Below are 60,948 nucleotides of genomic sequence, written 5' to 3'. Positions count from 1 at the left end.
CCTGTGCAAATTATCTCCCTTTGCGGACTAGTTCTTTTCTTCCAGAGCCTGTTCAACTCCAGGGGATAGTAGGGCGGGTCCGGAAAGTCCATTTTCAAACGCTTCAGAGTGAGCTTCTTTGGGAGTCACGGCCCGAGGCTGAGCCAGGCTCCGTGAGGCCTCCGATGCGCGGTTTGATGACGGAATGCAATCCTTTCGGCTGGGTCGCAGCTGAGCTCTGACAGGAATCCGGGCGGCCGGCGGTCATCTTGCTCACCACTGGGACGTCTCTGACTACACTTCCCAGAGGACTTATCGGCAAGAACGTTATTCTCGCTTGAATTCAGCCTCATAGTCACGCGCTGGCGGGACCCTCAGGTCTGCACGGGTGACTGTTCCAGTCCTGTGGAAGGTTGTGCTGCTTTGGAAGCTTGGAAGACCTGAAGGGCGGAACCAGAGGAGAGGGCGGGACAGGAGCCTCGGCTTTGTACCGCTGAGGGGGTGAGTTTGAAATTGTGTGATTGTGTCTGTGTAGTGGTTTGTGATGAATGAACGCGTGATTGTGTCTAGCTGTTCCTGTAGTGAGCGTGTGTGTGATTCCAGTGATAATCGTGTGCAGCACAATCTGAGAGCCTGTGACTGTGCTGGTGTGATGGGATGCGACCCAGTGATGTGCGTGTAATCACGTGCGGCATTGTATGTGGGGGTGTGAGGAGCTTGTGACTCGGTGGATGTGATAGCGTTTGTCCCCGTAGAGGGGTGTGACTGTGGGCTGCAGAGTACACGTGGGGATACCTGTGGATACTGTGTGGTTTTAATCTGTGGTTAGTGTGATTGTGACTGTGCGACCATGTGCAGGTGTGCAGTGCCTGTGACAGTGCCGGTTGTGAATGACTGTCCTCTTGGTAAATGTGTGATTGTGCTTATGTGACCATTTGAGGCCCTGAGTATGCGACCCTGTTGTTGGGTTGTGGGTTATCTCTAGCTGTATGTCACCATGGTGATTTAAGTTTGTGTGTGATTATGTTTGTGTGACTGGCTAAATGTATGAAGTTTTTTCGCTTATGTTTACCTCTTTAAGCATTATACTGTAGTTTCCCCCCGTTTTTAAACTTTATATGAATGCTGCCATACTGCCTTTTATCTCTTACTTTGCTTATTTGTACAACTATGTTTTTGAGAATTATGCGTATTAGATCTAATAGTGGTTCATTTGTTTTCCTTGCTATATTGTATTCCATCCTTTAAAGTATACTACTATTATTCATCCCTTCTAGTAATGATGGACATTTGAGTTATTTCTAGTTTTTGGCTTTATAGGCTATGCTGCCAGGAGCATTCTTTACATAGGGTACACATGCATGAGTTTACCTACCAATCGAGTTGCTAGGTCATATATCTTCCACTTAACCAAATAGTGCCAAAATATTTACAAAAGAGGGTGCCAGATTTATATTTGCACAGCAGTGTTGAAATATCTCATTGCTCCATGTCCCTACCAAAACATGGTTCTGATAGTTTTAAAAAACATTTTTATGACATATAGCACATATACAGTAAAGTACACATATCTTCAGTATACAGCAATAAAACAGTTTCCTAGATCAACATAAAGAACTTTGCCAGCACCCCAGAAGTTTCCCTCATGCCCCTTCCCAGTTATTCCTCTCCCAGAATCAGTATTCAGAATTCTATAACCATTAATTAATTTTACCCATTCCTGAATTTCATATATAAATGGAATTATATGGCATGTGTTCTTTTATGCCTGGCTTCTTTTGTTCCACAGTATGTCTATGAGATTCATCTATGTTGTTGAGTGTAATTGTACTTAGTTCTCATTACATTTCGGGGTGTACTGCAATTTATTAATTGATTACACTGTTCAGGGACATTTGATATTTTCTAATTTGGGGCTATTACGAATTGTGTTGCTGCTATGAACATTCTACTGTGGTTTTGGTGAACACGTAAATGCTCTTCTCTTGAGTAAATATTTAGGAGCAGAATTGCTAGATCATTAGGCAGGCATGTTTAATGGATACTACCAATATCTCATGTTGTACCAATTTACGTTCCATCCAGTAATGTATGAGAGTTTCAGGTGTTCCCCATCGTCTCCATTATTTGAAATTATCAATCTTTTAACTATTCTGGTGGATGTGTAGTGGAATTTCATCACAGTTTTAATTTGCATTTCCCTGGTGTGTAATTATGTTCAGCACATTTTCATATCTTTATTGGCCATTTGAATATCCAATTTTTAAAAGAGTTCTCTTGTCCTTTTAATTTTTTTCATTAAAAAAACTTTTTATTTTCATATTGTAAACATAGTACAAAGAATTCCAATATACTCTTCATTCAGGTGTCCACAGTACAATTATGAAAACCAGGAAATTTACCCTGATACAAGACGTTTGCTAATTTACAAACCTTATTTAAATTTTGCTAATTGTCTTATCAGTGCCTTGTTCTGTTCCAGAATCCAATCTAAGTTCCCAGATTGATTTAGTTGTCTTGTTTTGTTAGTCTCCTCCCATCTGACATAGTTCTTTAGTCCTTTTTATCTTTTATGACCTTGACACTTTTGAGGAGCACTGGCCAGTTATTTTGTAGAATATCTTTCATTTGGATTTGTCTGCTGTTTCCTCGTGACTAAATTTAGACTATGCATTTTTGGCAAAAAGATCACAGAAATGATGTTGTGTTCTTCTCAATGTGTCATATCAGGAGTTATATCAGTATATCTCATTACTGGTAATGTTAACTTTGATCACTTTGTTAAAGGTGGTGTCTGCCTGGTTCCTCCTTTGTAAAATTACTGTATTCCTCTTTTTAATTAATAAGTATCTTGTGGGGAGGTGCTTTGGGACTATGCAAAACTACTGTTTCTCATTATACTTTCACTCATCAATTTTAATATCCATTGATAATTCTTTTTTTTTTTTTTGCGGTACGCGGGCCTCTCACTGCTGTGGCCTCTCCCGTTGCGGAGCACAGGCTCCGGACGCGCAGGCTCAGCGGCCATGGCTCACGGGCCTAACTGCTCCGCGGCATGTGGGATCCTCCCGGACCGGGGCACGAACCCGCGTACCCTGCATCGGCAGGCGGACTCTCAACCACTGCGCCACCAGGGAAGCCCCACTGATAATTCTTATCTGTAACAATTATTACTGTGATGTTTGCCTAGTGGTGATTTTCCCTTTCCATCATTCCTTCTACATTTATTAATTTAAATTCTAGTGTAAAGAAGAGTTGTCCCTTATTCCTCATATGTTTGTTCAATTATTTATTTATGAACTCATATATATGTATATATATATATATTATTCTATGAGTTCGTAATCTATTATTGTTACATATTTTGTTGCTCAAATTGTCCCAGATTTGGCCACTAGGAACTCCTTCAGTTTGACTTCTGTGTCCTTTCAACATGCCATTATTTTCTTGAGCACTGTCTTACTTTCTTGCACCAATATGTTCCAGGCTTGTATTTTTCTCTCCTCTAGCCCTGGAATCAGCAATTTCTCCAAGGAGCCCTGGTTTCTTTTATTGGAGAGTGGATTTATAAACCAAGCTCTGGGCACTTGGTGTGCTCATTTCTACCTGGGTGTAATTCCTGTAGTTCCTGGCAACAGACAGAGCTAGAAAATAAGCAAATGTATATACACACATCTCTATCTATCTATCTATCTATCTATCTATCTATCTTTATTTGTATATATTTAAAAACCACCAGTTCATACTCATACTTTCAATTCCAGTTCAATACCATGGGATTCTGTCAAGAACTGTGAAGTATCTGAGATTTAACCCTACTTATAAGTTAAAAGTTAGCTTGGGCAGCTTCATGGATGCTGGTAGAAGACATGAGATTTTGAGTCAGAGATGAAAGTTTGCTGCTCATTGTGGTAGAAGTAGCCAAAGTATCAGTATTTTCCTTGCACTGGTTCACTTGCACCCATAGGGTGATGCACAATACACAGGTATTTATGTGTTCCCTTGAATTTAGGGAACCTGAATCTTTTATAATGGGTAATAAGCATGCCTGGCTTTTGCTCTAGAGAGAGACTATCTCTGTCCTCCAAGGCTGTTCATTATGTAAACATCTTGCAGAAATTATCCAGAATAATAGCACTTAGTCTCTGATCTGGCAACATGTGCAGAAACATGCAAGACTCATGGAGAATTGTCTTCCTTGAGGTTTGGCCATTTCCTTATTTGTAACTCTTTTCTCCAACAGTGAGAAACCTGCTTCTTAGTATCAATAATTTTTTTTTTTTTTTTTTTTTTAGTATGTGGGCCTCTCACTGCTGTGGCCTCTCCCATTGCGGAGCACAGGCTCCGGACGTGCAGGCCCAGCGGCCATGGCTCACGGGACCAGCCGCTCCGCGGCATGTGGGATCCCCCCGGACCGGGGCACGAACCCGCGTCCCCTGCATCGGCAGGCGGACTCCCAACCACTGCGCCACCAGGGAAGCCCAATAATTTTTTTACACATATCCTAGAATGTATATAAAGTAGTTGCAGAATTGCTAACCCATACTTGTGTAAAAAATAAATGTACTAAGTACAGTAAAGTATTTGTGTGCAACTTTTTTGTTCTTTAACTTAAACTTATATAGTCAAAACTGTTTCCAAAGTTACTCAATTTAGTTTTCTTCACTACCCTCTTCAGTATAGTTTTGTTACTCATTTTTCCTACACTTAGCTTTGTGTGTTACACTTTGGGTTCCTTCACATCCTGGTTGATTGTAACATGTCATAATATTTTGAGTATGAAAACATTAACATGGTTCCTGCCCACTTCTTGTACATAATCAGTCTCGTTAGTTTCTGTTTTTATCCTTCTGGTATTTCCTTTGCACAAATGAGCAGATACAGGTACTCTTTTGAATGACCTCTTTTTTTTGCATTAAAGATAACATATTCTAGGTACTCTTTTGAACATTGCTTCTTTCACTTAATGACATATCCTGGACATTATTCTACTGCAATTCAAAGAGATACTAATAATTCTTTTTTACAGCTACGTAATATTCCAGTATATGGATTTAATCATAGTTTATTCAACCACTTTCCTATTGTGGGCATTTAGGTCAATATTTTACTACTAGAAATAGTGCTGCAATGAATACTTTGTATATATGTATTCTTGTATTGCTGGAGGTGTATCTTCAGAGTAGAGTCTTAGAAGTGGGATTGCTGGGTCAAAAGGTAGGTGTGTATGCAGTTTTGTTAGGTATTGCTAAATTCTCCTTTAGAGCTGTTGACCAGTTTTCATTCCCACTTGCAGTGTGTAAGAGTGCCTCTTTCTCCCCACAGCCTAGGAGCAGAATGTGTCCTCATGCATACCTTTTGTTTTTACCAATCTAATACATGAAACATAGTATCTCGGTGTTGTTTTCTAATTTCTTTAATTATGAATGTGCTTGAACATTTTAAAATCTTTTTTTGTGATTGCCTATTTATATCTTTCCCCATTTTTCTAGCAGTTTTTTAGCACTTTGTCTTTTAGGGTTAGTGTTTTTTTTATATCTTGAAAAGAAATCTTCGATTATTCCCAAGGTCTTGAAGATACACTCCTATGTTTTCTTTTAGAAACTTTATAAATTTATCATTCATATTTAAGACTATGATTCATATTGAATTAATTTTTGTGTATGGTGAGAGGTAAGGATAAAGGTTATTTTTTTTTCCATTCAAGTACCCAGTTGTTCCACCACTATTTTGTTGAACATACCATCCTTACCCATCTGAATTGAAAGGAGCTTTTATCATAAATCAGGTGGTATTATATATGTGGCTCTCTTTCTGAACTGTATTCTTTTTTACTTTTTGTTTTTTGGCAGTACCACTGTCTTGAAATCTGTAGTATTAATCCTCTGACTTTTTTTCTTTTTCAAGAAATCAATTTCCTGTAGATGTTAGAATCAACTTGTTAATTCTCACCAAAAAAGAAAAATCGTTGCTGGGATTTTGTTTGTGTATCTATTTGTTAGTATAGGAAGAATTGACATCAATATTGCATCTTCCAACTATTAAATATGGCTTATATCTACATTTGTTAAGGTCTTTAATTTCTCTCATCAGTTAGCTATGGTTTTCAGTGTACATCTTTTGTAGATTTATACCTGGGTATTTGACATTTATTGTTGAAATTGTAAACAGCATTTAAATTTTGAAAAATTTCCAATTGCTGCTAAAAGTACAATTGCTTTTTGTATTTGTCCTTGTATTTAGCATCTACAAAAACACCTATTGTAGATGCTATTTATCAGGTTGAGGGAGTTCTCTTTCTCATTTGCTAAGACATTTTTACATTAATGAGGGCTGAATTTAGTTAAATGCGTTTCCTGTGTCTATGAAAGGATCAAATGTGGTATTGTTTATTATTAATCTGGTAAATTATGTTGATTTTCAAAAGTTGAACCAACCTTTTATTCCTGAAATAAACCCTACTTAGCCATAATGTATTACATTTTTCCCCCAGTGGGTTAGATTTGCTAATACTTTTTGTAGAATTTCTGCATGTGTGTTCATGAGAAATATTGGCCTATAATTTTCTTTTCTTCTAATGTCTTCATTAAGTTTTGGTGTCAGGCTTACATTAGCCTCGTATGAGTTGGGAAGAATTCCTTATGTTCTCTTTTCACTACATTGTAAGACTACAGTTAATCCTTAACTTTGGAACAATTCACTGATGAAGCTATCTGGGCCTGAAATTTTCTTGATAGGTAAATTTTAAATTATGGAATCAATTTAACTTTTCAGCTATTCTGTTGTTTCTGATTGTTTTGTCAGTTTTGGCATTTTTTCCAGGAATTTGTCCATTTCATCTAAGCTTTCAAACTTAAGAACATAAAGTTATTAGTATTCTCTTATTATCTTTTTAACGTCAATACTATCTTTAATAATGTTTCCTTTTTCATTCCTGATTTTGTTCATGTTAACCCTTTCTTTTTTATCAGTGCTGTTGGTAATAGATCTTTTATTCCTCTGGGTACTATCAATAATTTTTTCCTTTCTCTTTGGTTTTCAGCAGTTTGACTCTGATATACTTGGTTGTGGTTTTGCTTTTGTTTTGTGTGTTTGTTTTGTTTACCTTCTTATCTATTATTCTTCAGGTTTGCTGAGCTTCTTGAAACTCTTGTTGAGACTTTTAATCAATTAATCTATTCAAATTTTTTAAAAATGTTTTTTAAATTAAAAAATTTTTTTTCAGATCAGTCTCCCCTATAGGCTCTTTTGTTGTTGTTTAATTTTATTTTTTTTTATACAGCAGGTTCTTATTAGTCATCAATTTTATACACATCAGTGTATACTTCTATTCAAATATTAATTCCTCTCCAATCTCTTCTCCTTCTGAGACTCCACTTAACATTTATGGTAGATCTTTTAACTGTGTCTTGTGTGTCTTTTATACTCCTGTTATTTTTTTTTCTCCTGCACTTCATGTGGATATTTTTTGTTGGCTTGTCTTTGAGTTCAGTGATCCTGTCTTCTGCTTGTCTGATCTCAAAACCATGCAATGACTTCTTTGTTTCTTAATTTGCCAAAATTTTATGGATTTCAATTCTGTTTAGTTTCTTCTTCTTATCATCCATTTGCTTATCTTTTCCTTGGTTGCCTTTAACATTTTAATTATAGCCATTTAAAATTATTTGTTTGCCAACTCCAGTATCTAAATTGTCTTTGGTTCTGCTGCTGTTTTCTGTTTTTATCTCCTTGCATGTCTAGTAATCTTTAATTGTATGATAGATATTGTGTCTAAAACAACCATGGGGACCAAAGCCAGCCACTACCTACTTCTAGCCTTCTCATTATATAAGAAAAATTAAACTGCCTTTCAGGTCTCTATTACTAACAGACAACTACAGTTCCTAGCATACAGGAAATTTTCAGGGTAATACTGGAAATATTTAATACATTACATTCTTTTTAAATTAAAAGAGGTGTGTTATTTAGAAGAGTGCAAAATTCTCAAAAATTTTAAATCACTTATTAGATTGTAAGACTCTCTTCTGTGTAGTGGTATCTTTTGGCAGTGCTCCATGCCCCAGGTGTGGTCACGTTGCAAATATACGATGGTCTTGGCCACAGAGATTGTTGGCTTTAAAAGGGAGGAGCAGATCCTCCAGATGCAAGAATTCAGCCTGGGAGGATACCATCTGGGGCAAAGATGAAGAGGGTTGGGAATGTGACAAACATAGTATGGAGTTATTGAAGTGACATGTTTCCTGCCCATTCTGCTTGGAAGGTACAGCACTTGAGGAAGTCCCTTTAAAATCAGGGAAAGGCCAGGAAGAGAGACCAGAAAGGGGGACTTAAAAGTGAGGCGTGGGCTTCCCTGGTGGCGCAGTGGTTGAGAGTCCGCCTGCCGATGCAGGGGACACGGGTTCGTGCCCCGGTCCGAGAAGATCCCACATGCCGCGGAGCGGCTGGGCCCGTGAGCCATGGCCGCTAGGCCTGCGCGTCCGGAGCCTGTGCTCCGCAACGGGAGAGGCCACAACAGTGAGAGGCCCGCGTAACGCAAAAAAAAAAAAAAAAAAAAAGTGAGACGTATAGCAGAAGGAACTCTTTTCAAGTCTTTCAGGATTACTGTTGATTCTTTAGTATCAACAGTGCCCTCCACAGTCCCCCCTTCTTCTTTTAGCACAATACCTGGCATGTAAGAGGCTATGTGGTTTTTAAAAATACTAAGAACTTAGTAAGTAGTAATAATAGTTATTTAAAGGAATGCTTTCAGGTTTTAAGGAAGAGGCATTTGTGGATTACTTTGGTTTTCATTTCCTGGAATGTGTTTACCTGTGGGGGAATGCAGTGAGTAACTAGGGGTAGAAGTAGCCATTAAGTAATTCATAACATGATACCATGGTGTTACTTCCTGAGTGGTTTTACATGAAATTATTGATAAATTGTTTGATGATCAAGGAGCTTGGTATATATAGAGGATGCTCACTGCCCTTTACAGTTTTATAATGCTCAGTTTATTACATTCCTATATCCAATAAACAAAAAACCACAGATTTTCTTGAACATTTAAACATCGATGACAAATTCAGTTACTCCCCTTAAACAGTTTTAGACTTCTATTAGTATAGAAGCACACAGAATATACACAATTATTATGAATTTTATTACTATGCTTATAGTCAAAAGCTATTCTAAAGCATCAGTGATGTGGGTTTAGTCCATTTCTATGTTATTTCTGTAGTTTTAAACTCCTTTATATTGTTATGCTAATTTTAATATCTTCCCCAAATTACTGTAAATTCTGTAAAATTACTTTGTTTGCTTTTCTGGATTTCAGTTTTCTTAAGTCAAGGCTCATTAACCCCAAAAGTCTTCTCAACTAGGCAAGATTAGAGGATCTGGTTTATCAACTAGCTGTTTCTTGGTCAGGACTTGGGACCTGATTGTACAATCCAAGATCATTGAAAATTGGTTTGACCAATGTATATCCAAATTAAAATGCATATGATCAACTTTTAGGAATTAATCATTCAGAATTTATATACAGGTAAAATGATATATGTACAAGAATATATATCACAGCATTGTTTGTTATAGTGAAAGACTGGAAACAACCCAAATGATCATTGGCAGCAAATTGGTTGAATAAATTAACGTGTATCCATTTAGTATAATCCAATGTAGCTAAGAGAATTATGTACCTCTGAATGTACTAGTTGGGATCTGGTCCAAGATATATTAAGTAAAAATAGTAACAGTGTGTATAATATGCTATAATTTGTACTTTTAAAAAGTACATCTTTGTGTGCATATGTGTATATATACAAGCTTTGTTCTCTAAGCCATGTCAAGTTGTCCAGATCTATCTGGCTCTAGTCAAAGCTTGAGGTTTCTGGAGTAGGGGATAATGAGAGATTTGCCCATTCTTCTCACTGATACCCCTCAACTGTTTGTGTGGAGTGAACAGAGGGGAAATGATCATTCTGGGAGCTATGAGGCAAGTGGGATCTTATATAGCTTCTTTTCATTTCCTCCAGCTCTGCCTTTTTCCAGAAGAGGAACCCAGAGGAAGACTGGTCCTTTTCTGCAAATATCAAAGCCATGGCTCAGGTGAGATACTGTTTCTTTTTGCTCAAATAGAGTCATTTTTACCCAATACGTGTAAATATTTGCTTTCCTCATCATGAGCTTTTAGGTGTTTTAAAAAAACAACTTTCAGACAGTTTAGTTATAAGCAATGCCAAAGTTCTCTTCCTCTTGCTCTAAAGAAAAGGTCTCTAATAAGCCAATTCAAAAATTTCTCTCTTGGTGGAAATATTTATAGAAAAAATAAGTGGTTAGATAATCATTGTTGGAAAAAAAGAAGGAATGTCTGGTTAAAGATCTTTATACTCTTAAATTATAGATAACTGTTAGAGGGCTGAGGGGTAGCTAACAAGTTTCTCTGAAGGGGTCTTAATCAGATTAAAATCCATTAGAAAATTGCTTATGGAATTCATCAAGTATCTTTATTTGTTCCCACAAATTGTTAATTACATAATGTAAACACAGTCTGACTGAGACCAGGTTTGGAAGAAAGTTTTTTTCACTGGTTAACATGGTCCCCCTTCAGGAACCTGACCCCTATTTCCTCCTAAACAACCCAGTGCCCTCCACAGTCCCCCCTTCTTCTTTTAAACAGTGTTTACAAATCCATTTAGTAAGTCCTTCAGCACCTTCTATCAGAGTTGTGTCAGAAATCTTGGTAGAACAGAAATGTTTTTTCCATTTGTCAATCTAATTTGCTTTGGACAGTGATTTGATAGGATGGAGATGGGTAATTAGGGGCACCTCATGCGGAAAACCCCTGATCATCTCCACAGACCTAGGTTTTCCAGTAAGAAAGTATGTGGAATGGTTTTGTTTGATTTCATTCTTAACACACAGAAATATCTCCTATGTATGAGACTTTCAGGTTTGAAGGTATGACTGGTGGTTGGTACAAAGCTCTGACACCCCACGAGATCATCCATGATAGACATCAGTAATGCCATTGTGTGAAACTGGATCACATTCTGCCAATTTCCTGTAGTTCAGGAACAAAGGAAATTTACAGTTGAGCAATGGGCGGTTTTAGGTGAGATTGGGCCAATGTTGGAAAGGTCTTTAAAGATCACCTTCAGCCTCAACGTCTGAAAGCAAAGGAGAAGTTGTCATTTATGTCCATATTATAGAATATTATTCAGTGAAAAAAAATATGCTTATGGAAAGAATTTAACAAGGCATAACTTATTATACAGTAGTGTGACATTAGAATGGATCAGTCTTGAATTATATGCAAATTTAAAATATTTTTTAAAGTCATATTATACATGTTCAGAAGTAAAGTAGTGCTATTTCAATTTGGCTCCACTACCAGTTCCACTCCCAGAAGGTAGCTGCCCTCAACTCTTGAATATTGATAATCAGTTTTACTCATTATCTCTTGACTTACTGCAGAGTGGAAAGGACATTATACTTACATATTGCACCCTTCATTTCCTCTGATTCTGTTATTATATCACAATTTTTGGTTAAATCAATAGTGTACATATTCTTAGGACTGCAAATATCACTCACTGCTGAGCCAGCTCATGGCTTTTTTCTGTTACAACCTTTCATTTTTCCTGGGGTTAACTGCTTTCTTCCCCCCATTTTCTTAATTGTCCATGTATTTATATCCAAAATCTCCAGAATCACTGCCACATGCCAATCAATATGTTTTCCATCTGGTCAAACACATCAATTCCTTTTGAACATGCGTCCCTATTCCCTTTTTCACCCTACTCCCATCTAGTTGCTCTCTAGGTCTGTTTCCCAAAGATTTCCCTTCCCCCCTCCCCGGGATTTTCCTTCACTGTTCTCCCGTGTTAATTCACTTATTTCTTGAATCCCATGTCTTCCTCTTTTCTAGTTTACTCTCTGATTTTGATGGAGCACAGCCTCTGGTAATTTCCTAAGAAATTGTGCTGAGTCGTTCCATATCTAGGAATTTCTTTTTTCAATTGTCACAACAGAATGAAAATTTGGTTATAGATTTCTAGATCAGAATTTCTTTTCTTCATCAGCATATTGAATTGTTCTTACCATTTCTTGTTTTTAGAGGTTTTCTTAAGAACCCCATTGCCTCTCTGGTTCTTTTTTTTTTTTTTAATTTATTTTTAATTATTTTTTTGGCTGCGTTGGGTCTTCGTTGCTGTGCGCAGGCTTTCTGTAGTTGCGGCGAGCAGGGGCTACTCTTCATTGCAGTGCGGGGGCTTCTATTGCAGTGGCTTCTCTGTTGCAGAGCACGGGATCTAGGCGTGCAGGCATCAGTAGTTGTGGCACATGGGCTCAGTAGTTGTGGCTCACAAGCTTAGTTGCTCTGCGGCATGGGGGATCTTCCTGGCCCAGGGCTCAAACCCGTGTCCCCTGCCTTGGCAGGAGGATTCTTAACCACTGCGCCACCAGGGAAGCCCTGCCTCTCTGATTCTTGATGGCTTTTGTCCAACCTGCTTTTAATGTCTTCTTTTTATCCCTTATTCTGAAATTTTACTTATAGCTATTTTGGAAAAGACAGTCACATATATTCATAACATATTACACGACAAGCATTTGCTAGTTGTTTGTGTATACTATTTCATTTAATTAGGAAACTCGTCTTGGCTGGATTTTGTACCTTCCCAGACTTACTTGGATAATGGAAGTGTCCCATTATACACAGGCAATTTCCTTGGAGGAAACAGATGACATGGAAGCTCAGTGATTCAGTCCTGCTTATTTGTTTACAGTCTTCCAGATGCATCCCAGACATTCAGCCCCACTCTGTATGCTTGCTGGTTTTCACCTCTTCTAGCTTTATTTTAATTAATTAATTTATTTTAATAAATAAATTTATTTATTTTTGGCTGTGTTAGGTCTTCGTTTCTGCGCGCAGGCTTTCTTTAGTTGCGGTGAGCTGGGGCTACTCTTCCTTGCAGTGCCCGGGCTTCTCACTGCGGTGGTTTCTCTTGTTGCAGAGCACAGGCTCTAGGCACATGGGCTTCAGTAGTTGTGGCACGTGAGCTCAGTAACTGTGGCTCGCAGGCTCTAGGGCGCAGGCTCAGTAGTTGTGGTGCACTGGCTTTGTTGCTCCACAGCATGTGTGATCTTCCCGGACCAGGGCTCGAACCTGTGTCCCCTGCATTGGCAGGCAGATTCTTAACCACTGTGCCACCAGGGAATTCCCTCTTCTAGCTTTATTTTTTTCTTCTCTCTTTCCATCACAAAAACACTTATGTTTATTAATCCAATCTAATTTTTAACAATTTAACATGGTTGTTGTTCCAGGAGTCAGTGATGTTCAGTGATGTGTCCATAGACTTCTCTCAGGAGGAGTGGGAGTACCTGAATGATGATCAGAGAGATTTATACAGAGAGGTGATGTTGGAGAATTACAGCAACCTGGTTTCAATGGGTAAGGATGTCCATAATAATTCAAATTCTGCCTTGAGAAGGTCTACTTCTTCTGGTGTTATACTCACCTACCTTTCAAGTAACCATTTGGATTTCTACAGCTTGTTTCCGGAGGAATAATTTTAATACTGTAGAGTTAGAAAGAGGAAGCTGCATTGAGTTATGAGGGAAGTTTCAAGTCCTCTGTTATGTTTCATAAATCTTATGTATCTTTCTTTGACTCTTTCTTAATAATGAAGGGACTGGATTTGAATTCTGGGACATTCTCATCATAAACTTATCTCATTACTTCTTTTGTAAGCAGGACATTCTATTTCTAAACCAGATGTGATCTCCTTCTTGGAGCAAGGGAAGGAACCCTGGTTGGTTGACAGAGAACTAACAAGAGACCAGTGGCCAGGTAAGTGAGGCATGGCAGGTAATGACCCAATTGGTCAGTGGAGAGACTGCACCTTTGAGATGAAATCTGGGAAGCTCCCCTTAAAAACTTTAGGCCTGTTGTGCAAAAGTAAGCCTTTTCAGCATGACCTTTCAAATGATCTTACCTTTTCCCCTTAACACACTCCACCTGCTCTTCTCCTCGTGTACTTCTGTCCCAATTCTAAACAGCTGGTGCCCTCCTCCACATTCTCCAATAATATTCCTTTCTTTCCAAATTTGGATCTACTTCCTTATCAGCTTCTCATCCTCTTTCGTATTTAGTCTTTAAAAAGCATCACTGTCTCCTGAAATATTTTTTTTTCTACATTACCAAAGACTTATTTCCTTTAGGATTTTTAAGATACAGTAGCTCATACACTCATTGATTCATTCATTTACTGATTTTTCTAATGTGTGTGAGGTACTCTACTAGGTACTGAAGAGATTAAAAAACAAATAAGCAGGAATTCCCTGGTGGTCCAGTGGTTAGGACTCCACGCTTCCACTGAAGGGGGCACGGGTTCGATCCCTGGTCGGGGAACTAAGATCCCTTAAGCCGCATGGTGCAGCCAAAACTGAAAAACAAAAAATGAATAAGCAATTTCAGAATTTATAGCTTAATAGGGATATTATATATAACTCCTAAAATGTAGAAGCGCCATAAGTGAGGTTAAAATAGGGAGCCCAGCAGAAAGTGAGGGCTAAAGAGGTAGAAGAGAAGTTGATCACATAGATGTCATAGAGGGAGATTTGAGCATGCATGTCATTGACTTTAATGGAAAAAAGGAAAAAAGGCTCTGTGCCTCCATTGAGAGCTTAGTGCTAGCAAAGATAAATTTTTTAAAAAAAGGAAAAACCAGGACAGCACATTTCTTAATTCAGTATATGTTTTTTTTAATTTTTATTTTATATTAAAGAACAGTTGATTAAAAATGTTGTGTTAGTTTCAGGTATACAACAAATTGATTCATTTATACATATACATGTATCTATTCTTTTTCAAATTCTTTTCCCATTTAGGTTATTACAGAATAATGAGCAGAGTTCCCTGTGCTATACAGTAGGTCCTTGTTGGTTACCTGTTTTAAATATAGCAGTGTGTACGTGTCATTCCCAAACTCCCAATTTATCCTTCCCCCCCACCCTTCCCCCTGGTAACCATAAGTTCATTCTCTAAGTCTGTGAGTCTGTTTCTGTTTTGTAAATCAGTTCATTTGTATTATTATTTTTTTAAATTCCACGTATAAGCGATAGCATATGTTATTTGTCTTTGTCTGACTTCACTTAGTATGATAATCTTCAGGTCCATCCATGTTGCTGCAAATGGCATTATTTCATTCTTTTTAATGGCTGAGTAATATTCCATTGTATATATGTACCACATCTTCTTTATCCATTCATCTGTCGATAGATCAGTATATGTTTATTGACTACCTGTTGTATGCCCAGCACTACTGTCAACCTGAGGTTACAGCAGTGAATAGAATGTGCAGACTCTCTATTTCCAAGTTTACCCTCTGGTGCAGGGAGAGATACAAAATAAATGAATATATAATATATAATGGTGAGTGCTGAAAAGACAAACAAGGTGGAGAAAGGGGATGGGGGGGTGCTATTTTATGTGACATGGTACGAGAAACTTTTTCCAATAAGATGACATTGGGACAGAGACCTGAAGAAGTATAGCTGTAAATCATTGTATGTGATTACTGGGAGGAAGAACATTCCAGAGAGAGGAAGCCAAACAAACATTCAAGGGCCTGAAGCAGGTATGCATTGGCTGTGTGTGAGGAGCAGCCAGGAGGCCAGTGCTTCATCTATCCCAGTTGTTATTATTAAAGTATTTTCAAATCCAAGACTTCATGTCATTTCACCCTTGCATAACCTCAATATGTAATTCTAAAAAATATGGAAAATTTTTCCTTTATATAACTTTAATGCTTTATCATCCCTAATAACTTTTACACTGATTTCTTGGTACACTGGATTGTTTTAGTGTCATTCTACTGAGTACTAGTGAGAGTGAACATTTTCACCTTAATGGTGCTACTGTTTTTAACTTGTTTGTGCTATATTTTACACTTTTTATCTATTACTGTCCTAATTTTTTTCAGTCAATTTTTATGGACTTTATGAAATAAAAACATTATATACCCATTTCCACAGGGTGCATTTTACTTTTTAAATTTTAATTTGGATTGGCATCTTTAAGTGTATGCTTTAATGTGTCTGTAGTCAACTCTTTTGTGGTTATTACAGTTTCTAATTTTAGAAAATTAACTGACTTCTACAAACTTCATAGATATTTTGTTCTTTTAAAAACATTTTTCTGCTATTTTCAATAACATTTAAATCCATTTTAAAGTTCTTTTACAATAAGCTGTAAATTGAGAGTCCAAATCAATCCCCCCACCCGTGCCCCCATACCTTATTTTAGCACCATTTACTGAACAGCTGCTTATATCATCAATGTTTTATCTGCCTGTTCAGTTATAAGTTCTGATTTATGTTAGTTTGTATTTCAGGGCCTCTTTTTCTATTTCTTTTATCCATCTATCCACTTGTACCTGCAGAGATAGACAGGCCCAGGAGACAGTTTAATATATTTTAATTCTTTTTATTGGAAATTATCTCAAGTACAGAAAAGTAACAAACTATAGGCAGATATTCAAACAGTTATAGAATGAATTCTCATGGAACCATCACCCAGGTCAAGAACTACAACACTATCAGCACAGATCTCTCTTTGTCCATAGTATCTTTGTGTCCCTTTATACTTTTACCACCTAAGAGAGCCACACAATTTTTTATAATCAGAGTTGATTCATTTGATTATATGAATATACCACAGTTTATTTTTCAGTTCTACTTTTCATAGGCAGTTATGTTGTTTCCAGTTTTTGACAGTTATAAATCACTACTATGAACATTTTCTATGTTATTTGAAAAGGATAGAAATGAATGGATCATAAGACATCATATCTTTAGCTGTCCATTTTTCAACTTTTCTTTAATGCGTGTACTAGTTTACAATCCCACCAGCAGTATATAGGAGCTCCCATTGTTGCACATGCTTCCTAATGTATGGTATTGTCAAACTTAGATTTTTACCAATTGCTGAGTATATAGTGATATTTCAGTGTGGTTTAATTTGCATTTCCCTTTTTACTGATGAGTTTGAACACGTTTTCATATCATTATTCGTCTTTTGAAATTCTTCTTTAGTCAATTGCCTGTTCGTCTTTTTTACCTGTTTTTCTGTTAGATTGCCTGTATTTTTCTTAGTGATGTGTAAGAGTTCTTTATATATTTTGCTTATGAGTATATTCCATGTTCTAAAAATTGCTAATATCTTCTTCTACTCTGAATTGTTTTTTAGCTCTCTTTGTGGTTTCTTTTTGTGAACAGAAGTTCTTAATTTTGGTCAAATTTATCAATCTTTCCTTTTGTGCTTCACACTTATTAGGACTTATGTAAGAAATTCTTCCTTGGCCTATATTTGAATCTTATATAAACAGATCATGCTATCTGTACTTTTAGTCCTGTTTAAGAAACCTTTGCTTACCATAAGACCATAAAGATATTCTCCAATGTTTTCTTCTCGATGTATGATTGTTGTTCCTTTATAAACTTTTCTTCTAAGGGGCTAAATTTTTACTGTAATATTCAGGTGTGGTTACCTTTATTCTGCCATATTTTGCTTCTGGTTGTATTTTTAAATCTGAGGAGTTATATCTGTTTCTTGTGATAGGAAATCCTTGGCAGTCATCTCTTCAAACATTACCTTGCTACCATTTCCTCTTGTCTCCCGTAGCTCCTATTAAACAGACATTAGAACATCTGGATCACCTCCAATGGCTTAAACTCTTCATCTCTTTTTCCATTTATACTGCCTTTACATAGAATTCCTTGCCTCGATTTGTATTGATTCACTAATATATTCAGTTATGTGTGACCTTTTGGCTCTTCAGCTTATCCACTGTTTTTTTTTAATTAGTATAGTTATTTATAAAATATAGTACATGCACAATAGAATATATATAACATTTAACTAACATAAAATTATAAGATAATAACATGTAAATCTCTAGATTTGCATATACAAGAGATTTGCTAGGAAATACACCTAGGAATATAATTGCTGGGTCTTGGCATACATTCTTTTTTTTTTCCCCCACCTTTAAAGAGTGATTTTTATTAAACTTCTTAAATTTGCTTTAAAAAATCAGTTAACCTGTTGGATCCTGATATCTCTAGATAGTCACTTCAAGTCTCTATTTCACTTAGCTTGTATATAGCCAAAAAAGAGGGTAAAGTCTTCTGGGGTTTTGTCGGAGAATTTAGTGGACATTAAAACACACCAGACAGGCTGTGTGGCCCAGTTGACTTTAAATAGGCATACTTTCTTATTCAGCTTTACCAGGTAATACCAAACTGTTTTCCAAGTGTCTGTATCACCATCTTTCCCTGTAACTGATATTGTAAGATTTTTTTCATTTTTTAACAATCTGATTGGTGAGTATAAAATCTCATTTTGGGGCTTCCCTGGGGGCACAGTTGTTAAGAATCTGCCTGCCGCAGCTGCATAGCACAGGGAGATCAGCTCGATGCTCTGTGACCAACTAGAGGGGTGGGATAGGGAGGGTGGAAGGGAGACGCAAGAGGGAGGGGATATGGGGATATGTGTATATGTAGAGCTGATTCACTTCGTTATACAGCAGAAACTAACACACCATTGTAAAGCAATTATACTCCAATAAAGATGTAAAACAAAAAGCATCCGCCTGCTGGGACTTCCCTGGTAGCACAGCGGTTAAGAATCCGCCTGCCAATGCAGGGGACACGGGTTCGATCCCTGGTCTGGGAAGATCCCACACGCCGCGGAGCAACTAAGCCCATGTGCCACAACCAGTCAGCCTGTGTGCCACAACTGCTGAAGCCTGCACGCCTAGAGTCCATGCTCCACAACAAGAGAAGGCACTGCAATGAGAAGCCCGTGCACAGCAACAAAGACAATGCAGCCATAAATAAATAAATAGAATAGAATCTGCCTGCCAATGCAGGGGACATGGGTTCGAGCCCTGGTCCGGGAACATCCCACGTGCCACGGAGCAACTAAGGCCATGTGCCACAACTACTAAGGACCACGCGCCTAGAGTGCATGCTCCGCAGCAAGAAAAGCCACCGCAATGAGAAGACCGTGCACTGCAACGAAGAGTAGCCCCTGCTTGCCGTGTGCAGCAATGAAGGCCCAACGCAGCCAAAAAAAAAAATCTTATTTCATTGTTTTAAATTGAGTTTTCCTGGTTACTGTTGAAGATGATTATTTTTCCACATGTTTGGCCAATAGTGTCTCTTCTGTGTAATACCATTTTTTTTTAAACTGCTATCTCTCCCTTCTCTTAATTGCAGTAGCTGACCCTATGCTCCACTTCATCTGATTTGATAATCTGCACTTTTTTTTTTAAAGATTTATTTATTATTTATTTTATTTATTTTTGGCTGTGTCGGGTCTTAGGTGCAGCACACCGGATCCTCGTTGAGGCATGCAGCATCCTTCACTGTGGTGCACAGTCTCCTCACTGTGGCATGCATGCTTTTCTCCAGTTGTGGTGTGCAGGCCTTCTCCTCTCTAGTTGTGGCATGCAGGCTCCAGGGCACATGGGCTCTGCAGTTGTGGCACGCGAGCTCAGCAGTTGTGGCGTTCGGGCCCAGCTGCCCTGTGGCATGTGGGGTCCCAGTTCCCCAACCAGGGGTCGAACCCACGTCCCCTGCACTATAAGATGGATTCTCTATGACTGGACCACTACAGAAGTCCCTATAATGCCATTTTGATCATTTTTTTATTAGACTATTTGTCTTTTTCCTAAAATTTATAGGAATTCCTTATATATATTCTAGGTACTAATTTTTTGTCAGTAGCATGTTTTATAGACATCTTTTCCTGTTGTAGCTTATTTATTCATTTTCTTTATGACATCTTTTGATGAACAGTAATCCTTTGTGTTATTATGGTTACATTATATATTTAATAGTTAAATTATATATAATTATATAGTTTTATATAATTATACATAATTATAATTATATAAGTTTATTTAAAAATTCTGCTTTTTTCCTTCCCAGGCTTCACACCTTTGGGGTCATAAGAAACCTTTTCCTAGCCCCATTTTCTCCTATTTTTTCTTCCAAGAATGTTTATGTTTTTACTTTCTTATTAAAGCCCTGTTAAGGTACCTGGAGTTGATTTTCACAAATGGTATGAGATCAGTTATAATTTTTTCCCCGTAGAGAAAACAAATTATTTTTGCCCCACTGAATGAAGAGTCCATTTGTTTTCCACTGATCCACAGTCACATATTAAAATTCCATGTATACATAGGTCACTCTTATTCCATTGGCCTTTTTATCTGTACCTGTCCTAATTACTCTTGCTTTTATCAAAAGTCCTGATCTCTGATGGGACAGGTCCCTCCACCTTTTTCTTCAGAAGTATTTGATTATACTTGTCTTTTTGGTCTTCCATATAAATTTTAAAATTACATTAAGTAAAATTTCATTTATGTTTTTTTTTGTCAACATCCATTCATGATAAAAACTCTGAACAAAGGGGGAACATATCTCAACATACTAAAGTCCATTTGTGACAAGCCCACAGCTAGCATCATACTCAGCGGTAAAAAATTGAAAGTTTTTCCTTTAAGATCAGGAATGAGACACGGATCCCCACTCTCACCACTTTTATTCAACATAGTACCGGAAGTCTAAGCCAGAGCAACTATGGAAGAAAAAGAAATATAAGTCATCCAAATCAGAAAGGAAGAAGTAAAACTGTCACTATTTGCAGATAACATGATATTATATATAGAAAATCCCAAAGACTCCACTAAAAAAAGTTAGAATTATTTATTTAATTTTATTGAAGTATAGTTGATTTACAATGTGGTGTTAATTTCTGCTGTACAGCAAAGTGGTTCAGTTATACATATATACATTTTTAAAAGCACTATTTCTTCTTAATGTTTTCTTTTTTTAAATATTTTCTTTCACTTATTTATTTTGTTTGGCTGCGTTGGGTCTTCATTGCTGTGCGCGGGCTTTCTATAGTTGCGCCAAGTGGGGGTTACTCTTCATTGTGGTGTGCAGGCTTCTCATTGCAGTGGCTTCTCGTTGTGGAGCACAGGCTCTAGGCACGTGGGCTTCAGTAGTTGTGGCACGCGGGCTCAGCTGTTGTGGCTCACGGGCTCTAGAGCACAGGCTCAGTAGTTGTGGTACATGGGCTTAGTTGCTCCGCGGCACATGGGATCTTCCTGGACTAGGGCTTGAACCTGTGTCCTCTGCATTGGCAGGTAGATTCTTAACCACTGCGCAACCAGGGAGGTCCTATATATACATTATTTTACTATTCTTTTCCATTATGGTTTATCATAGGATACTGAATATAGTTCTCTGTGCTATACAGCAGGACCTTGTTGTTTATCCATTCCATATATAATAGCTTACATCTGCTAACCCCAACCTCCCACTCCATCCCTTCCCAAATCCCCTCCCCCTTGGCAACCACAAGTCTGTTCTCTATGTCCGTGAGTGTGTTTCTGTTTCATAGATAGGTTCATTTGTGTCATATTTTAGATTCCACATATAAGTGATATCATGTGGTATTTGTCTTTCCTTTTCTGATTTCACTTAGTATGATAATCTCTAGTTTCACCTATGTTGCTGCAAATGGCATTATTTCGTTCTTTTTTATGGCTGAGTAGTATCCCATTGTATATATTTACCACATCTTCTTTATCCATTCCTCTGTCAATGGAAACTTAGATTGTTTCCATGTCTTGGCTGTTGTGAATAGTGCTGCTGTGAACATAGGGGTACATGTATCATTTTGGATTAGAGTTTTGTCTAATCCAAATGCCCAGGAGTGGGATTGCTGGATCATATGGTAATTCTGTTTTTAGAAAAACTGTTAGAATTAATAAATGAATTCAGTAAAGTTGCAGGATACAAAATCCACATACAAAAATCAGTTGCATGTCTATACACTAGTAATGAACACTCAGAGAAATTAAAAAAAAAAATCTCATTTACAAGTGCATCAAAAAAAAAAGAATAAAATACCTAGAAATAAATTTAACTAAGGAGGTGAAAAGACCTGTACATTGAAAACTATAAGACACTGATGAAAGAAATTGAAGAATTCACAAATAAATGGAAGGCTACTCCATTTTCATGGATTGGAAGAATTAATATTGTTAAAATGTTCATACAACCCAAAGTAGTCTACAGATTCGGTGCACTCCCTATCAAAATTCCAAGGCATCTTTCAGAGAAATAGAACAAACAATTCTAAAATTTGTATGAAACCTACAAAAGACCCTAAATTGTCAAAGTAATCTTGAGAAAGAAGAATAAAGCTGGAGGCATCATGCCTCTTGATTTCAAACTAGATTACAAAGCTGTAGTAAAAATAGTATGGTATTGGCATAAAAACAAACACATAGATCAATGGAACAAAAGAGAGCCAAGAAATAACTGTGCTTTGCAAATAAGTCCATCTGTACCATTTTTCTAGACTCCACATATAAGTGATATTATATGAAATTTGTCTTTCTCTTTCTGACTTACTTTACTCTATATGACAATGTCTAGGTCCGTCCATGTCACTGCAAATGGCATTACTTGGTTTCTTTTTATGGCTGAGTAATATTCCATTGTATATATGTACCACATCTCCTTTATCCATTCCTGTCGATGGATATTTAGGTTGCTACCATGTCCTGGCTATTGTACATAGTGCTGCAGTGAACATTGGGTGCATGCATCCTTCTGAATTATGGTTTTCTCCGGATATATGCCCAGGAGTGGGATTGCTGGGTCATATGGCAGCTCTATTTGTAGTTTTTTAAGGGACCTCCATACTGTTCTCCATAGTGGCTGTACCAATTTACATCCCCACCAACAGTGTAGGGGTGTTCCTTTTTCTCCACACCCTCTCCAGCATTTACCATTTGTAGATTTTTTGATGATGGCCATTCTGACCAGTGTGAGGTGATACCTCATTATAGTTTTGATTTGCATTTCTCTAGTAATTAGTGACATTGAGCGTCTTTTCATTTGTTTTTTTGCCGATCTATATGTCTTCTTTGGAGAAATGTCTATTTAGATCTTGTACCCAGTTTTTGATTGGGTTGTTTGTTTTTTTGATATTGAGCTGTATGAGCTGTTTGTATATTTTGGAGATTAATCCCTTGTCAGTTGCTTCATTTGCAAATATTTTCTCCTGTTCTGTGGTTTGTTTTTTAACTGAGATATCCCTCCTCTAACCCTCTGTTCTTCCTCCCCAGGTGTGATTGTAACATAGCTTTATTTTAGAATTTTCCTTTATTATCATCCAGTGGATTCCCTTAGGATCATCCCTTTGATTCCCTTAACTCCTTCCCTTTGAATTCGTTTTGATTCTCTTCTGTATTTGCATGCCTTGGATACTTTTGTATACCTAGACTGTTGGATCTCTTGCCTTCCTCTTTCTTGATTTGTTTCCTTATTATTCTGAAGCACATCTTTCAAAAGCAACCAAGGGAAGGATGCAAAAGAAGTAAATAGAAAGTATATTTTGTGAATCCTTTCATGAATAAAAATGTTTCCATTTCACTCTCCTAATTTGATTGATAATTTGACTGGAGATTTCATTTTAGGTGGAAAAACTTAGTTCAACTTTTTAAAGGCATTGCTCTGAGGATTTCTAAAATCTTCTGTTATCTAGTGTTGTAGAGAAGTCCAAAACCCATTCAGTTCTTAATTCTTTTAAGTGACCTGTTTAATCTCTTTGGAAGCTTTTAGCATTTGTTATTTATTTATGATGTTCTAATATTTCATGTTGAGGTATCATGATGTTGATTTTATTCTTTCATGTACCAGGGCACTCACTTATTCCAGAAACTAAAAATCTCTGAAATTTTCTTCTGTAATTTTGTTGATCATTTGTTCCGCATTGTTTTCTCTTTTTCTCTGTTCTCTATGTTTCAATGTTTATTGATCATTTTTTATGTCCAGTGCTTGGCACCATGTCTGACACATAGTAAGAGCTCATTAAATTTTTTGAATGATTGAACACTCGTAATTCAGATCTTAAATTTTTTGTGCTACCTCTAGAATTTCTTTTTCTTTTTTTTAAATTGAAGTATAGTTGATTTACAATGTTGTGTTAGTTTCTGGTGTATAGTGAAGTGATTCAGTTATACGTGTATATATACACATTTTTTTTCATATAGTTCTCTGTGTTATACAGTAGGACCTTGTTTATCTATTGTTGTTTATCTATTTTATATATAGTAGTTTGTATCTGCTCTTTTTTCTTTTTTCTAGTTTCCATCTCTCTCTCTCTCTCTCTCTTTTTTTTTTTTTTGCAGTTCGCCGGCCTCTCACTGTTGTGGCCTCTCCCGTTGCGGAGCACAGGCTCCGGACGCGCAGGCTCAGTGGCCATGGCTCACGGGTCCAGCCGCTCCGCAGCATGTGGGATCTTGCCGGACCGGGGCGCAAACCTGTGTCCCCTGCATCGTCAGGCAGACTCTCAACCACTGCGCCATCAGGGAAGCCCTCCATCTCTCTTTTTATGTTGTACTTTCTGTGAGGTTTTATTAAGTTCTCATCTTCGTATTTTTATTTAAAAAAACATTCTCAGTATTTCTTTTTCTGACATCATTCTCTATGGAATTGCTATATAACATTGTTTTTAGAAGCATTTTCTTTTTTTTTTTTTAGAAGCATTCTTCTTTTGAATTTTGTTTTTTTCCCTCCATTGTCTCTCCTGTTTCTGTATTTTAAGCTCTTATTTTTTGTTTTTGTTTTTAATTAATTAATTTATTTTTGGTTGTGTTTGGTCTTCGTTGCTGCACACTGACTTTTTCTAGTTGCGGCGAGTGGGGGCTACTCTTCGTTGTGGCGCACAGGCTTCTCATTGCGGTGGCTTCTCTTGTTGCCGAGCACAGGCTCTAGGCATACGGGCTCCAGTAGTTGTGGCATGCAGGCTCAGTAGTGTGGCTCATGGGCTCTAGAGTGCAGGCTCAGTAGTTGTGACACATGGGCTTAGTTGCTCCGTGGCATGTAGGATCTTTCTGGACCAGGGCACGAACCTGTGTCCCCTGCATTGGCAGGCAGATTCTTAACCACTGCACCACCAGGGAAGTCCCTTAAGCTCTTATATTTAATGTTTTCCGGAAATAGCTAGTGACTCAAAGCTATTTGCTCATATAAAACTGTGGCATTAAAAAGCTGATTTGAGCTTGTTTGTGACAAGATTTGTAGATTTATTGGTGGTAGTTACTGCAGAGTGATCTGCCTAGAACAGTTCATTGGCTGACACCACCTATCAGGTCTTTTCTCTTGGGCTGATTTTCTCCAGAATGGGATCCTCTACTTTCTTTCTGGAATTAATAAAATAAGCGTGGCTGCCTGATTCTTGAGAGTTTACTGGGTATAGTGGACTGTGGAATCAGCCTGCTATATGGAGTAGGTTTGAGAATGTGAAGTCTGTCTATTTCTTACAGATTTTCAAGTAATTATCCTTTTTGCAACCCTTATGCACCCTAGTTTCAAGGGTACCTGGTGTTTGCATGCTTGAAAATATCTGGTATTCTACAGTAAGACTAATCTGTGACTTAGGTTTCAAGGCTCAAGGTTAATACATCATTTATTACTATTCCATCTATTCTCTAGTTTTCAAATTTTTGTTGATGCTTTTTTCCCCATTCTCATTGTCCTCATGGAGTTTCCTCTTTTGTTGAATCTCATTACTATCTTTAGTGGCACTTCATGAAAGAGCAGTAATAAATGCATGTATTCAATGTGCCATATTTGCAAAAAGTGTGTCCTTTTTATTTTTAATCAATTAATTTTTGGGCGCGTTGGGTCTTTGTTGGTGTGCGCAGTCTTTCTCTAGTTGCAGCGAGCGGGGGCTGCTCTTCGTTGCGGTGTGTGGGCTTCTCATTGCAGTGGCTTCTGTTGTTGCAGAGCACAGGGTCTAGATGTGTGGGCTTCAGTAGTTGTGGCACCTGAGCTCAGTAGTTATGGCTCAACGGGCTCTAGAGCACAGGCTCAGTAGTTGTTGCACATGGGCTTAGTTGCTCCGTGGCATGTGGGATCTTCCCGGACCAGGGATTGAACCTGTGTCCCCTGCATTGGCAGGTGGATTCTTAACCATTGCGCCACCAGGGAAGTCCCTGTCCTTTTTCCCTAGAGGAAATTTTTAGACATTTTTCATTAAGGAGTATATATTTAAATACTTTCTTATTGAGTCAGTCAGTAAATACTTGATCTTCCAATATGTACCATGTACCATGCTCAGAGTTGGATACACATTGATGAAGACAATAGACATTTTCCTTGCCTTCACAGAACTTAAGACCTATTGAAGGAAAAGATAGTAAATGAACATAAATAAGTATGTAATTACAAATTATGAAAATCCTGTTAAGGAAGAGAACAGAGTGCTAAAAATATAATTACAAGGAGGGTGTAATTTGGTCATAGGATCAGAGAAGACCTCAAAAAGTATGATCTTTATGTAGAGATTTGGAAAATGAGTAATAGTTACCAAGGCAAAGAGTAAAAGAAAATACCTTCTATACATAAGGAAAAGTACCTAGAAAGATCTAAACAGGGACTAATAATTAGGAGCATTTGAAGAACTATAAAATAGGACCAACGTGGATGGAGCTTAGAAACCAAAATGGAGCATAGTGTGAGATTTGGTTGAAAGGCAGGCAGGAACAAGATCATTCAGAGTTTTGTAGACCACATTCAGGAGTTTGGCTTTTATTGTAAGAGCAATAAAAGGAAACCACCAATGGATTTTAAGCAGAGCATTGGCAGGCTAATGCCATTCTAGTGACATGGATTCAAGACTACAAACCTCAAGTGGAGAAACTAAGTTGGAGGCTATTCCAGTATTCCAAGGGAGAGATATTTCATATTAGGTATTGTATTGAACATAAAGGGAAGAGTGTCAGGATATATTTAGGAACAATATTAAACAGTATTTGCTAAATAATTATATGAGAGTAAGATGAATAAGATGGTACTAGAATGATCTTCACTTTTTTGGCTTGAGGTTTTTCCTCTGGGTCCATAGTGTGGTCTTCAAAACACTTCACTTGCCTAACATCCATATTTTTATATGGAAATTCTTCCATAATATTATCTCCCAAATACGAAATAATTATTTAATACCAAGTATTTTTTCATATAGTATTCCCAGTCCTCACAATGATTATAAGAGTTAGTTATCATTCCTGTCATATAGACAGACAGTTGGGGACTCAGAAAGATGAACTAAATTGCCCAAGGAAACAAAGCTTGTAATTAACTGAGTTTGAGTTCAAAACTCATACAACTGAATCTTGTACCTCTGATCTTTCAATAGCAATACACTGCCTCCCATTATATTCTTTTCACTTCTCTTTGAACCTACAAATGCCCTTCCTGTCAGTTGGTCATCACTACTACAGTGCTTGTGCACTTGTTAAGTCCTCTCCTCTTTTTTCCTAAGTTCAGAATTACAGAATTCCAAGGCATAGTATTTTCATCAAACCCCAAGCATATACCATATCGAGCCACAGAAAATCCTCCCTATATAACACTCATGCTAGGTTCATTCAGCACCTGACTTTTCTTAAGGTACTCTCCCATCTGGATTACCACCTTCTATTTCTCTGTCATTGGTTGAAGAGAACCTAAGCCTCTAGTTACTTAATCTAGAATTTTCGGCAATGATGGAAATGTCTGATATTTGTGATTTCCAGTATGGTAGACACTAGCCATATTTGGCTATTTCTAACACTAGAAATGTGGATATTGTCACTGAGGAACTGAATTTGAATTTTTATTTAATCTTAATTATGTTAAATTCAAATAGACATATATGCTAGTAGCTACTGTAATGGACAATACAGATCTAACCAGGGCCTGGCAAACTTTTCAACAGGCCAGATAGTAAATATTTTAGGCTTGCAGTCAATGTGGTCTCTGTTGCAACTGTAGCTCAAAAACAGCCATAGACAATACATAAGTGAATAAATGTGGCTGTGTTCCAATAAAACTTTACTTATAAAAATGACTGCAGGGCTGCAGTACATAGTTTGCCAACCCCTGAACATTCTTCCTTAGACATATTCATTTAATCCTGACAACCACCCTATTAAGTGGTATGATCATTCCCCTTATTTACAGTTCATGCTGTGCGCCGCTTTTATATGTGTGTTTGCATATGATGTGAGATGTTGTGTGTATGTATGATTAGAGCCATCCTGTAACAAGGGAGTCTAAGGCATCTGTATATTTAGCAAGCTCCCATAAGTAATTCTGATTTATAGCAACGTTTAGAAACCAGTGGCTTACTTACTGTCCTCACCTTACTATGTCATCTCTCTTCACTCTTCTTTTCTTGTCCATTTTTAAAAATTTCAGTTTAATTCTCCCATTTTAATTGAAGTTTTATTTCTCCCAAACAAGAAAAATGTGAGTGATTGCTTTCATATTTTCTTTCAGTCCTGGAGTCAAGATGTGAGACCAAGAAATTATTTCTGAAGAAGGAAATTTATGAAATAGAGTCAGCCCAGTGGGAGATAATGGAAAGACTTACAAGACATGACCTTCAGTGCTCTAGTTTCAGAGATGATTGGGAATGTAATGGCCAGTTTGAGAAACAACATGGCTCTCAGGAGGGACATTTCAGTCAACTGATATTCACCCATGAAGGCATGCCCACTTTTAGTCAACATCCATCCTTTACATTACAGCAAATCATTAGTAATAAAGAGAAATACTGTGCAACTAAGGAATATAGGAAATCCTTTAGACATGACTCACAGCTTACCACCCATCAGATAATTCATACTGTTGAGAAACCCTATGAATGTAAGGAATGTGGAAAGGCCTTTAGACATCCCTCAAGACTCAGTCATCATCAGAAAATTCATACTGGCAAGAAACCCTTTGAATGTAAGGAATGTGGAAAAACCTTTATTTGTGGCTCAGACCTTACTCGACATCACCGAATTCACACTGGTGAGAAACCCTATGAATGTAAGGAATGTGGAAAGGCCTTTAGTAGTGGCTCCAACTTCACTCGACATCAGAGAATTCACACTGGTGAAAAGCCCTATGAATGTAAAGAATGTGGGAAGGCCTTTAGTAGTGGCTCAAACTTTACTCAACATCAGAGAATTCATACAGGGGAGAAACCCTATGAATGTAAGGAATGTGGCAATGCCTTTAGTCAGAGCTCACAACTTATTAAACATCAGAGAATCCACACAGGTGAGAAACCCTATGAATGTAAGGAATGTGAAAAGGCTTTTCGTTCTGGTTCAGACCTTACTCGACATCAGAGAATTCATACTGGTGAGAAGCCCTATGAATGTAAGATATGTGGGAAAGCCTATTCTCAGAGTTCACAACTTATTAGTCATCATAGAATTCATACTAGTGAGAAACCCTATGAATATAGGGAATGTGGGAAGACCTTTAATTATGACTCACAGCTGATTCAACATCAAAATTTGTACTGGTGATAAAACATAGAATATATGAAATGTGTGCAAATGCTTTTATTTACAGCTCAAAACTATTAACATCAACTATTTAACAAAAGAGAATTTATCTCTATATTAATCCCTCTAAATAGAATAAGGTAGAAACATCTTATTTGCTGACTACAGCTTGTTCAGCCCAAGAAAAATCATGTAGGAGAAACACCCTATGAGTAGAATACGTTTTGGAAGCCATTTAATAAAAGCCCCTATTTCCCTTGCCATCAGGTAATTCAGTCTAGTAAATACTCAAAATGACAACAGCACTTCTGGCACCTTTCTAACCTTATCTTAAACATCAGAGAATACATGCTGAAATGTAATCCTGTGATTTTCATTTTATTTTCCCCCCAATTTGTCTATAGTTGTAATATTCTTAATCTTTTAATCCATTTAAATTTATATAACTGTAAAGTCCATCTGTGTATATCATGGTTTATAAAATATCTTTATTTTTAAGATACCTTTAATACCCAAGAGCAGTGACCTCTTTATTTTTGAAGATAGCTTATTCCTTTTGCTCTTTACAAAATTTAGACTTTCTTGTTGTAGAAACGTTCATGTAATGACTTACCACTCAGTAAATAGAGATCCTTTACTATCTTCATGGTGTTTTCCTTGTGTTGCTGTAATATCATTTCATCAAATCCCTATTGATAGACATTGTAGTTTCCTCCAGTGTTTTTGCCATTATACACAGTGCCCTGACGGGCATTCTCCCTAGGTATATCTTTGTGTCATGTCTTTTATTTTAATTGCAGAAATAATGCCTCAATATATATTTTCCTTATAATAGGTTTAAACATTACAAGTAAGGTCTTTGACAACTATCCTTGTACCCATATCCCTCCTTGTTTAGTATTTATCCTTCCTGAGCATTTTTCTGTGCTTTTATACATATATGTTTTGGTAGAAATTATAAAATGGGGATAATTATAATACCTACCTCATAATTTTGTGTGAGGATCAAATAAAGAGACACAAAGTGCTTAGAATTGTGCCTGTCATATAATAAATAGATACCCACAGAATGTTGGTCATGTTAATTGTATTCATCGTTGTCATTATTAGTATTATTTGTTGAAAAGCAACTGTTTCTACAGACCTTACTCAACATCAGACAGGACAGATAATTGAAGAAAGACCCATTGAAGGTAATGAATTAAGAAATTTTCCATTATCACTTACTTCCTATGGAACATGAAGTAATCCTGGGTGTTGGTGGGGAAAGTAATGTGTGTAATGAGTAGGAAAGGCTGTATTCAGATTGGTATCCTTTTCACTACATCATATAATACCTAATATAAAGACATGATAATATAGACAAGACATTGGTGACACTGATTAAAAAATATGAAAAGACAAACAGCATTATGTTTGAAAATGAATATGCATATGTACATAAAGAGAAACCTTATAGTGACTGATTTTAAATGTTATACTGAATACAGTACTTCCAATACATTTGAAAACCTAAACAAAATTATTTTGTAGGAAAATAAAAATTACAGTATTGACTCAAAGAGAATTAAACTCTTGGGAGACTCATAAACACAGGTAAAAGGGGAAATTTAGCGTGAGATATAGTAGCTATTACTAATGAAGCATCAAACCCAATTTCTTTTCAGGCAGAACTCTTTTTTTAAAAAATTGGGGTATAATTGATACCAACATTATATTAGTTTCAGGTGCACAACATAATAATCTGATGTTTGTATACATTGGAAAATGACCAGCATAATAATCTAGTTAACATCCGCCACCATGCATACTTACAGAATGTTTTTTTTTGTGATGAGAACAGGAAAGACTTTATCAAGTATTCAAGGAACTATTAGTTATATAGAAGTAGACATCTCATAACATACTCTAACATAATCCTGATGTTAGATAAGGATTAGGAGAACACAAACAGGAAGCTATTTTTCAGGGTCATCCATGAAGATATATACAAGCATACTAAAGAAAATAGCAAACTGTAGGTATCTATTAAATGAACAGAAATGAACCTGCATTGGGACAGTAACTGAAGAGGATCCCCAGTGCCCAGTTCCAGCTAATGAGTGCTATGAGAAAATGCAGGCCTTCTTTTGCCAGCTCTTCTGACTTCTGGGAAAATCCAGAAATCTACATTTTTTTCAGTGTGTGATAGCCCTTGATTTTTTAAATGGCAGCTAGGGTTTTGTTTGGTTCTTTTTTAAACATGGTATGGACCAAAGATATATTGACGCTGCAAGTAGCAAGTGACCCATAGCTTACTTTTGTTCTGGACACTAGAGCAGTGAGTGTGCAAAAGGCTCACAGGAGGAGTTTTTAATAGTGCAAATCCCTTAGCCCCAAGGAGACTTAAGGGTGGCAGGGGAATAGTGAAATACAAGATAATTTACCTGGAATTTCTTAGATGTGAAAAGTATTTTCAGAGATAAAGTAGCTAAGCTCCAAATACAGTTTTTTTTTAAGGACTTGATCCAGTCCCATATTTTCTACATGCAGTTTTTTATTCTCAGCATCATGTCATTTAAAAACTAGGGTATATTTTATATGTTGTAATCCCATTCTTGAGCTATATAACTGTATACACATGCAGCTGAAAATAAGAATAAAGAGTTAACCTATTGAGAAAAATAGGTTAGCCAGACCATCACTCTAGCAGAAAATATGTCACTGGAATTATGCATTCTGTTTTAGACCAAGGGTCAGCAAACTTTCTGTAAAGGGCCAGAAAATAAATATTTTACCCTCTGTATGTCATACTATTTCTGTTGCAACTACTCACCTCTGCCATTATAGTGTGGAAGCCTACTAAAATTTCTTAAGAAATCCTGAAGTTAAAAAAAAAAGTCCCACAGCTTAGCTTTGTTTAGGTTTAGGTTAGTGTTTGAGATGGGCCTTTACTGTGCCTCAATTTTCATGCTCAGCAAGCAGCTTCCTACATTGAATGGTACCATTCTGTGGAAGGAAAATCCATATATCCAAAGTTACTATAGATCTGTCCTTCTATGCTCCACTTTCTTTTTTCTTAGATCCCATATTAGAGGACTTTAAAAAACAAAACAAAACATTGAGCTACTTTATTTTTTACGAGGCATGAAGAAGTAAAATATTTAATAATCAATTTGAGATAAGTAGAGTGAGCAACATATCTGCAGATGGTAGAATTAGTAAAGACGAGGCTGTTTTATTCTAATATTCTGCATTACACTAAAATGAGAACTAAGTGAAATTTTATATTCTTTTGTCATTTTAAAGTCATTTATTGAGTTCCTCATCTAAAATTACAGAAGTAATGCATTTGCACTTGAACCAATGAAACAATGCCAGTAAAAAGAAAAAAACATTATCTCTGCTCTTCTCCATTCCTCACTCCCTTCCCCTTTGTCTATTTCCTTCTGAGTAATGTCTAAACCTCGTGTATCTCCCCCATATACTTCTTCAAGCTTAAACAGTAACACAAATAAATTATTTTAGTATTTTTTACCCCCCCAAATGGATGATACTTTATACATTTCTCTGTAATTTGCTTTTTTACATTCAACAGTACATTTTGGATTTTCTTTCAAGTCAGTAAATGATGATTGAACTTAGTTGTTTTAATGCTTACAGTATATTCCACAGTATGCTTATACCAATACCTACTCAACTACAGTATTTCCCCAGTTGTGATATTTCATATTATCTCCTTTGCCATTTAAAATTAGTGCTGCAATAAACATTCATATATTATATTCTTGTCTATTTACTTTATTTTTATAAAATAGGTTTCCCAAAACATTTCCAATGTTTTCCATGTTTCTTAGAAAAGTATTGCTTATAGAAAATTTCAGAGGACAAGAGGATAAAGGAAAAAAGTGCAGGTTTTCATATATGTGTTTATGTGGGTGTGTACACACACAGATTTAACACTTAATCCATCTGGATTGATTATTATATATGGTGTGATATAGTATGTTGGCTTGTTCTCATCCAGAAATAAAGCCAATTATGCCAGTAACAATTATTAAAGTATTGAACTATTAAACTATTCATCTTCTACTGAATTAAAATACTATCTTTCATATATTAAATGCTCATATCCTCAGACCTATTTGCCAGCAATCTTTGATTTATACTTTTCAGTAACTTACTACTTGTAAATAAAAATACATATAATTACATAGTTTTTATTTGAAAATAAAGACAAATGTGTCTTCATTAGAATTAAAATGTTTTTTAATCCAGTTCCAGTAAAAGTCCTCATTGGGATTATATTTTGAATTATTAGTTTAAATATAGAGTATCCCAAATGAATGCATCATTGACACTGACTGGATATTCATTAATATATATGTATGTCTTGAAATTTCTTTGAGAGCTCTTCATCCTCCTTACTCTCTAATATCTTTATAATGTACATAAAATATAATATATATAGTCCTTAAGATATGCTAGTAATAATTGAAAGTTTAACATATTTTATTAGGGTATTGATTATAAAGAGATAAATTCTTTTGACCTTTTATAATGTGCAGATAAAAGATATACCCATCTCACAGTATTACATCTATTTTCTTGTCTTATTTCATGTTGTAGACCGGATGACAGTGGATTTTAAGCAGGACTTCTTTTTTAACAGATTTTCCCCATTTTTACAGCCTGAAGAGTTGGATTTTGAGGATAATTTCTGCTTCCTGTTTTCATCCCTACTCTTGTTTGTGTGTCATAAGAGAAATGATTTATTACCTTGGTGAAATGTATTAAAACACATAAATTACCTCCCTTTATTTGACCCTGAATTTCTCATGTTTCCTGGGGCAGGCTATGATTCTCTATGCTGACTCTGCAGACCCATTCCTCTGCTGGTATATGTCCCAATATCTAGAGTTTGAATGAAGTATTAGGTTATGCATTTTAACTCCGGGTTCAAGCTGCCTCTTTCAATAAAGCATTACCAAAAAAATGACCTATTTCTCAATCAGTCCAGAAATCAGGATGAGAGAGTTATAGCTAATTATCACCCACAAAAATTTTTCTATAGCCATTTTTGTTTTATTTCTAATTTTAATGAAAACACATTAGTTACAGTCAATATGTTTTACATTTTATTAATTTGAGTGGATAAAGAATTCATTCAAATGGTTTTGAGTTGCTCATGGAAAATCTTAATGTGCTGAAGAACAAAGATACAGAACCAGAAACAATGCTCCAAATGATGACATAGAGCTTGTGTGGTGAGATCACCACTGCTGCTGCTGTACACAGAATCCCCAACTTACACTACTGACACCATGGGTGCTGGGCTCTGGATGTTCCTGCTACTGCCACCTGTGTACCTGGGGTTACCCAGCACCCAGATGGAATTTCCACAGTCCTTGTTCCTTTGTACTATCAGCTTGCTGTTTGGAGAGGAGTGTGTTTGAGTGCTGAAGCCTAGGTTCCATCCCTGTGCATTAGCTGCTGGGGAGACAGATACATTTTCAGATTAGTGAGGATCAGCTTCTGCTGCTTTTACATATATATATATATATATATATATATATATATATATATATATATATATATATATATTTTTTTTTTATTTTGGCTGCGTTGGGTCTTTGTTGCTGTGTGTGGGCTTTCTCTAGTTGTGGCAAGTGGTGTCTACTCTTTGTTGCGGTGCGTGGGCTTCTCATTGCAGTGGCTTCTCTTGTGAGTCCTAGAGCACGGACTCTAGGTATGCGGGCTTCAGTAGCTGTGGCAGGTGGGCTCCAGTACGTGTGGTTCGCGGGCTCTAGAGCACAGGCTCAGTAGTTGTGGTGCACGGGCTTAGTTGCTCCTCAGCATGTGGGATCTTCCTGGACCAGGGCTCGAACCCGTGTCCCCTGCATTGGCAGGTGGATTCTTAACCACTGCGCCACCAGGAAAGCCCCCAGCCTCTGCTTCTTAAAGACGGATGTTTCCCATCATATCAAGTGTACACATGAACTGGGCAGCCAAATGAATGGCCAGCGTTTATAAGATGGCATCCCATTAATCATACATAATTCTTCCCACAGCTGAAAATGAAAACCTCACTTAAAATAATATGGCCATTCCCCCACTCAACTGAAAATGTGCTGGGTAATGTCTATACCTCTTCTCTGTCAGGATCCTTTGTAGACATTCCGTAAACTTTGTCTTAAGTGGTAACAACCTACATAGAAGAAAACGAGTAAAAAGAAATGTAATCATAATATATAGGTATATATAAATTAGATAGATGCTCCAGTCTTCTTCTCTGTAAATGACAGTTGTGACACACTCCCTTTTAATTTAGTAGATTGGGGAGTTTTTATAGGTAAAGTGACCTAAGCCTTTATGAAAAAAGGATCTGAATCCTTGTTGGTTATTATAGTTTTCTATTAACTTTTACTACTGGAAATGATTTAGAAGTAGGAGTTGACCCAGGGGAATCTTTGTGTTCTATCCATGTTCCATTTGGAAATTTCAAATCTATCTTTCCCTTGAGAGCCAGGATCAATCAGCCTGGCAAACACCAGCTTACACCCTTCTTCTTCTTCCACCCCAGCCTTTGGTCTGTTGTCCAGGGTCACAAGGAACTCTAAATAGCCAAGTTATAGGCTCACTTTACATTGTATTGGAATCACTGTTGAGTCCACTGGTGAAAGTATTTCTTCATATATTCTCTACATTATCCTTAGACAATGTTTTTGATACTTAGGTTTGACTTTCAGAATATGCTGAGATTTGATTATAATTTATGGTCTCGATATAAGGGGAGGGGAGCATGAGAAAAGTAACACTATTGCAAGATAACTACATCAGACAAGATCTTCAAACAGGTATCTCTATTAATGCATCTTGGCTTAAAGTTTAGGTTGTCTGCTAGTAGTATAGTTACATGAATTGCTTATTGTTTGTATGATATAATTTAATTTCAATTAATTAAATTTCAATTTTTTTAATTTCAACTTTTTGTATCCTTAAATTATAGATGTGTTTTCTAAACACAATATAGTTGCATTTTTTAAATTCAATATGACATTCTTTGTCTTTTAAATAGAGTATTAGATCTAATTTATTCAATGTAATTACTGATATATTTAGCTTTAAATCTACCACCTTTAATCTTTTGTTTATTTTGCCAATTCTATATTCTTTTTTTCCTCTTTGTTTTCTTCATGATTTTAAAAATTGTCGTTTTGTTTTTACCTCTATTATTGGAAATTCTACATACTATTTCTATGCTTTAAGGGTTACTTCAGAAAATATCATGAATACTAAAACCTATCAAGGTCTAAAACAGTTCATATCTTTATTCGCTCCCATGACAATAGAACATACTTAGAGTACTTTAGCTACATTTATCCACCCATATACCAATGTAGATTATTGTTTTCTTGCATATTTATTATCTTTTTTTAACCTCATAGACATAATTTTTTATAGTCAATGTTCATTTACATTTGCCCCCATAATTCCTATATTGCTTTTCATTTATTCTTGTTTCTCAACACTTCCATTGGGGATCATTTTCCCTATGTCTCATTATTATTTTATTTCAGTGGATAGTATTTTATTTCAGCTAACATTCCACTCTCCTAACTTTCATTGCTACTGTGAAAAGTCAGCTGTCAGTCTAATGGCTAATTTGAAGGTAATTTATCCTTTCTTGTTTGCTGTTTTAAGATTTTCTCATTGTCTTTGATTTTATGCAGTTTCTCCATAATGGGTCTAGGTTGAAGGATTTGAGTCAATGGTTTAGAGACTGTCATCATCTTTGGAAATTGTTCATTTATTGTTTCTTCTAATATTGAAGTTTAGTTGCAACTCCAACTCTATCTGGCATATCTTTAAACTCTCTTTTATATATAGCCTCATTTTGTCTCTCTGTGATAGATTCTATGTATTTTTATCTTTCTTCCAGTTAAGTAATTCTCTTTTCTGTTTTGTCCAATTTTGTGCCCAACCTGTACAATAAGTATCTAATTTCGGTTATTGTACTTTTCCCATATGAAAGTTTTACTTTGTTCTTTTTCAAATCTGTAATTTTTATAGATCCCTACACATATTTTAAGAAATAAAATCGAGGTTTAAACATAAGCAAAGTTCTTTGGTAACTTGTATCTATGATTCAAATGAAGGCCTATTGTCACTATCTTGTGTTTCTGCTGGTTCTCTTTCATAATACCTTGTTTCACTGAGGGCTTAGTTTCTTTTACCACATGCTTCTCATTGACCTTGAAAATAATTATTTGTGAAGATTCCCTGAGATCAAGAAACAATTAATATTACTTCCGCCAGGAAGATAGGGGTACCTGTTGGAGATTACCTTAAACCATGTTCAGGGCTTGAATTCCTGTCCCATACAGGCTTTGTCTACTCAGACTCTAAATATGCTTGAGGGCTAGTAGGCATGATATCTTATGCTTTTAGAATTCCAGTGTTTGTTCATTCTCTGTGTAACTGGAACAGTTTTCCAGCAAATACAAATGTTTTCAGGCTTGAGTGGCTTTCAACAGCACTGACTTTTCCCCTCCATGTTTACATGCTGTGAAGGAGGAGAAAAGTTATAATTCCTGAGACTCTGTTGTTCATCGTTGTTGTTTTTTTAAATCTTTTTTTATTGCAAAAATAAAACACACACAGAAAAACCACAAAAATATACCCAAATGAATTGCTATAAGACAAATACCCCTGTAACCATCACTCAGGTCAAAATATAGAAATTTACCAGATAAGTCAGAAATTCCTCCACATGTTCTGTCCCAATCATTACCTTGCCCTGTCTCCAAAAGTAACCACTACCACTCTCCTAACTTTTCTTCCTTGTGTTATTTCTTCCTTGTGTTTCTTTATAATTTATCCATTTGTACATCTCTAAACACTATGTTTTACCTTACTGCTTTTTTTAATTTGACACGTCTTTTAAGTTTCTTTTAACCTACAATATTTCTCCATACTCATCTGTTAATAACTGTTTTTTAGTTTTGCTGGGTATAAAATATTTGGCTCATATTTTCTTTCATTGAGTATTTAAAATATGCTAATCCATTTTATATTTCTAAATATACTGTATTTACTGTCAAAATGTCTGATGATAACCTGACATTTTTTTTTCCCTTTAAAAGTCACTTATGGACTTCCCTGATGGTGCAGTGGTTAAGACTCCATGCTTCCAATGCAGGGGGCATGGGTTTGATCTCTGGTTGGGGAAGTTCCACATGCCAAGCAGTGCAGCCAAAAAAAAAGTCACTTATATTTATTTCTCCCTAGGTGCCCAAATAATTTTTTTCTTTTCTTTAAAGTAATTTTACTAATATGACTTGTAGTTTGTTGTTCTTAATTGATATTCTCAGGTACACCATCTACTTTTTCAATATGCAGTTGCAAATCTTTTTTATATCAGTATTATTATTATTATTCTAAGTTTTTAGTATTCTGTTCCCTTGCTTTTGTTTTCTTCTTCAGGAACTTCTGTTAATATATTTGATCTTCTTTGCCTGTCTCCAATATTTTTCTCTGTCTCTCAAGTCGTTTTAAATTTCTTTCTTCATTTCTTTTCAATTTTAGAAATTTTCCTAATTTTTACCTTCTATTTTTCTCTTAGGCATTTCTTGGTTTAGTCATTGTTGTATTCCTTCTAGTTGAGTCTTTCTTTCCTTTTTAAAAAAAATTTTTTATTAGAGTATAGTTGATTTACAATGTTGTGTTAGTTTCAGATGTAGAGCAAAGTGAATTAGTTATACATATACATAAATCCACTCTTTTTTAGATTCTTTTTCCATATAGGCCATTACAGAGTATTGAGCTCCCTGTGCTATACACTAGGTCCATATTAGTTATCTATTTTATATATAGTAGTGTGATATATCAATCCCAATTTCCCAGTTTATCCCTCGCCCCCCATCCCCTGGTAACCATAAGTTTTGCTTTATACATCTGTGACTCTACTTCTGTTTTGTAAATAAGTTCATTTGTACCCTTTTTTTTAGATTCTACATATGTGATATTATATGATATTTGTCTTTCTCTGTCTGACTTACTTCACTCAGTATGGCAATCTCTAGGTCCATCCACATGTTGCTGCAAATGGCATTATTTTGTTCTTTTTATAGCTGAGTAATATTCCATTGTATATATGTACCACATCTTCTTTACTCATTCTTCTATTGATGGACATTTAGTTTGCTTCCATGTCCTGGCTATTGTAAATAGTAAATAGTGCTGCAATGAACATTGGGGTGCATGTATCTTTTCAAATTATGGTTTTCTCTGGGTATATGCCTAGGGGTGGGATTGCTGGGTCATATGGTAGTTCTATTTTTAGCTTTTTAAGGAGAGTCTTTATTTCTGAAATGACTTTTATTTCTAATTCTTTTCTGAGTTAGTACCCCATTTCTGAATTTTTTCATTCTAATTTATATTGTTCTTTCATATTTTGTATCATTTTCTAAATGCAGTATTAGCTCATTTTGAAATAGTCGGTTCCAATTTTGATCTTTCTGATATGCTTTCATTGTCTGTAAGGATGTTATTGTATTCCTTATTCTCTCTCTCTCTTTTAAAATAGTAACTTTTATGGAGTTGGTCTGATACCTTTCTGTTACTTATTTTTATATAGTAGTTTCCCTGAACCACTTTAGAAGGAGGCTTGATTCAGGGTAATTATTTATACCTACAGAGCTGTTTCTGTAGGCTTCACACAGTGTTTTTTTTTTTTTTTTTCACACAGTGTTGAAAAAGAAATACACACACACACACACACACACATATATGGCCTTTCTGACACTTAATTGCTCTCTTCTTCCCTCCCACTTTTATCTGGACCTTGACTTCGATTCTGTTTTCCCTGTCCAGCTCAATTATGATTCCCCATTCTTTGCATTTTCTCCTCAGGGAGGAACTTTCTCCTGGAAAGAAATTTGGGCTGTCTACTTTGAAAGTTCTCACAGACAAAGCTTCACAAGCCCCTTCAGATCTTCCGTCGTGGACAACTTGCACTCCTCTCCCATTGGTGTGTGCAAAGCTGCATCCCATTTCAGCTGTGGTTCTCAACTTGGCCCACTCTGCTTTCCAGTGAGTATGTTTTGGTGTTCTCTTGCTTTCAGGTTACTTCAGATGTCCAATTACTTTGCTTCGCTTCCTTCTTCATAGATGCACAGATTTACCATGCAGGTATTGCATTATGATTTTTCCCTATCTGCTTTTATTTGGGGATTAATGGGTATGTTATCTGTATTAGTTTGCTGGGGCTGTCATAACAAATTACCACAAGCTGGGTGGCTTAAGCAACAGAAAATTATTTTCTCACAGTTCTGGTTACTATTAGTCCAAGATCAAGATGTCAGGAAGTCTTTTCCTGCCTCTCTCCTTGGCTTGCAGATGGCCACCTCTTCTCACTGTGTCCCCACATAGCCTTTCCACTGGGCCAGTACTTCCCTAGTGTTTCTCAGAGTATCCAAATTTCCTCTTCTTATAAGAAGAGACTGGATTAGGGCCCACACTAATCATCTTAATTTAATCATCTCTTTAAAGCCCCTGTCTTCAAATATGGTCACATTCTGAGGTACTGGGAGTTAGGGTTTCAACATATGAATTCGAGGGGAGGTGCAATTGAGCCCATAAAATTGTTTCATCCAGTTTTACTTAAATGTTGCCAATAGGTTTTTGGTTTTACTGGCTGCTTGCTCTATATTTATGTGGGGATTTGGGACGATTTAAAAACTTTGCTAATGTAACTCCTATTTTTCTAGAATCTTTTAAAATTTTTATTGGCGTTGTTTAATCAGCTTTATTGAGGTACAATTTACATGCAGTAAAATTCACCAATTTTAAGTGTACAATTTGATGACTTTTGAAAAATGTATACAATCATGTGATTGTTACCACAAGCTGATTTAGAATGTTTCCTTCACTTCAAAAAGTTCCTTCAGGGACTTCCCTGGTGGTCTAGTTGTTAAGACTCCATGCTTCCAATGTAGGGGATGCAGGTTCGATCACTGGTTGGGGAACTAAGATCCCACATGCCGTGTGGCACAGCCAAAAAAAAAAAAGTCCCTTCATGCCTTTTTGTCATCAACCCCTTCCCCAATCCCTGGCCCTGGCCTCTGGTAGCCACTAATCTACTTTCTGTCCACAAAAATTTCAACTTTTCTAGAATTTAATATAAATGGAATCATACAGTACATAATGTATTATGTAAGACTTCTTGTATTTAACATAATTCTTTAGAGATTCATTCATGATGTTCTGTGTAGCAGTAGATTATCTAATTCTTTTTTTCTTTCTGAGTAATACAGCATTGTATGGAAATACTCTGATTTGTTTATCCCTTCACCAATTGATGCACATTGGGTGGTTTCCATTTTTTGGCAGTATGAATAAAGCTACTATGAACATTCAAGTGCAGCTCTTTGTATAAGCAGGTATTCATTTCTCTCGGGTAAATAAAGTCATATCTGGGTCATATGCTGAGTATATCTTTAACTTTATAAGAACATTGATATGTACCATCAATGTTTGAGCGTTCCAGTTGTTCCATAAACTTGCCAACACTTAATATTTTCAGTTAAAAATTTTAACCATTTTAATAAGTGTGTAGTATCATCTTGTTTTAATTTACATTTTATTTATATTTTAATTTACATCTCACTGTTTTAATCTACTAGTGATGTTGAGCATCTCTTCATGTGGGTTTTTGTTCTATTTTGTTTTGTTATGCCATTCACATATAATTTTTGGTGTAGTATCTGTTAAATCTTTTACCAGTCCTTATTGGGTTATTTGCCTTCTTATTGTGTCATGAATTATTTGTATATTCAAGATACAAGTCCTTTATTAGACATATGGTCAGCAACTATTTTCTGTCAATCTGTAGCTTGCTTTTTCATTTACTTAACAGTGGATTTTGAAGAGAAAAAGTTTTTAGTTTTGATGAAATCAATTTATCATTTTTTTTTCTTTCATGGTTCATGCTTTTTACATCCTATCTAAGAAATATTTCCTAAACCAGGGTAACTAAGATTTATCACTTTTATTTTTAAATGGATTGAAAAAATTCAGGTTTGGGCAGTGAATAAAAAAGAAGCTCAAGTCATAAGTTTAATTAATATATCAATTATAATAAAAATATGGGAGTCAGGGAAGACTACTCTATAATAATAGTCTATGGTATGAGCATATCAAAATTCATTTGCCCACATTTTTTGAGACTTCAAACACAATTCTTTAATTACTTGGGGTTGCTTCCCCCATACCTTCCAACACTAGGCAACCACTAATCTATTTTCTGTCTTTATAGATTTGCCTATTCAATATGTTTAATGTAAATGCAATCATATAATATGCTGTCTTTTTTGTCTGCATTCTTTCACAGAGCATGTTTTCAAGGTTCATCCATGTTGTAGCTGTGTCAGTACTTCATTCTTTTTATGGCTGAATAGTATCCTGTTGTATGTATACTACATTTCATTCCTTCATTCATTAGTTGCTGGACATCTAGGTTGTTTTCACTTTTTGGTTATGATTAATAATGCTATGAACATTCATGAAATTTTTCTGTGGACATATAGTTTCATTTCTCTTGGGTATATATATCTAAGAGTGGAATTGCTGGGTTGTATGGTTATACGGCTTTAACAGTTCGAGGAACTTCCAGACTGTTTTCCAAAGAGGCTGCACCATTTTATATTTCCACCAGGAGTGTATGAGTGTACTGATTTCTTCACAGCCTTGTCAGCAATTGTTATTATCTGTCTTTTTTATTACAACTATCCTAATACATGAAGTGGTATCTCATAGTTTTGACTTGCATTTCCCTGGTGACTAGTGATGTTGAGCATATTTTCATGTGCTTATTGGCCTGTATATATCTTCTTTGCAGAAACGTCTATTCAGATATATTGTCCATTTTTAAGTTGGGTTGTCTTTTTACTGTTAAGTTGTAAGAGGTCTTTATATAATTCTAGATGAAAGTTCCTTATCAGATATATGACTTGCAAAATTTTTTCCCATTCCATGAGATGTCTTTTCACTTTCTATTTTTTGTTTATTTATTTTTATTTTTTTAATTAAAAAAAATTTTTGGCTGCATTGGGTCTTTGTTGCTGCACATGGGCTTTCTCTAGTTGTGGTGAGTGGGGGCTACTCTTCGTTGTGGTGCGTGGGCTTCTCATTGTGGTGGCTTCTCTCATTGCAGAGCATGGGCTCTAGGCATGTGGGCTCAGTAGTTGTGGCACGTGGGCTCTAGGGCACGTGGGCTTCAGTAGTTGTGGTGCACAGGCTTAGTAGTTATGGCTTGCAGGCTCTAGAGCACAGGCTCAGTAGTTGTGGCACATGGGCTTAGTTACTCTGCGGCATGTGGGATCTTCCCAAACCAGGGATCGAACCCGTGTCCCCTGCATTGACAGGCAGATTCTTAACCACTGCGCCACCAGGGAAGTCCTCTTTTCACTTTCTTTCACCAGTGTCTTTTGAAGCACAAAATTGTTTTTTAAATTTGATAAAGAACAATTCATATATTTTTTCTTTTATTACTTGTGCTTTTAGTTTCATATCTAAATCATTGCCTAATCCAAAGTTTCACAGATTTACAGCCATGTTTTCTTTTAGATGTTCTATACTTTTTAGCTCTTATATTTAAGTATTTGATCAATTTTGAGTTTATGTTTATGGTGTGATGTAGGGGTCCAACTTCATTCGTTTCCATGTGAAAATGTGGTCTCAAGATGATTTGTTGAAAGACTATTACTTCCCCTATGGAATCGTTTTGACACCCTTCTCAAAAATCAGTTGACTGTAGGGCTTCCCTGGTGGAGCAGTGGTTAAGAATCCACCTGCCACTGCAGGGCACATGGGTTTGAGCCCTGGTCCGGGAAGATCCCACATGTCGTGGAACAACTAAGCCCATGTGCCACAACTGAGCCTGCGTTCTAGAACCTGTGAGCCACAACTACTGAGCCTGCATCCACAACTACTGAACCCCGCATGCCTAGAGCACATGCTCTGCAACAAGAGAAGCCACCACAATGAGAACACCGCACACTGCAACGAAGAGCAGCCCCCGCTTGCCATAGCTAGAGAAAGAACGTGCAGCTACAAAGACCCGGTGCAGCCAAAAATAAATAAATGTATTTTTAAAAAATCAATTGATTGTAATCTGAGGGTTTATTTCTGAATTCTCAGTTCTATTCCATTGATCCATTGATCCTTATACCACTATCATACTATCTTGACTACTGTAGTGTACTGTTTTGTATTTAGGAAATGTGAGTCCTCCATCTTTGTTCTTTTTCAAGATTGTTTTGACTATTCTAGGTCCCTTGTATTCAAATATGAATGTTCAGATCAGCTTGTCAACTTATCAAGGAAGCCAGGTGGGATTTTTATAAGGATTGCACTGAACCTATAGATCAATTTAGGAAATATTGCCACTTTAACAATATTAAGTGTTCTGACCATGAACATGAAATGCCTTTCCATTTATTTAGATTTTCTTTAATTTCTTTCATCAACGCTTTATAGTTTAAATAGTATAAGTTTTACACTTATTTTGTTGAAGTTATTCCTAAATATTTAATTTTTGATGCTATTACAAATGGAATTTTTTCTTATTTTCAATTCTGATACTCATTGCAAGTCTATGGAAATACAATTAATCTTTGTATATTGATCATGTACCCTGCAACTTCTTTATACTCATTTATTAGTTCTAACAGTTTTTTAGTGGATTCCTTAAGATTTTCTACACACAAGACCATGCCATCTTCAAACAGATAGTTTTACTTCTTCCCTTTTATTCTTGAAGCTTTTTATTTTATTTTCTCTTGCCTAATTGCTGTACCTATAACCTCCAGTACAATGTCAAACAGAAGTGGTGAGAATAGACATCCTTATCTTGTTCTTAATTTTAGGAGGAAAGCATCCAGTCTTTTGGCATTAAATATGATGTTATCTGTGAATTTTTTGTAGAAGAACATTATCAGGTTGAAAAAAAAATCCCTTCTATTCCTGGTTTGTTTAGTAGTTTTGTCATGAAGGGGAACTGGATTTTGTCAAATGCTTTTTGTGCATCTATTGAGATGATTGGGACTTTTTTGTCCTTTATTTCATTGATATGGTGTACTACATTAATGGGTTTTTGAATGTTAAACCAATCTTGCATTCCCAGGATAAATCCCACTTGGTCATGGTGTATATGTATAGCTGGATTTGGTTTGGTAATACTTTGTTGAGGAGTTTTGCATCATATTCATAACAGATATTGATTTGTAGAATTTGTTCATTGTGATGTCTTTTTCTGGTTTGAAATTAGGCTAATATTGGACTTAAAGCAAAGTTGGGAAGTATAACCTCCCCTTCTATTTTTTGGAAGAGTTTGTGAAGAATTGGTTGTAATTTTCTACAAGTTTGGTAGAATTCACCAGTGAAGGCATCTCAGCCCAGTCTTTTCTCTTTGGGTAGTGGTTAAATTACTAATTCAATCTCTTTATTTTTTATGAATCTATTCAGACTTTCTGTTTCTTCTTCAGTCAGTACTTTATGTCTTTCTAAGTATGTTCCCATTTCACCTCAGTTATTTAATATATTGGTATATAATTGTTCATAGTATTCCTTTATAATTTAAAAAAAATTTTGTATGGTCAATAATGATGTCCTCTTTTTCATTCCTGATTTTGGTAATTTGAGTCTTTCCTTTTTCTTAGTCAATGTAGGTAAAAGTTCATTAATTTGGTTGATCTTTTCAAAGAAACAACATTTTATTTTTTATTATTTATTTATTTTTGTGGTACACAGGCCTCTCACTGTTGTGGCCTCTCCCGTTGCGGAGCACAGGCTCCGGACACGCAGACTCAGCGGCCATGGCTCACGGGCCTAACTGCTCCGCGGCATGTGGGATCTTCTCGGACCGGGGCACGAACCCGCGTCCCTTGCATAGGCAGGCGGACTCTCAACCACTGTGCCACCAGGGAAGCCCACCAACATTTTATTTTTGTTGATTTTCACTTTTGTTTTTCTATTCTCTATTTCATTAATTTCCACTCTAATCTTTATTTCCTTTCTTTTGTTTCTTGTACATTTAGTTTGCTCTTCTTTTTCCAGAGTCATAAGGTAGAACTTTAGGTTTGTTTTTTTTTTTAATTTAGGCTGTGTTGGGTCTTCGTTTCTGCGCACGGGCTTTCTCTAGTTGCGGCGAGCGGGGGCTTCTCTTCGTTGTGGTGCTCAGGCTTCTCATTGCAATGGCTTCTCTTGTTGTGGAGCAGGGGCTCTAGGTGCGTGGGCTTCAGTAGTTGTGGCACACGGGCTAAGGAGTTGTGGCTCACAGGTTCTAGAGAGCAGGCTCTAGTAGTTGTGTTGCATGGGCTTAGTTGCTCCATGGCATGTGGGATCTTCATGGACCAGGACTCGAACCCGTTCCCCCTGCATTGGCAGGTGGATTCTTAACCACCAGGGAAGTCCAGAACTTTAGATTGCTGATTTCAGATCTTTTTTTTTAATATATGCATTTTAATGCTATTGGCTTTAGCTGCTTCCTGTAAGTTTGGTAGGCTGTGTCTTCATTTTCATTTATTTCAAAGTACTTGCTTATTTCCCTTGTGAGTTTTTTTCTTTGGTCCATTGATCCTTTAGGAGTGTGTTCTTTAATTTCCACATATTTGTGAATTTCCCAAATTTTCTTCTGTTATTCGTTTTTAATTTCATTCCATTTTAATCAGAGAACATGATGCAAATAATTTCAATCCTTTTAAATTTATTGAGGTTTATTTTATAACCCAGCATGTGGTCTACCCTGTAGAAAATTCCATGTGTACTTGGGGAGAATATGTATTCCAGAATTGTTGGATGGTGTATTCTATAGATGTCTGTTAGGTCTAGTCAGTGTACAGTGTTGTGCAAGTTCTCCATTTCCTTGCTGATCTTCTACTTAGTTTTTCTATCCATTATTGAAAATGGGGTATTGCATTCTCCAACTGTTATTGTTGAATTGTGTATTTCTCTTTTCATTTTTTCTAATTTTTAAGTCATGTATTTAGGGACTCTATTATTAGGTGCTTATGCGTTTCAAATTGTTATATCTTCCTGATGGATTGACCCTTTTAACATAGATAAAAAATTTTTAAATATTTATTTTATTTATTTTTGGCTGCGTTGGGTCTTTGTTGCTGCACGCGGACTTTCTCTAGTTGCGGTGAGTGGGGGCTACTGTTCGTTGCAGTGCGTGGGCTTCTCATTGTGGTGGCTTCTCTTGTTGCAGAGCACCACAGGCTTCAGTAGTTGTGGCTTGCAGGCTCAGTAGTTGTGGCTCGTAGGCTCTAGAGCGCAGGCTCAGTAGTTGTGGTGCACGGGCTTAGTTGCTCTGCGGCACGTGGGATTTTCCCAGACCAGGGCTCAAACCTGTGTCCCCTGCATTGGCAGGCAGATTCTTAACCACTGTGCCATCAGGGAAGCCCCCTTTCATCATAATAAATGGTCCCTCTTTATCTCTAGTAACATTTTTGTTTTACTTTTTTTTTTTTTCCATGCGTGGGGCCTGTGGGATCTTAGTTCTCCGACCAGGGATCAAACCCTGGGCCCATGGCAGTGAAAGCGCAGAGTCTTAACCACTGGACCAACAGGAAATTCCCATGTTTTACTCTATCTTTGACTGGTATTAGTATAGCCAATCTAGCTTTGTTATAGTTGGTTTACAACTAACTTTTTTGTATCTTTAAATAAAAAGTGTAGCTCAGGTAGACAACATATAGTTGGATCTTTAAAAAATAAATACCATCTGACAATCTCAGCTTTTTGATTGGATTGTTTAATTCATTCACATCTATTGATATTGTTGCATTTACTGCTGCCTTGTTTTCTATGTCTTATGCCCTTTTTGTTCCTCTATTATTATTCTTTCTTTTGCATTAAGTGAATATTTTCTAACATAACATTTAAATTCTTTTAATGACTTTTTTTTTTTTTTTTGCGGTATGTGGGCCTCTCACTGTTGTGGCCTCTCCCTTTGCAGAGCACAGGCTCTGGACGCGCAGGCTCAGCGGCCGTGGCTCACAGGCCCAGCCGCTCCGTGGCATGGGGGATCTTCCTGGACCGGGGCACGAGCCCGTGTTCCCTGCATCGGCAGGCGGACTCTCAACCACTGCGCCACCAGGGAAGCCCTCTTTTAATGATCTTTTTTTTTTTTTTTTTTTACAGTATTTTAAAAGTTATTTTCTTGGTGGTCGCTCTAGGGCTTACCATACATATCTTACATTATCAGAATCTATTTCATATTTAGAGATATAGTTATGTTACTCCTATATAGCTCTATTCCCTCTCCCTCTTTTTTTGTGTAAATTTATTTACTTTATTTTATTTATTTTTGGCTGCATTGGATCTTTGTTGCTGCGAGTGGGCTTTCTCTAGTTGCGGCGAGTGGGAACTTCTCTTCGTTTGGTGTATGGACTTTTCATTGTGGTGGCCTCTCTTGTTGCAGAGCATGGGCTCTAGGGTGTGCAGGCTTCAGAAGTTGTGGCTCACGGGCTCTAGAGCACAGGCTCAGCAGTTGTGGCACACAGGCTTAGTTGCTCCACAGCATGTGGGATCTTCCGAGACAAGGGATCGAACCCGTGTCCCCTGCACTGGCAGGTGGATTCTTAACCCCTGCGCCATCAGGGAAGTCCCTCCCTCTCCCGCTTTTTTTGCTATATTGTTATACATATTATACTTATATATGCTACATAACCCACAATACATTATTTTAACTATTGCTTTACATGATTTTATGGTTATTAAAGAAGCTGAGGTAAGAAAGGAGAAGTATATATTTATAGAGTTTGCTATAGTAACCTTGTTGACCATTTATGGGTCTCATTTGTTCCTGTGGATTTGAGTTTCCACCCTTTATTGGGTGTTGTTTCCTTAGCCTTGTACATCTTTGCTCCCATTCACCTTCTTTGTGCTGTTACTGGCAAATATATTTCTATATGTTATAGGTCCTAAATACTATTATATACATATTGTTTTATTCAATTATTTTTTAAATGAGTAAAGAGAAGAATAGAAAAGAAATATGCATTTATATACTTTTATAATTATGTAATTATCTTTACAGGTACTCTTTGTTTTTTTCATGTGGATTTGAATTACTGTATGAGGTCACTTGTTTTTAACCTGAAAAGCTTCCTGTAGTATTTCTTATCTTTTAAAAAATATTTATTTATTTATGTGGCTGTGCCGAGTCTTAGTTGGTGCATGTGGGATATTCGTTGCAGCATGTGGGATCTTTTTAGTTGTGGCACGCGGACAGGATCTTTTAGTTGCGGCATGTGGGCTCTTAGTTGCAGCATGCGAGATCTAGTTCCCTGACAAGGGATCGAACCCGGGCCCCTTGCATTGGGAGCACGGAGTCCTAACCACTGGATCACAAGGGAAGTCCCCCTGTAGTATTTCTTATAAGGTGTATCTGCTAGTAAATAAATCTCTCAGTTTTTAGCTCTTCTCCATTTGTTCTATTGAAAAGTCAGCTATTCATCTTATTGGTGTTCTCTTATACATTACAAATTGGTTTGCTCTGTTGCTTTCAATAGATTTCTTTGTGTTTAGCTTTCAGTGTTTCTATTATGATGTTTCTATGTGTCGATATCTTTGTGATTGACCATCTTGCAGTTCATTAAGTTTCTTGGCTGTGTAAATTCATGTTTTTCATCAAATTTAGGAATTTTTCTTCTGTGATTTCTTTGAATATTTTTCTGCTCTTTTCCTTCTCTCCTTTCCTTCTGTTACTCACATTATGCATATTTTGGTGCTCTTACTGGTGTCCCATATTTCTCTGAGGCGCTGTCTACTTTTCTTCATTTCTCTCTCTGTTCTTTGGATTGTTAGATCTCTCTCAATCTACAAGTTTGCTAATTCCTTCTTCACCAATTCAAATCTATTACTGAGCCACTCTAGTAAATTTTTAATTTTGATTATTGTTATTTTCAACTCCAGAATTTCCATTTGGCTTTCTTATTTCTTTCTCTTTATTTATATTATCTATTTTTTAACAACTTTATTGGAGTATAATTGCTTTACAATGGTGTGGTAGTTTCTGCTTTATAACAAAGTGAATCAGCTATACATATACATATATCCCCATATCTCCTCCCTCTTGCATCTCCCTCCCACCCTCCCTATCCCACCCCTCTAGGTGGTCACAGCGCACCGAGCTGATCTCCCTGTACTATGCGGCTGCTTCCCAGTAGCTATCTATTTCACATTTGGCAGTATATATAAGTCCATGCCACTCTCTCACTTTGTCCCAGCTTACCCTTCACCCTCCCTGTGTCCTCAAGTCCATTCTCTACATCTGCATCTTTATTCCTGTTCTACCCCTAGGTTCTTCAGAACCTGTTTTTTTTTAGATTCCATATATGTGTGTTAGCATATGGTGTTTATTTTTCTCTTTCTGACTTACTTCACTCTGTATGACAGACTCTAGGTCCATCCACCTCACTACAAATAACTCAACTTCGTTCCTTTTTATGGCTGAGTAATATTCCATTGTATATATGTGCCACATCTTTTTTTTTTTACATCTTTATTGGAGTATAATTGTTTTACAATGGTGTGTTAGTTTCTGCTTTATAACAAGGTCAGTCAGTTATACATATACATATGTTCCCATATCTCTTCCCTCTTGCATCTCCCTCCCTCCCACCCTCCCTATCCCACCCCTCTAGGTGGTCACAAAGCACCGAGCTGATCTCCCTGTGCTATGCAGCTGCTTCCCACTAGCTATCTATTTTACATTAGGTAGTGTATATATGTCCATGCCACTCTCTCACTTTGTCACAGCTTACCCTTCCCCCTCCCCATATCCTCAAGTCCATTCTCTAGTAGGTCTCTGTCTTTATTCCTGTCTTACCCCTAGGTTCTTCATGACATTTTTTTTCCTTCTTAAATTCCATATATATGTGTTAGCATACGGTATTTGTCTTTCTCTTTCTGACTTACTTCACTCTGTATGACAGGCTCTAGGTCCATCCACCTCATTACAAATAGCTCAATTTCATTTCTTTTTATGGCTGAGTAATATTCCATTGTGTATATGTGCCACATCTTCTTTATCCATTCATCTGTCAATGGACACTTAGGTTGCTTCCATCTCCGGGCTATGGTAAATAGAGCTGCAGTGAACATTCTGGTATATGACTCTTTTTGAATTATTGTTTTCTCAGGGTATATGCCCAGCAGTGGGATTGCTGGGTCGTATTGTAGTTCTATTTTTGGTATTTTAAGGAACCTCCATACTGTTCTCCATAGTGGCTGTATCAATTTACATTCCCACCAACAGTGCAAGAGGGTTCCCTTTTCTCCACACTCTCTCTAGCATTTATTGTTTGTAGATTTTTTGATGATGACCATTCTGACTGGTGTGAGGTGATACCTCATTGTAGTTTTGATTTGCATTTCTCTAATGATTAGTGATGTTGAGCATTCTTTTCATGTGTTTGTTGGCAATCTGTATATCTTCTTTGGGGAAATGTCTATTTAGGTCTTTTGCTCATTTTTGGATTGGGTTGTTTGTTTTTTTGATATTGAGCTGCATGTGCTGCTTGTAAATTTTGGAGATTAATCCTTTGTCAGTTGCTTCATTTGCAAATATTTTCTGCGTTCTGAGGGTTGTCTATTTTTGTAAGACATTTTCGTCATAACTTCCTTTACTTCTTTAAGTATGGTTTAACTTAGTTCTTTTGAGATATTTCTAATGGCTACTTTGAAGTTTTTGTCTGAACCTTATTAGTGAAATTTTCTGTTTTTTGCTTTTTTCCTGTGTATGGGTCACACTTTCTTGTTTCCCTGCATGTGTCACAATTTTTTCTTGGAAACTGAACATTTTAGAGACTGGGCACATAAGATGGCATCATCGATCATTCCCAACTTCAATCCCCCTCACAAGAAGACCAACGAGAAACTATCCATAGACAAGACACTATTTTGAAAATCCCAGAACCCAGGGTTGAGCTGAAGCACCCCTGCTTGATCACAAAGAATGAGAAGAACCACAATAGAAGGGTAAGAAGAGTGGCTTCCTTTTGACCACATTGCCCCTCCCCCAGGCCAGCACAACACTGTACCAAGAAGGGCCCCCCAGGCCTACAGTTATTCCATTGGGAAAAAGAGGACCCAAGGTGGACATGTAGCTTCCCCAGCATTGTGGGACACTTTCCAGGGAACCCACTCAGGTCTTACCTCATGGGATTCACTGGGGAAGCCTATAGAGTTCTACCATAAGTGATCAGATAGAGATGAAGAAGGGAGGTGGACAAAGAAGCAACCAGCATGTAGATCTTCACAGACTGTATTCCTGCTTACAGCAGTGCCTGAGCAAAGATCCTAGCTAGTAGCTTTGCCCACCTGTAAAACTGAGCTAGTGGTCCCATGGCCAGGGAGCTCAGTCGGCAGTTCTACCTGATTTGGATCCCCAGCCAATAAGCTGTATTGGCCATGGAGCCCATTCTGTGGCTCCACTCAGGCAGGAGAGGAACTGCTAAGCATAGTTACCAGTCTCACCCCACCAGGAAGCCTGACTGCAGACACCTAGGACCCACAGAGCATATTCTTTGGCCTACCTAGGCAGGGTTGCAAACTAACAGTACCACCAAACAGCTGAGCATAGCATCTAGTTCCATTCCTCTGGGGAGTATAGCCACAGATGCTCAGCAGCTGCAGAGCACATCCTATGGCCCAACCACAGAGCCCAGCCTACATCTCCACCCAGTAGCAGATCCCGGACCACAACCCTGCCCAATTACTGAAAACAGCCTGGGTCCTTGCCTAGGCAGGGAGCTCAGCCAGTGACGCCACCCAATTGCACAGCATAGGCTGTGGCCCCACCCAGTCACAGAGCCTGAACAATGACCCAGCCTAACCATGGAGCACAGTTTCCAGACCCACCCAACTGTGGGGTACAACAGGAGTCCCTGCCTGACAAGAGAGCCTGTCCAGTGACCATGCCCAATAGTGGAGCACAGCCAATGGTGTACCTAGTCACAAAGCCCATCCTGAAGCCCCACCCAACTTTGGGGCACAACCTGCAGCTCCTGCTGATTGCAGAGTACAGCCTGAGGCCCCAACCTACCATGAAGCCCAGCCTATGGCCCTACCTGAACTTAGACTCCAGCCAGTGGCAGCATCTAGTCAGGAAGCACAGCCTGAGGCCCAGCCAACCAAGATCAGTACAGAGCACAGCCTGCCACCCTGCCCAATCACAGAAGCCAACCAGTGGCACTGCCCTGTCAGGGAACACAGCCTGATACCCCCATGTGACCAGAAGTGATTGCAGAGCCCAGCTAGTGACTCCACCCAACAGCAGAGCCTAGGCAGTGGCAACTCCTGACCTCAGAGCATGGGCAGTGGCCTCACCCATCTAGAGACCCTGATTGCAAGCCCCAGCTGCTCATGGGTGCTACCAGCTCACCAATCCAGTACCCCAAGCTGAGTAAACTAGTGAAGTTCTTTCCTTGCTGAAGCAAAGATGTAAAGTCTGGAAGAGAAGACCATTTAATCAAATGTGCAGTTACCAACTCAAGGATACAAGTATCACAAAAAATCAGGTAAACATAACACTACTAAAGGAAACTAATAAAGCTCCAATAACTGACCCTAAAGAAATGGAGATCTATGAACTCTGACAATGAATTCAAAATAATCGTCTTAAAGAAGTTCAGCAAACTACAAGAACAGACAGACAACTAAACTAAATTAGGAAAACAATGTATGAACAAAATGAGAAGTTCAACAAAGAAACAGAAATCATAAAAAAAAAAATCCTAGAGCTAAAGCATACAATGTCTGAACTTAAGAATTTAATAGAGATCTTCAATAGCAGAGTAGACCAATAAAAAGAAAGAATCAGTGAACTATTGTAGAAGACACCTCATTTGAAATTATCCAGTCTGGAACTTAATGGAACACCATCAAAAGAAATCCATAGACACAGAATATACATTAGTGGTTGCCAGTGGTTGGAGGGAAGTAGTGAATGGGAAGTGACTATGTAATGGGTATATGGGATTTTTTTGTTTGGGGGTGGGGTGGGGGTGATGATGAAATGTCCTGGAGCTAGATGTTGGTGATGGAAGCACAACATTGTGAATGCCACTTAATGGTACACTTTAAAAATAGTTAAAACGGGGATTTCCCTGGCGGTCCAGTGGTTAGGATGTGGCTCTTTCACTGTTGAGGCCCGGAGTTCAGTTCATGGTCAGGGAGCTAAGATCCCACAAGCTGTGCAGTGCAGCCAAAATAAAATATAATAATAAAATAAAAAAGGGACTTTCCTGGTGACACAGTGGTTAAGAATCCACCTGCCAATGGAGGGGACACGGGTATGATCTCTGGTCTGGGAAGATCCCACATGCCGCGGAGCAACTAAGCCCATGTGCTGCAACTACTGAGCCTGCATGCTGCAACTACTGAAGCCCAAGTGCCTAGAGCCAGTGCTCCGCAATGCATAGGAGGGACACTGGAATTTTGGTCATACATTTGTCTACAAGATAAAAGATGCAGTTTGCTTTTCTAAGTACTAAAATCTAAAGGAAGCAGAGTGGTAACAATTATTTGTACTTGAACACAATGAATGGCCACTTGTCATCCCTCTCCAGCAAATCTCCAAGGATTCTCAAATAGCTATAGATGAACAATATGCTATGTTAGCTCAGAAACCAATTGCTGAAATCTCCCACCATGACCACCAACCTGAAATCCACAGTCTCAAACCAAAGAGCTTTCTCTCTCTCTCTCTCTGTTGTATCTCACTGCCTTGGCCTAAACAGCGTATGTACAACTTTACTCTGCACTCATATTCCTACGTAGTTTGAGATTATGTTTTTGTTTATGAATCACTTGGCCTGAAATGGTATTTAGGCTGAGAAAACTGTTGTATCAGAGGAAAAATAATGTCCAAATTGCAGCAGAGGCATCAAGTCAAATCACTTTAATTTTTCTTTATATTGGTATATCTCCATTAGAGGAGAAATACAGACAAGAAAGCAGGTGGTTTCCTGAACAGAGAAATGGGAAAAATCTCTAATAAGGTAAGTTGGACTCATCTTCTAGGCTCACAAGAGAACACAAGTGTATTTTCTACTTGCAAGAAGCCAAAAATTCTGCCTGTAGCCCAGGTTTATTCTAAAATGCTAGGAAGCTCATCTTCCCGATACCTTAATTATGCTTTGGTAACCTCCTCCTTGGTCCCTTTTCCAGCACATAGGCTAGAGAAAGAATGCACTGAAGGCATCATCTATTTGGAAAATGAACCTTTGCAGTCATTTTCTGTATGAAATGAATTTCAGGCCAGGATATAATTCAAAACCTAAAAAAACCAAGCAGAAGATGGAGTCACATTTTCTTTTCCAGGGACTATGAACAATGTCAAATATCTAACTTTTCCTTACATTAGAAAGAATGACACCACTTCCCTATCAAGGGAAAATGTATCAATATGTAGGTATAAAATAAAGAGCCACATCCAGTACAAAAACATTATTTATCCATTAAATTGCGTATTTATTAAGGGTATGCAATAAATTAAATGTTCATTATGTTATTTTAAGTGTGTTATTCATAATATATAAGAAAATTTCAAGTGACATTTAAACACTGATTACATGAATAGATTTTATAATATACCAAATAGATTCATTACTCTTTTCTTTTATTGTGGATATCTAGGAAGTAAATTTTTCCCTGAGAACAAAATAAAGGTCATTCTCGTCTAGGTGATTTGCACAATCTAATTTAATCTGGAAATAATATATACTTATACATCATTCATCTCCAGACAGATCTATACATAGTATCTTTTGTCTAGATTAATAGTTTATATTGGGACCCCCAAAGTTAACTACTTCCCTGATCAGGTATTACTTCCAGTATTATAAACAATGCTGTGGTGAACAAGCATTCACACATATTTTTGTTCATTTGTCCCAATTTTCCTTAGGATAACTTCTTAAAAGTTGAATCACTGGCCTTTGAGACATGTTACTAAACAGTGCTCATGAGTATGGCTGTTTTCCACTTCTATGCCTACCTTGGTATTCTACATCTTTTAAAATTTTCTCTCCCTAATTAAAAAAAATTCATTTTAACTATTTCTTTTGAGATATTTCTTCTCACTAACTTGATTAAATTTGTGTGTTTATTAGCAGCATTTTTCTTTTATTAGTTGCCTATTCATATCCATTTTCCATTGCTATGTTCAACTGTTTGTTATTGCTTTCTTTCATTGCATTAAATAATATGTGAAAATTTGCAGTAAAGATACGAATACATTTGCAATTTCTCTCTCTTTTTTTTTTTGGCTGCGCATTGTGGCTTGAGGGATCTTAGTTCCCCAACCAGGGATCCACCTGCGCCCTCGGCACGAAAGTGCAGAGTCCTAACCACTGGACCACAATGGGAATTCCCTGCAATTTCTCATAGGCTTTGAAGTCACTAAGAGAATGCCTTGTCCTGCCAGTTCTGAGTAGCACTTCACACTCAGAAACATACCTGCTCATGGCAACAATGATGTTGGAGAGTAAGTGTGATATTGTGATTTATAATAAGAAACAAATAGTTGGTCTTTTTCCTGTTTCTGGCACCAGAGCTCCTAAAACCCTTGGAATATCCTGTGCTGAAAGTGATCAAGATGTCTCTTGGTATGTTAATGAGGTAACTTATGGACCACACCTAAGGCTGCAGGCTGGTTGCCAGAAGAACCAACCATGTGATTAGCGGGTCAGAACTTTCAGTCCCACACCCCTGACCTCCAGGGAGGGGAGGAGGGCTGGAGGTTGGATCAATCACCAATGGCCAATGATTTAACCAATCATGCCTATGTAATGAAACTTCCATAAAAACCCAAAAGGATGGGGTTCAGAGAGCTTCTGATTTGGTGAAAACGTGGAGATTCAGGGATAGTGGTGCAAGAACACATGGAGATTCAGAGAGGGCATGGAAGCTATGTGCCCTTTCCCTATGCATCTCCTTCATCTGGCTGTTCCTGAGTTATATCGTTTTATAATAAACCAGTAATCCAGTAAGTAAAATGTTCCTGCGAGTTTTGTTAGCTGATCTAGCAAATTAATCAAACCCAAGGAGGGGGTTGTTCGAACCTCCAATCTATAACCCGTTGGTCAGAGGCACAGGTGATAACCTGGATGCCAGATGCCTGCAACTGGCATCTGAAGTTGGGGGTGGGGAGGTGTAGGACTTGGTCCTTAACCTCTGGGATCTGACACTATCTCCAGGTACACAGAATCAGAATTGAGTCCAATTGCAGGACACCCAGCTGGTGTCCGAGAATTGCTTGGCGGTGTGGGGAACACACACACACGCGCGTGCGCACACACACACAGACACACACACACACACACTGAAATTGGATGCAGAACTCTTTAGTAAGCAAATATGTGGTTTAGTCTAGGCAATCTACACCTAAGGAGTGAGCAGTGCAACAGTGCCCTCCCTCCCTGGAGAGTGACCAGTAGAAATACATTTGAGGATGCACACAAACTACCAGCACATCTTCTGTAATTAGAACTCATTCACCCAGCTATTGCCCAGCTTTGGAAAGGCTATTCTCTGGGCATCTTGTTTCTACCAATGCAAGTGGCACTATGAGTGTCAAGACTCTGTAAAGAAGCAGAAGTGCTGGTCAGCAGCAGGCAAGGCAAACATTAAGCATTGGGAAAAATCAGATAGAGACTGACTTCAAAGAAAACTCAGTGTTGCCTGATAAATTGTGCTATAATATTATCCTACCAATGGCTAGCCTTCATGCCATGAAGATTTATCCATTTTAACAATGTCACTATCTTACCTAACTGCAGATGATAGGTGACATGAGAGAAGACAATAGAAATGAATGTGAACTTAAAGGAAAACATCATTCTATACAAAAATCTTCATCAAATCCAAATATTGTAAATGTACTTGAAGCAGAGTTCACAGCCATGTAAAACAAACTTATTAGCTGGCATTCTTCTTTTTCTCTTGTTTATGGATTTTAATTTATTTAATGGGTTATAATTAATTACGGAATTTTTTGATGGCACAGGAAAAGAATTATTTCAAGTAGTTTTTAAACACTCTATAATTAAGAAGGATATACTCTAAAACAGGAGACAGCAAGCTTTTTCTGTAAAAGGCCAGATAGTAAATGCAGTCTATTCTTATTATTTGCAGATTCCATATTTGCAAACTAACCTACTTGCTAAAATTCATTTGTAACCCCAGAGTCAATACTCCCAGAACCTTTTTGGTCATTCATTGGCAGTTGAAAATTGATGACCAATGAGTCTCCCGACACACATGTTCTCAGCTGAAGTCAAATAGGGGACCCTCTGCCTTCTTGTTTCGGTTCTTTTTTCTAATTAATTTATTTTATTTTATTTATTTTATTTTTGGCTGCATTGGGGCTTCGTTGCTGAGCACGGGCTTTTCTCTGGTTGCGGCGAATGGGGGCTACTCTTCATTGCGGTGTGCGGGCTTTTCATTGCGGTGGCTTCTCTTTTTGTGGAGCATGGGCTCTAGGCGCGTGGGCTTCAGTAGTTGTGGCACACAGGCTCAGTAGTTGTGGCTTGTGGGGTCTAGAGCGCAGACTCAGTAGTTGCGGCGCATGGGCTTAGTTGCTCCACGGCATGTGGGATCTTCCCAGACCAGGGCTGGAACCTGTGTCCCCTGCATTGGCAGGTGGATTCTTAACCACTGTGCCACCAGGGAAGCCCTTGTTTCTGTTCTTATACCATAAACAAGTATCCTTTTCTCAGTGTGGTTAGTATTACTTTATTCCTCTCATTTTTGTGCTTTTAAAAAAATTTATTTATTTATTATTATTATTATTGGCTGTGCTGGGTCTTAGTTGTGGTATGTGGGATCTTTAGTTGTGGCATGCATGCAGGATCTAGTTCCCTGACCAGGGATTGAACCCTGGCCCCCTGCATTGGGAGCACAGAGTCTTACCCCCTGGACTACCAGGGAAGTCCCTCATCTTTGTGCTTTTTGTTGGTGATTTTGCTGTTTAAAATGGTCCCCAAGTTTACGCTGAAGTGCTGTCTAGTGTTCCTGAGGGCAAGAAGGATTACAGAGATGTGCCTTACAGAGACAATACATGTGTTAGATAAACTTCATTCAGGAATGAGTTATGCTGTTGTTGGCCTTGAGTTCAGTGTCAATAAATCAATAACATATAAAAAGTGTCTTTAAATAGAAACACATAAAACAATGTTATGTATTGACTGGTTGAGGAAAATGTTGTGACCAGATGTTTATAGGAAACTAACTTTGTTTCTCTGCTAGGAGCAACAGTTCACTAATTCAGTGTTTGCAACAACTTTATAGAATATAACTACCATGAATAATGAGAATCCACAGGTCATTCAGTCTACACTAACTTCTCAATTCTGCCCTTGTAGTTCAAATGTAGCCATAGACAATACATAAAGGAGGATGGCTATGTCCCAATAAAACTTTGTGTAGGACACAAATTGAAATATATAATTTTCACACCTCATGAAATATTCTTGATTATTATCGTTGATTTTTTAAACCATTAAAAAAACACAGACACCATAGACACTCACTAGCTATACAACAGGTGGCAGGCCAGATTTGGCCTGCAGGCTATAGCTTGCCAACCCCTGCTTTAAAAGAACTACAGTCTAAAATTATATTTACTGGCTCGATTGTTAGTAATAATATTGGTATTACAATTTTGAACTATTTTATAGCAATTCTAGGCTAAGGGAAATAAATAAATATGTTAATATTACTAGGAGCTAGGATTTCTGTTAGAGAAAAGAAGCAGAAATATAAAATAAAAAGTAAGAATAAAACTCTGTAATATTAAATTTGAATTAGTAATGTCAGTATGGACTCATGCTTTGAGTCTTTCTTGCCCTCCTTGAACATAGGGAAAATAGTGTCTAATCCAGGACTCAAGATATCTGACTTCCTAATCCTGGACTGTCTGCTCTAGCCATACTGCTTCTCTTTTGTGTAAAGATGTTTTTGCATAGACTAGGGCTTCTTAAATCTTCCTAACAAAACCCCCTTTCCCATGAGAGGGAAAGCCCACTCATGGGAATTTGGGGCAGAAGCAAATCAACTACTCTATGCAGAAATTTCCTTTGAAATCTTATTTTTCAAGTAATGCTTATTTGCATTTTTCTCCATAAGAAACCTGTGATTAAATGTGAAATAATTTCCCAGAAAAATCCGTTTTTTCACTCAATCCTTCAGTAAAGTTGATGCTCCTTGAAGATGCAATATTCCTTTCCCTCTTCAGAGCTGAGGAGAATGAGGCTCCTGGTCACATCCAATCATCCAGATAGCCACCTCCTCAGTCCTGCAGGAACATACCAGAAGCACACACACTCGCCACACAATCAGGCAGGTCGTTTCTAAGACACACACTGAGTGACTCACATCCAGGGTCTGCAGAGAAGGCCCAAGGAAAACAAATCTATCAAAACCGAGCCACATAAATGCTCAATTACAGACACGTTCACAGAAACGCAACCTCATGCACTCACAGTCAGCTCCACTATCTCACAGGCCCTCACAACATTCT

The 60,948-nt window shown here is 37.3% G+C and overlaps 1 protein-coding gene across 1 annotated transcript; it reads left to right on the top strand.

The window, feature by feature from the left end:
* The first annotated feature begins 356 nt into the window (after nucleotides 1-356).
* On the top strand, nucleotides 357-30,219 carry ZNF566 (zinc finger protein 566). Its single transcript, XM_082676690.1, has 5 exons — nucleotides 357-480; nucleotides 9,993-10,065; nucleotides 13,282-13,408; nucleotides 13,712-13,807; nucleotides 28,372-30,219. Exons 2-5 carry the CDS (start codon nucleotides 10,057-10,059, stop codon nucleotides 29,394-29,396), a joined length of 1,257 nt encoding a protein of 418 aa, XP_082532816.1. The 5' UTR covers nucleotides 357-480; nucleotides 9,993-10,056; the 3' UTR covers nucleotides 29,397-30,219.
* The last annotated feature ends 30,729 nt before the right edge of the window (nucleotides 30,220-60,948 follow it).

This window comes from Grampus griseus (assembly GCF_964374135.1).
Source record: "Grampus griseus genome assembly, chromosome: 19".
Taxonomy (NCBI): Eukaryota; Metazoa; Chordata; class Mammalia; order Artiodactyla; family Delphinidae; genus Grampus; species Grampus griseus.
Note: the sequence above shows the minus strand (reverse complement) of the source record. Positions and strands in the feature narration are given on the sequence as shown.

What these genes read in the sequence shown, in the direction of transcription:
- ZNF566 (XM_082676690.1), top strand. An exon ending in CAGCAACCTGGTTTCAATGG is followed by an intron (nt 13,409 to 13,711) that starts GTAAGGATGTCC and finishes TTTTGTAAGCAG; the next exon opens with GACATTCTATTTCTAAACCA. An exon ending in AACAAGAGACCAGTGGCCAG is followed by an intron (nt 13,808 to 28,371) that starts GTAAGTGAGGCA and finishes ATTTTCTTTCAG; the next exon opens with TCCTGGAGTCAAGATGTGAG.